A 72089-nucleotide genomic window follows, 5' to 3' on the forward strand; every position below is an offset into this window, starting at 1 on the left:
AATGCAAGGTGCAAGTACCATATTTGATTAACTAAAATTGCCCCGAACTGTGGTTGGAAATTATTGGAAAGGTGTGGTTGTGATCACATTGTCCCCAATAGACATTAAAGGGACACTATAGTCACCTGAACAACTTTAGCTTAATGAAGCAGTTTTGGTGTATAGAACATGCCCCTGCAGCCTCACTGCTCAATCCTCTGCCATTTAGGAGTTATATAGCTTTGTTTATGAACCCTAGTCACACCTCCCTGCATGTAACTTGCACGGCCTTCCATAAACACTTCCTGTAAAGAGAGCCCTATTTAGGCTTTCTTTATTGCAAGTTCTGTCTAATTGCATGATTTTGCTATTACATGATGAAAAGTCATGATTTTATTAAAGACACGGAGGCGAGTATTGCATATCCCTTTCTTTACTGTTGACAAATAGCAGCAAAGGAAACAAACAGAATGAAAAAAGAATGAACATGTGATAACATAGGCCCCTCCCCACTCAGGTCCCAGTATAACAGGCAGCACTTCCCTTCCATTTCCCTCTTTCTGCAGATGCGACCAAAGAACAATGTCCATAACTAGAGTAGTGTGAGAATAAAGTCCCAAGGTAATAGCATAAAACCGAAGAAGGTAGAACATCAAAAACTGGGAAGTGTGACCGTAGAATCCATAGGACCGATGGAGGACAGCGGGAGGAGACCAATAAACCGGACCATTGCTAGATGTCTTGCCGGATTAAGCTGTGAAGATATAAAGGACAGGAGCCAACAGGTTAAAGTCGATACTTGCAACTAGTTACAAGGTTACACCAGTGAGAACAAAGACCCCCGTATGTACAGTCCCACAAAACAATTAATATTAATATATCCAGTATTATTGAAAACAACAAAGTCTAAGGACGGCCCCACTTACCGTATCAAACCATACTATGCGGCGTGTCGTGGTATGAGTAATTTGGGTGGGGAGATATATACTTACCAGCGTGTAAGAATAACAGAAAAGGGTGGGACAATACTCGCCTCCGTGTCTTTAATAAAATCATGACTTTTCGTCATGTAATAGCAAAATCATGCAATTTTATAACAAGACACGGAGGCTCATATTGCAAGTTTAAAGCTGATCCATTACCACAGTGAATGTGTGTGGGGCCGGCCGAAAGTAGAATTCCCGGAAGGTAGACTCCCTAGACCAATCAGCTGTTCTCATAATGTCTTCTAGGCGGGCGCCCGCCGACATCATAGAAGAGGCTGATGCCCCCCGTACTGAATGGGCGCCAAATACTGTAGTGTCAATGCCCGCTTGGGCCAGCAGCCATTTCACCCAGCGTGACAAGGTAGTGCTGGAAACTGGATGAAAAGGAGGACGGAAAGATAAGAACAACTGATGAGAGGCAGTAGAGCGGTGTGGTTCGGTGCGAGATTCATATTCGCGAAGGCAGGTCACTGGGCATAGCGAAGGAGAGGCAGGGAAACTAGGGTATGATACCGCTTTGATGGAAGTCTTAGTGCGCCTGCTGATGTTAAAAGTTACCCCGTCCGGGGTGTATGACTTGGCATCGACGTCCAGTGCACTGACATCCGAGACTCTTTTGCATGAGATGAGACAGAGCAGGCAAACCAATTTGGCGGACAGCTGTTTGAGGGAGAGTCCTGCGTTAGCGGGCCAGGATGAGAGGAAAGCCAATACAACGGAAACATCCCAGGTCGTGGAGTAGCGGGGCCTGGGCGGCCTTGAAAATCTAGAACCCTTGACGAGTCGGCACACTAGAGGGTGTTGTCCCGCGGGGCGGCCCTCGAAACCTTGGTGAATCGCTGAGATAGCGGAACGGTAAAGGTTAATAGTCCTGTAAGCCTTACCGGCTTCGAAGAGAGACGTCAGGAACTGCAGGATCGTTGTTACAGGGGCCGAAACGGGATCCTCGTTCCGAGCCATGCACCAGCCAGTCCAAGCTCGCCAAGCTGACCCATATGCCCGTCTAGTGCCGGGAGCCCATGCTGCTGCCAATAAGTGTCTAGTTGCGTCCAAAACTCCTTGGATTTCCCAGGGTCCCCGGAGATTCGCCATGCCAGAAGTGGGAGAGAGCCCTCTAGCCGGAGGGGATGATAGCGTCCCGTCGGGTCTTGCAGCAGGTCGTGGTGTCCCGGCAGGAGTCGAGGATAGTCCAACGCCATCTCGAGCATTTGGGGAAACCAAGACTGCGTTTCCCAGAATGGGGTGACCATGACTAGTTCCGCCCGGTGTTTGCGGGCCTGCAGGAGTGAGCGAGGGATCATGGAAAACGGGGGAAAGGCATAGAGGAGGCCTCCCTTCCAATCTTGTAGGAAGGCGTCCACTGCCTCCGCCATTGGGTCCGGCCTCCAGCTGAAGAAGCGTGGGAGTTGGGCATTGAGCCGGGAGGCGAAAAGGTCTATGGTAAATGGTCCCCAGAGATATGATATATTGGAGAACACCTTCCTGGCTAATCTCCAGTCGCTGGTGTCTGAGAGATAACGTGAACCCCAGTCCGCCTGGACGTTGTGCAGACCAGGTAAGTACTCCGCGTAGACCATCAGGTTCCGTTCCAGGCAGAATTCCCAAATGTCTTTCGCCAATCTGGCCAGGACCGCCGACTGTGTACCACCCAGGTGGTTGACATATCTCACCGCCGAAACATTGTCCATGCGGAGCCGAATACATGATAGGGCACGGTCCTTGGCGAAGCTGCGGATGGCGAAGGAGCCTGCCAGAAGTTCCAGGGCATTGATGTGTAGTCGGGCTTCGGACTCCGACCACCGGCCCCCAGTTGAGATTCCCTCGCAGTGGGCTCCCCAACCGTGTAGACTCGCATCCGAGTCGATCGTGAATTCTGGCATTGAGCCGAAGATGGCTTTGCCATTCCATGCAGACAGGTTGAGAATCCACCATCGCAACTCGTCTTTCGTCTCGTTGTCCAGAGATACCAGGTCTGCGTAGGATGCCCCGGCTCTTAGGTGAGCGATCTTTAGGCGCTGTAGCGCTCGGTAATGGAGTGGGCCTGGGAACACGGCCTGGATTGAAGAGGCCAGCAGGCCTATGAGGCGTGCCAGTTGGCGTAAGGTGAGCTGGGGCCGGATAAGGGCCCTGCGTAACTCTTTGCGGATGGATCGAATCTTGGATATCGGGAGGCTCAGCGTTGCTGCCCCCGAATCCACTTGGAATCCTAGGAATTCCAAGCGGGTGGCGGGGGTCAGGCATGACTTCTCCCAGTTGATTATGAAACCTAAGCGTGACAGGAGGTTTATGGCTAGCCGCAGATGTGTGAGGAGGGTGGAACGCTCCTGAGCCATGAGGAGAATATCGTCTAGGTAGACGATTAGCCGAACTCCTCGACTGCGTAGCCAGACCATAACAGGCCGTAGAAGCTTTGTGAAACACCACGGGGCTGAGGATAGGCCAAAGGGCAGACAGGTGAACCGCCATGTTTCGTGTCGCCAGTAAAAGCGTAGGAGGTCCCAAGAGGCCTCCGCTATTGGCACTGTCAGGTACGCGTCTTTTAGGTCTAGTTTTGCTAGCCAGTCTCCGTGGAGGAGGAGATCCCTTAGCAGGTGAATACCCTCCATCTTGAAATGGCGGTACCTGACTACGGCATTGAGGGGGCGCAAATTTATGACTGGCCTCAATTGGCCGCCTTTCTTTTCCACTAGGAAGATATTGCTTATTACGCCCGCAGGGTTGGGGGGTGCTAGTTCGATAGCCCCTTTGAACCGGAGGGTTGAAAGTTCTTCGTCGATCCGACCGCGATCCTGGAGGGAAAAGCGGATCGGTCGAGGAGGGGGAATGTGTGTGGGGCGGCAGGTGAGTTCTATATTGAAACCCCGAATAGTGGTCAGTACCCAGGGATCTGAAGTGATTTGTGACCAGGCTGGGAAAAAATGTTGGAGTCTGCCCCCTATGTAACCCGGAGAAGAAATGTGTGGTATGAGGCAACTCACCGTATGGTCGTCTTGAGCTTGGGTTACCCCGAAGGCCTCTGGATCGCCATTGACGTCCGCGGGATGGAAAAAACATGGGGCGGGAGGTCTCCTGGTACTGGTTATAGTGTTGAAAGGAGCCTCTTCCCGTGCCACGGGATTGGGGGTAGCTGCGGCCGGACAGACGGCTCCTGAGTCTGCCGGCCCTGGTAGAGACCCGCCCCTGGAATACTCGCCTCATGGAGGCCTGGGCCTTGTCTAGAGCCGTGAATGCTCCCACAAAACGCCCTAAATCTTTAATGAAGGAATCTCCGAAGAGGAGTCCTTGGGCGTCTTTGCCCGCTTCCGTAAGGGCGAGGTTGGCCAGTTTGGGCTCAATTTTGAATAATATGGCTTTACGCCTTTCTATAGATAGGGAGGTATTTACGCTCCCAGCAATACAAATTGCTCTCTGGACCCAACCTCTAAGGTCTTCAGGGTCGACCATGCGGTTCTCCGCTCTGGCGTCTTCCGCCAAGTCAAATAGTTTGGCCAAAGGTCCGAATATGTCCAGGTGCTTGTCCTGGCAGGACTTCAAAGCGGACTCCAGTCCTTTACGGGGATTCCAGCCCATTTTAGTGAGGAACTGAGTCATTTTGGGGTCCACCTCTGGGGTGTCACACACCTTGTTGGGCACCAGAGGCCTAGGACACTCCGCCCTCAATTTGTTGCGGGCCGCCTTGCTTAAGGGTTTTCTGACCCAATTTTCTAGGTATGTGGCAACGTGGTCGGCCGGGAGCCACTCCGCCGACCTCGGATGGTGAAGGTCATCCGGGTCGAAGAGTGGGACCCCCGAAGGATCCACGAGGGAGGGCCCCGCAGCCGCGGGGTTCCTGGTCCCTGTCTCGCCTCCGGGCATCTCTGCCTGAGCAGAGGAAAGGAGGTCAAGAGCGCCATCGGCGGAATCCGCATCAGAGTCGGTATCCGACTCGTTCATAGCCTCCTCATTTGACCCGATTTCTGAGTCGGTGTCGCTCTCAATCTGTGCTCTGGCACATTTCCATAGCCGCGCCCGTTCTGCCTGGCGCGGAAAGGCTCTTTTGCGTGGATGGGACACGCTTTCTGGGGCGACCGAAGGTACGCCAGTCATGGTGTTTCTGGAGGCAGAGGAATGTTTGGACTTACGGGCAGCCTTTTTGAAATCCTCTTTAGACACCTCTCCCTGGGGTGTCAAGGTGCCCGAGAGTTGCTCGTCTGAAGGACGGGGCAAGAGGGCTTGTGAAATGGTGTGGGAGAGGGTGGAGGACATAGACCCCATAGCAGCCATAATGGCGTCTGTTACTGAGCGCTGTAGCGCTAGAAACTGTGGCCCACCGGGGTGGGTATTTCCATCCGCCATAGAAGGCGAGATATCTGAGGTGACAGGGGCCTCAGTTCTGATTAGTGGGGTATCCGACTCCCCAGAGTGAGCGGACCCAGCAGATAGTCTGGGTTTAGGCATGATGTGGAAACTAGCAGGAGTAATAGGAAAAATAAAGGACGTATGGGTTAGTCACCCAAACAACTAAGCAAATAGCAAGGAAAAAACGCTCTCACCAGGGCCCAGACCAGTGACACACTAAGAGGTAGGGACAGGATGTCAGAAAATGGCCGTCGGGAATCTCGCGGGATTCGCGGCACCCGCGAGATACGCGGTAAAACTATCAAACAAGAAGGAGTGCGCCCGAGCAGAAGAAACAGACAGGAGACAAGACTACATAAGCAGGGGAGGTCTGGGCCCTGAGGCTAGTGTACAAAGAGACAAATACTAACCTTAGAAATAAAAAGACTAAATAACCGAATAAATAAGTGGATAAATAAATACAAGTAAATAAGAGAAAATTATCAATGAACAAATCAGTATATTAAGAGAATATGAGGAGAAAATATGGCATGTACTTATCTTTGTGTCAGAGCAGCAAAGAAAGAGGGAAATGGAAGGGAAGTGCTGCCTGTTATACTGGGACCTGAGTGGGGAGGGGCCTATGTTATCACATGTTCATTCTTTTTTCATTCTGTTTGTTTCCTTTGCTGCTATTTGTCAACAGTAAAGAAAGGGATATGCAATATGAGCCTCCGTGTCTTGTTATAAAATTAAGATTTTCTTATCCCCTGCTATGTTAATAGCTTGCTAGACCCTGCAAGAGCCTCGTGTATGTGATTAAACTTCAATTTAGAGATTGAGATACAATTATTTAAGGTAAATTACATCTGTTTGAAAGTGAAACCAGATTTTTTTTTTTGCATGCAGGCTCAATCATAGCCAGAGGAGGTGTGGCTAGGGCTGCATAAACAGAAACAAATGTAACTCCTAAATGACAGTGAATTGAGCAGTGAAATTGCAGGGGAATGATCTATACACTAAAACAACTTTATTTAGTTAAAGTAATTTAGGTGACTATAGTGTTCCTTTAACATATAGCAAACAATGGATTGTGTTTGGGGCCACGATATGGTATTCAGTTTCCAAGGTATTGCCAAATTAAACTAGCATCTGAGACTGGGTGGTGTCTCTGACAATCAATGCTTTCATAATGCTTTCATAATACCTCTAAGTAATAGTGATTGGGCATCAATGGTTGCATACATAATAGACACATAATAAATAAAAAGGTAGTGGTAAAAATCTCAGAAGAGTGGGCAACTTCACAAGCTTGTCAGTGCCACCTAGTGTTTGCATCTAAGGACAGCCTGTAGAACAATTATTATTTATTTAATTTTCTTGCATGGTCATAAGAATGGAATGTGACTTGCACACCAGTTTTATTTAACAAGTATGACAGCTGTCAAGGCACTGTTTGAAGAGAATTTACTAAACATTTCTTTCTTATCCAAATGTGTCCTCGTGCTGAGGTCAAGTATGCGGTAGAATGAAGTATGTGGTAGAATGTGCCTTGGATTGGTGATTTTGTTAAGAATATGTTAAATTATATCACCATATAGATTAGGGAAGATAATTATGTTTTAGCATTCATGGAAAAACAATCCAAAAACAAGTTGGACTTTTACCAGCTGGACTTGCCACATGTTACATTAATTCATTGTCCAAGTCACTGCATTTCCAAGACTGCACAATAGGAAGGGTTAACTAATTTTAAATTTTTCCAAATCCCAAACATTGTAACATTGAAACTCTTAGCAAAAAAAACTACCTCAGTTTATTCAATCAACATTGTTCAGATAGACCGAAATTCGGTGACCATTTGAACACAGAAGCTCCATTGGAAAATCCTGACTTTGCTATATCTTATGAACAATATTTGAATTTTGCAAATAACGTGAGAGTAATGGTGAGAGCAAATAAAATACTAGATAACAATAAATGAGAGGCAATATTACCATATATAACTGTCTGTTGGGCTTGTCCTAAAACAATAGAATAAAGGACATAGTATAGCCTGTAAAACAGAACATATAAATAATAAATATAAAAATGCCCACTCACGTGGTGCTGAGCCGTTTGAAAGTGGCTCAGACTATCAGCGCCTTGTAAAGTTATATTGGAGACTGTAATGCCGAAAGCAGGTTTTTCAATGCATAAAATCCGTCTTGTAAAATCATCAGACTGGAAAAGCAGGTAAATGAAAAAAACTTTTATTGCTAAAAACACAGCATAAAAAACTCGTCCCCCAATTGCGTTTCGACCGATAATGGTCTTTTTCAAAGTGCTACATGCTTCATCAAACTTTACATTTAAATATGCTACATTTTGGCGCCAGAATTCATGTTCCGTTTCATTTCCGGTTCCGGTTTTCGGGTCTTGCTGACTTCCTGTTTCCGGTCACGTTACGTGTCAGGGTCCATTTCCGGGTCAGCGGCAAAAGGCATCCCTGCATCTTTGTTTACTTCCGGTCTCGGGCAGATGATAGAGACAGCTTTGCGCATGTCCATTAAAGGAAAATGTCTGTACTTCGTAGAAAACTAGTTCTTTACATGATAATATCTCATATCGCGGGTATATAAAAACGGACAAAAAATATATTGTATACAAATAAGAAGAAAGAAGAGAAATGCATTAATAATACAATACATAGTAAAAAACACACATCATTAAAGGAAAAACTGCTAATTAATACATATGTATATAAAATGATGTGCATATTAGTCATAATGAATATATATCCTCATAAAATAATTGTGAACAATTATTAGTGCTTATTTTAACACCGATGTGAATATTCTAATGACTTAATATAAATCATCACAGACACACACATGTTTCTGAGAAAAGGTATATAAAAATGTATATATAAATATATAAAAATATATAAAAATATATAAAAAAAAAAAAAAAATATATATAAATCTAAAAATTGCTATAAAAAGGAGGTAATTTCGAAATCGACGTTAAGGCCTTCTGGGGTCAGGGTGTTGAGGTTAAACATCCACCTCATCTCCGCTTTGCTTAAAATATTTTCTTTACACCCCCCTCTCCAATGTGCTTGAATCCTTTCTATACCCATGAATTGGAGGCCTTCCGGTTTACCATCGTGGTGATCCAAAAAGTGTTTTGAGACACTATGATTGATAAACTTTTTCTTTATATTGTTAATGTGTTCGCCTATTCTGATTTTTAATTTCCTTATAGTTTTACCCACATATTGGTAACCGCAGGGACAAGTTAAAAGGTATATTACATTGTTAGTATTGCACGAGATAAATGAGTTCACTTTATGTTTCACTTCCGAATTTTTTGCGGAAAAATCTTTTATATATCTATTTGTAGTTCTCTTTAATCTACACCCAGTGCAGTTTCCACAGTAATAAAAACCTAGTTGACCTCCTAAAAAATTATTATTATTTTCCTTTTTTTCTTTTTCTAAAAAACTGTTCGTTAAAATTTGCCTAAAATTCCTCGCTCCTCTAAAAATGAATTGAGGTTTATCTCCTAAAAAGGGTAGCAAATCTTTGTCTTCTTTCAATATATGCCAGTTTTTTTTAAAAAATGTTACATAAAGATCTATGGTTAGTACTAAAATCTAAGATAAGGGGGATCTGCTCTTCTGTTCTTTTTTCTTTTTTATGTTTATATTGTAAAAGTGAGCTCCTATCCATTTGACCTATTTCCTCCTTATCTTTTTTAATAGAGGTAGGGTCATAACCCTTATCAATAAATTGTTGAGCTAAATTACATGATTGATTTTGATAATCCTTAAAATCCGTACAGTTCCTTCTTAAACGGAGGAACTGACCTTTCGGTACGTTACTGAGCCAGGGTTTAAAATGACAGCTTTGCAAATTGATAAAACTATTTACATCTACTTTTTTAAAATGTGTTCTACTTTTAATTTGGTCGGATTCTATAAAAATCTCTAAATCCAAAAATGTTATATCTTCACTACTAATAGTAGATGTAAGTTTAATATTCCAATCATTCAGGTTTAAAAAGTCTAAAAACGTCACCAAGGACTCTCTATCTCCTTTCCAGATAATAAAAATGTCATCTATGTAACGTTTATAGAGGACCAGGTTTGTCCCCAGGTCCACACTGGGAAGGACAAAAGTTTCCTCCCAGTGGGACATAAATAAATTAGCATAACTGGGGGCAAACCTGGTCCCCATAGCAGTACCCTGGATCTGTAAGTAAAAATTGTCTTCGTACCAAAAAAAGTTGTTTTTTAAAATGATTTCTATTGCTCTAAGGATAAAATCAATCTGTAATTCATTAAAATCTCCAAATTTTAATAAAAAATGCCTAGCAGCTTGACATCCTCTCTCATGGGCTATATTTGTATACAAACTGCTTACATCACAAGTTGCCATAAAATATCCTTTTTCCCATTTAAAATCTTTTAAAATATTTAGCAAACTCATCGTATCTTTTAAATAAGTAGGGCATTTTTTAACTAGGTCCTGTAAAAATTGGTCAATATATAATGATAAATTGGATAAAAGTGATCCTATGCCAGATACTATTGGCCGGCCCGGTGGATTTACTACATCTTTATGTATTTTGGGCAATACATAGATCACTGGGATTCTTGGGTGTTCCACTCTTAAAAAATTATACTCTTTTGTATTTAAAATTCCTGTTTCTAACCCTTCTTTAATAAAAAGTTCATATTCTTCTTTAATCTTAACGAGAGGATTATTTTCTAATTTTAAGTAAGTGGTATCATCATCTAATTGTTTCTGAATCTCCTTTAGATAACTGCTTTTCTGCCAGATCACCACACCTCCACCTTTATCGGCCGGTTTTATTATTCTGCCAGATCACCACACCTCCACCTTTATCGGCCGGTTTTATTATATTAGATTAAAGAGAAAACTGCACTGGGTGTAGATTAAAGAGAACTACAAATAGATATATAAAAAACTGCACTGGGTGTAGATTAAAGAGAACTACAAATAGATATATAAAAGATTTTTCCGCAAAAAATTCGGAAGTGAAACATAAAGTGAACTCATTTATCTCGTGCAATACTAACTAATAATATACCTTTTAACTTGTCAAATAATAATAATTTTTTAGGAGGTCAACTAGGTTTTTATTACTGTGGAAACTGCACTGGGTGTAGATTAAAGAGAACTACAAATAGATATATAAAAGATTTTTCCGCAAAAAATTCGGAAGTGAAACATAAAGTGAACTCATTTATCTCGTGCAATACTAACAATGTAATATACCTTTTAACTTGTCCCTGCGGTTACCAATATGTGGGTAAAACTATAAGGAAATTAAAAATCAGAATAGGCGAACACATTAACAATATAAAGAAAAAGTTTATCAATCATAGTGTCTCAAAACACTTTTTGGATCACCACGATGGTAAACCGGAAGGCCTCCAATTCATGGGTATAGAAAGGATTCAAGCACATTGGAGAGGGGGGTGTAAAGAAAATATTTTAAGCAAAGCGGAGATGAGGTGGATGTTTAACCTCAACACCCTGACCCCAGAAGGCCTTAACGTCGATTTCGAAATTACCTCCTTTTTATAGCAATTTTTAGATTTATATATATTTTTTTTTTTTTTTTATATATATTTTTATATATTTTTATATATTTATATATACATTTTTATATACCTTTTCTCGGAAACATGTGTGTGTCTGTGATGATTTATATTAAGTCATTAGAATATTCACATCGGTGTTAAAATAAGCACTAATAATTGTTCACAATTATTTTATGAGGATATATATTCATTATGACTAATATGCACATCATTTTATATACATATGTATTAATTAGCAGTTTTTCCTTTAATGATGTGTGTTTTTTACTATGTATTGTATTATTAATGCATTTCTCTTCTTTCTTCTTATTTGTATACAATATATTTTTTGTCCGTTTTTATATACCCGCGATATGAGATATTATCATGTAAAGAACTAGTTTTCTACGAAGTACAGACATTTTCCTTTAATGGACATGCGCAAAGCTGTCTCTATCATCTGCCCGAGACCGGAAGTAAACAAAGATGCAGGGATGCCTTTTGCCGCTGACCCGGAAATGGACCCTGACACGTAACGTGACCGGAAACAGGAAGTCAGCAAGACCCGAAAACCGGAACCGGAAATGAAACGGAACATGAATTCTGGCGCCAAAATGTAGCATATTTAAATGTAAAGTTTGATGAAGCATGTAGCACTTTGAAAAAGACCATTATCGGTCGAAACGCGTTAGTGCAATTGGGGGACAAGTTTTTTATGCTGTGTTTTTAGCAATAAAAGTTTTTTTCATTTACCTGCTTTTCCAGTCTGATGATTTTACAAGACGGATTTTATGCATTGAAAAACCTGCTTCCGGCATTACAGTCTCCAATATAACTTTACAAGGCGCTGATAGTCTGAGCCACTTTCAAACGGCTCAGCACCACGTGAGTGGGCATTTTTATATTTATTATTTATATGTTCTGTTTTACAGGCTATACTATGTCCTTTATTCTATTGTTTTAGGACAAGCCCAACAGACAGTTATATATGGTAATATTGCCTCTCATTTATTGTTATCTAGTATTTTATTTGCTCTCACCATTACTCTCACGTTATTTGCATTATATTTATTTGGTGTGTTTTGGAGTGATTCACATCTGTGGTGATTTGAGCATTTGCTCTCGACTCCTTTACCTTTTCTGTATTTTTTATATATATAATATTTGAATTTTGGCAGATGATTTTTCCTAATCCAAACTAGGAACCAAAAGAAATTAGTGAGCACATTTTTGGGGGGTCCTGATAAAAACCTGGGATCCACTGATGTTAATTGTAAGTTTATTAGATCTCCAAATATCTTTAAACCCACTGAATGGACATGGGTGGGAGTTATTGGTGGAGAACAATTAACAGGTCATCTCCTGTGTTTTATTTACCTCCATCCTACTGCTAAGGTGATGTGGAAGGAAATGTGTGGACTATGTCCACCTATTTTGTTTATTGAAAGCACACACTGTTAGTAATAGTTGATTGTGCCTAGTCTGAATGTATCAGAGGACTTGCTGTTGAGGTGACATTTGATTGTCTGTCCTCAATGGACTCGGTGATGCTGTAGAAGATGTGTGTTATCTTCCTGTCTTTCTCTTCTTCTTCTTTTCTCTTGCTATGTAGCAATTTCACCTTTGAGAGTGTTACATGTGTGCCCTGCCTTGGCATTTTTACATGCAGCTGCTGTGCTATAACAATTCTGCTAAATTTGAACACACCCGCCTGCAATGGATGTTGGTATAGGGATTGACCATTTGCAGATACTCCCCTATTTACTAATAATCAACCACTACCCTACCTCTAAGTAATAGTAATTGGTCATCAATGGTTGCCTAATTCCTTATGTTGTTTACCCACTATTGGTCAGTCATGGGTGAGATGAGGATGGAGGAACTATCTGCAGGTCATTGCATAGCTGTATAAATGGAGTCACATCTCACCACTAAGGGCTGATGGGGTAGTAACCAGTGGGCTGATGTGGCTTTCCAAATATTTATTTTAAACACCCTCTCCCCCCCCCCCCCGACTAACATTTAGTTATTTTCCTTCATCATATATTAAAGAGCATTGGGTCACTATAAGTACCAAAACAACTTTAGCTTAGTAGAGTAGTTTTGGTGTATAGATCATGCCCCTGCAGTATAACTGTTCATTACCGCGTTGTTAATGTAGCCCTAGTTACACCACCCTACACAGTCTTACTACAATTTTCATGTAAAGCTCTTAAGAGAGATCTAACATTTAAACTTTCTTTACTGCACACTGTGTTTAATTTTAAATTTCATAACTCCTGCTCTGTTAATAGCTTTTTATGTGATGAAAATTAATTTAGCAGAGCAGCAGATATAAAACACCTAAAGTGTGTTGATTAAAAATTAAACTGTTTTTTTCACGCAGGCAGTGTGAGTCACAGCCAGGGGAGGTGTGGCTAGGGCTACATGGACAGAAACAAAAGTGATGTAACGCCTAAATGGCAAAGAATTGAGCAATGAGACTGCAGGGGCATGATCTGAACACCAAAACTGCTTCATTAAGCTATAGTTGTTTTGATGCTTAGAGTACCCCTTTAAGGGATCTGTAGCTACATTACAACTCCTCACTCATGGCATATTAAATGAGATAAGCAAGAACCTCTCATAGTAATATTGAGGTTCATCTAGGGGTGTCTTTTTACCTTCATATATTGTGAGATTGTAAGGGGGGACATATTACCAGGTCTTTCCCCATGGTTTTATTGATTGATTTATTTTCATTATTTGCAATCAGCAGACCGTTTCTATGTACATAGATTGTTTTATTTCTAGAGGAGTGTGATGGATAGAAGATAAATATTTTCCCTTTCTTAACCAAATCCTTTCCTCTTAACCATTGGTGTAGCGTGGGCAAGGCCACAAGGGCAGTTGCCCTAAACGCAAAGTTCTTAGTGGTGCAAACTTAAAAAAAAAAAAAAAAAAAAGTAGTAATAATACATTTTAAAAATAGCACACCCTCCACCTCAAACAGAACATTCTACAAAGATTTTCAACACGACGGGGCTAATAAACGTTTTCACGTAACATTTCACAGTATTTTCTTTGCTAATTACGGCCATACTGTCCTCATGTAGTCCTTATTGGTAAGTTCCATAATGCCTATTAATAGAGTGGTTTCACATTTGAATATAAAGCCGGTACTATAAAATATTTTACCATTATGTGAATGTTTTCCTTTTATTAAAAAAGTGTGCACCCAAGTAATATAAAAGTAAAAATATAACAGTAAGATAATATGCAAAACTCTATACCAACACAATAAAGCAAAACAAAATAAAACTGAAAAAAAGACATTAATGCAATTCAATATAAAAACCATGAGATGATAGTAGCTTTATATACTGTAGCCCTTCTTTGGAATGGGGCAGATAACATATAGCAAAAAGCTAGCTACTATAACAGTTTTCTGGGGTTGTCACTCTATTCAGTGTTAAGCCATTTTTTGAGCATTTTAACATTAAATAACGTTTTAAGTAGTCAACCATTTTTGAATGCTTTGACTTTTTACCTGGGGATTGCTTAGGTAGTGATGTACCGAACTGTTCGCTGGCGAATAGTTCCTGGCGAACATAGCGTGTTCGCGTTCGCCACGGCGAGCGAACACATGTGCGGTTCGATCCGCCCCCTATTCGTCATCATTGAGTAAACTTTGACCCTGTGCCTCACGGTCAGCAGACACATTCCAGCAGACCCTCCCTACCAGACCCTCCCACCTCCTTTACAGCATCCATTTAAGATTCATTCTGAAGCTGCATTCTTAGATAGAGGAGGGAAAGTGTAGCTGCTGCTCATTTGATAGGGAAATGGATAGCTAGGCTAGGGTATTCAGTGTCCACTACAGTCCTGAATGACTCATCTGATCTCTGCTGTAAGGACAGCACCCCAAAAAGCCCTTTTTAGGGCTAGAACATCAGTCTGCTTTTTTTTTTGTGTAATGTAATTGCAGTTTCCTGCCTGCCAGCTTCTGTGTCAGGCTCACAGTGGATACTGTGCCCACTTGCCCAGTGCCACCACTCATATCTGGTGTCACAATAGCTTGCATTTAAAAACAAAAACATTTTTTTTCACTGTAATAGATTGAATAGCAGTTAGTTGTCTGCAAGCGTCTGGGTGTCAGGCCTTCAGCGTGTACTCTGCCAACCTCTGCCAGTCCACTTTGCCACTCATATCTGGTGTCACAATAGCGTGCCTTTTAAAAGAAAAAAAGCTTTTCACTGTAAGCTAATAGCAGTCAGTGTCCTTCAAGCGGGTGTCAGGCCTTCAGCATGTACTCTGCCAACCTCTGCCAGTCCACTTTGCCACTCATATCTGGTGTCATAATAGCGTGCCTTTAAAAAGAAAAAAAGTTTTTCACTGTAAGCTAATAGCAGTCAGTGTCCTTCAAGCGGGTGTCAGGCCTTCAGCATGTACTCTGCCAACCTCTGCCAGTCCACTTTGCCACTCATATCTGGTGTCATAATAGCGTGCCTTTAAAAAGAAAAAAAGTTTTTCACTGTAAGCTAATAGCAGTCAGTGTCCTTCAAGCGGGTGTCAGGCCTTCAGCGTGTACTCTGCCAACTTCTGCCAGTCCACTTTGTAACTCATATCTGGTGTCACAATAGCGTGTCTTTAAAAAGAAAAACAGTTTTTCACTGTAAGCTAATAGCAGTCAGTGTCCTTCAAGCGGGTGTCAGGCCTTCAGCGTGTACTCTGCCAACCTCTGCCAGTGTACTTTGCCACTCATATCTGGTGTCACAATAGCGTGCCTTTAAAAAGAAAGAAAGTTTTTCACTGTAAGCTAATAGCAGTCAGTGTCCTTCAAGCGGGTGTCAGGCCTTCAGCGTGTACTCTGCCAACCTCTGCCAGTGTACTTTGCCACTCATATCTGGTGTCACAATAGCGTGCCTTTAAAAAGAAAAAAAGTTTTTCACTGTAAGCTAATAGCAGTCAGTGTCCTTCAAGCGGGTGTCAGGCCTTCAGCGTGTACTCTGCCAACCTCTGCCAGTGTACTTTGCCACTCATATCTGGTGTCACAATAGCGTGCCTTTAAAAAGAAAAAAAGTTTTTCACTGTAAGCTAATAGCAGTCAGTGTCCTTCAAGCGGGTGTAAGGCCTTCAGCGTGTACTCTGCCAACTTCTGCCAGTCCACTTTGCCACTCATATTTGGTGTCACAATAGCGTGCCTTTAAAAAGAAAAAAAGTTTTTCACTGTAAGCTAATAGCAGTCAGTGTCTTTCAAGCGGGTGTCAGGCCTTCAGCGTGTACTCTGCCAACCTCTGCCAGTGTACTTTGCCACTCATATCTGGTGTCACAATAGCGTGCCTTTAAAAAGAAAAAAAGTTTTCACTGTAAGCTAATAGCAGTCAGTGTCCTTCAAGCGGGTGTAAGGCCTTCAGCGTGTACTCTGCCAACTTCTGCCAGTCCACTTTGCCACTCATATTTGGTGTCACAATAGCGTGCCTTTAAAAAGAAAAAAAGGTTTTCACTGTAAGCTAATAGCAGTCAGTGTCTTTCAAGCGGGTGTCAGGCCTTCAGCGTGTACTCTGCCAACCTCTGCCAGTGTACTTTGCCACTCATATCTGGTGTCACAATAGCGTGCCTTTAAAAAGAAAAAAGTTTTCACTGTAAGCTAATAGCAGTCAGTGTCCTTCAAGCGGGTGTAAGGCCTTCAGCGTGTACTCTGCCAACTTCTGCCAGTCCACTTTGCCACTCATATTTGGTGTCACAATAGCGTGCCTTTAAAAAGAAAAAAAGGTTTTCACTGTAAGCTAATAGCAGTCAGTGTCTTTCAAGCGGGTGTCAGGCCTTCAGCGTGTACTCTGCCAACCTCTGCCAGTGTACTTTGCCACTCATATCTGGTGTCACAATAGCGTGCCTTTAAAAAGAAAAAAAGTTTTCACTGTAAGCTAATAGCAGTCAGTGTCCTTCAAGCGGGTGTAAGGCCTTCAGCGTGTACTCTGCCAACTTCTGCCAGTCCACTTTGCCACTCATATTTGGTTTTACAATAGCGTGCCTTTAAAAAGAAAAAAAGTTTTTCACTGTAAGCTAATAGCAGTCAGTGTCCTTCAAGCGGGTGTCAGGCCTTCAGCGTGTACTCTGCCAACCTCTGCCAGTGTACTTTGCCACTCATATCTGGTGTCACAATAGCGTGCCTTTAAAAAGAAAAACAGTTTTTCACTGTAAGCTAATAGCAGTCAGTGTCCTTCAAGCGGGTGTCAGGCCTTCAGCGTGTGCTCTGACAACCTCAGCAAGTGTAATTTGCCACTCATATCTGGTGTCTCTATGGCGTGCCTTTACAAAGAAAAAACTTTTTTCACTGTTATAGATTGAATAGCAGTTAGTTGTCTTCAAGCGGGTGTGTCAGGCCTACAGCGTGTACTCTGCAGACCTCTGCCAGTGCACATTGCTACTCATATCTGGTCTCACAGTAGCGTTCACGCATAGTACCACTAACCCCCCAAAAAATGACAGGCAGGGGCAGGCCACCCCGCAGGGGCCGTCGTGGTCGTTGTGCTGTGATTCCCTTTTGCCCTAGAATAATGCAATGAAAAATTTTCAGAGGCCACGTACCCTGAACTTGAAAAGTTCTGAGGACATAGTTGACTGGCTAACACAGGACACCCAATCTCTAAAGCTTCCGCTCGGAACCTTGATGCACCATTAGCTTCAGGCACCTCTCAAGATACCACTCACCCGCCTGCCGCCACCACCAACACTAGCACCACAGCCGCTTCACTTTATCTGTCAGAGGAGTTATTTACACATCCGTTTGAAGAAATGAGTGATGCGCAACCATTATTGCCAGAGGATGTAGATAACAGGGATATGTCTCAGTCAGGCAGCATTACACACATGGACGTACGGTGTGATGATGATGATGTTGTACCCGCTGCTGCTTCCTTTGCTGAGTTGTCAGATACAAGTGAAGCAGTTGATGATGACGATGCGTCCATGGATGTCACGTGGGTGCCCGCTCGGCAAGAAGAAGAACATGGCGAAAGTTCAGATGGGAAGACAGAGAGGAGGAGGAGACGAGTTGGAAGCAGGGGGAGGTCGTCACAAGGAGTTAGTGGCACAGTCAGACAGCATGCATCGGCACCCGGGGTCAGCCCGACAGCATGCCAATCAACGCATGCTGTGTCCACCACCAGAATGCCGTCATTGCAGAGCGCAGCAGTGTGGCATTTTTTTGTGTGTCTGCCTCTGACAACAGCGATGCCATTTGCAACCTGTGCCAAAAGAAACTGAGTCGTGGGAAGTCCAACACCCACCTAGGTATAACTGCTTTGCGTAGGCAAATGATCGCACATCACAAACGCCTATGGGATCAACACATGAGTACAAGAAGCACACAAACTCAAAGCCGCCATCCTCCTCCTGGTCCAGCATCTTAAGCCACGTCAACCACTGCTGTCCTCCTTGCCCCCTCTCAACCATCCGCCACTCCGTCTCTCGCCTTGAGCAGTTCCCGCTCATCTGCCCACAGTCAGGTGTCTGTCAAGGACATGTTTGAGCGTAAGAAGCCAATGTCAGAAAGTCACCCTCCTTGCCCAGCGTCTGACAGCTGGCTTGTCTGAACTATAAGCCCGCCAGCTTTTGCCATACAAGCTGGTGGAGTCTGAGGTGTTCAAAAAATGTGTGGCTGTTGGGATACCGCAGTGGAAGGTACCCGGCCGAAATTTCTTTGCACAAAAGGCAATCCCCAACCTGTACTCGATTGTGCAAAAAGAAGTAATGGCATGTCTGGCACACAGTGTTGGGGCAAGGGTCCATCTGACCACTGATACCTGGTCTGCAAAGCATGGTCAGGACAGGTATATCACCTACACTGCGCATTGGGTAAACCTGCTGATGGCTGCTAAGCATGGAATGCGTGGCTCTGCAGAGGAGTTGGTGACACCGCCACGACTTGCAGGCAGGCCTGCTGCCACCTCCTCTACTCCTCCTACTCCATCCTCTTCCATAACCTCCTCGGCTGAGTCCTCTTCTGCTGCTGCGTCTTGCTCCAGATCAACGGCAACCCCCAGCTCCCCAGGTACTATTCCACATCCCGGATACGGCAGTGTCACGCCGTCTTGGGTTTGACTTGCTTGAAAGCAGAGAGTCACACCGGACAAGCACTCCTGTCCGCCCTGAACGCACAGGTGGAAAAGTGGCTGACTCCGCAGCAACTGGATATCGGCAAAGTGGTTTGTGACAACAGAACAAATTTGTTGGCGGCATTGAAGTTGGGCAAGTTGACACATGTGCCGTGCATGGCACATGTGTGTAATCTGATCGTACAACGCTTTGTGCATAAGTTCACAGGCTTACAGGATGTCCTGAAGCAGGCCAGGAAGGTGTGTGGCCATTTCAGGCATTCCTACATGGCCATGGCGCACTTTGCAGATATCCAGTGGCGGAACAACATGCCAGTGAGGCGCTTGATTTGCGACAGCCCGGCACGTTGGAATTCAACACTCCTAATGTTCGACCGCCTGCTCCAACAAGAAAAAGCTGTTAATGAATATTTGTATGACCGGGGTGCTAGGACAGCCTCTGGGGAGCTGGGATTTTTTTTGCCACATTACTGGACGCTCATGCGCAATGCCTGTAGGCTCATGCGTCCTTTTGAGGAGGTGACAAACCTAGTCAGTCGCACCGAAGGCACCATCAGCAACATCATACCATTTGTTTTCTTCCTGGAGCGTGCCCTGCGAAGAGTGCTGGATCAGGCCGTAGATGAGCGTGCAGAGGAAGAGGAAGAGTTGGGGTCACCATCACCAACAGAAACAGCCTTATCAGCATTGCTTGCTGGACCTGCGTCAACGCTGGAAGAGGATTGTGAGGAAGAGGAGTCAGAGGAGGAATGTGGCTTTGAGGAGGAGGAAGACCAACCACAACAGGCATCCTAGGGTGCTCATTGTCACCTATCTGGTACCCGTGGTGTTGTACGTGGCTGGGGGGAAGAACATACCTTCATTGAGATCACTGAGGAGGAGGAACGGGAAATGAGTAGCTCGGCATCCAACCTTGTGCAAATGGGGTCTTTCATGCTGTCGTGCCTGTTGAGGGACCCTCGTATAAAAAGGCTGAAGGAGAACGACCTGTACTGGGTGTCCACGCTACTAGACCCCCGGTATAAGCAGAAAGTGGCTGAAATGTTACCAAATTACAACAAGTCGGAAAGGATGCAGCATTTGCAAAATAAATTAAAAAGTATGCTTTATACAGCGTATAAGGGTGATGTCACAGCACAATGGGAATCTAACAGGGGAAGAGGTGAAAGTCATTCTCCTCCTCCCATGACCACGCCGGCAAGGACAGGATGCTTTAAAGACGTGTTGTTGATGGAGGACATGCAGAGCTTTTTAAGTCCTACGCATCGCCACAGCCCTTCGGGATCCACCCTCAGAGAACGACTTGACCGACAGGTAGCAGACTACCTCGCCTTAACTGCAGATATCGACACTCTGAGGAGCGATGAACCCCTTGACGTCTGGGAGTGCAGGCTTGACCTGTGGCCTGAGCTATCCCAATTTGCGATAGAACTTTTGACCTGCCCCGCTTCAAGTGTCCTGTCAGAAAGGACCTTCAGTGCAGCAGGAGGTATTGTCACTGAGAAGAGAAGTCGCCTAGGTCAAAAAAGTCTAGATTACCTCACTTTTATTAAGATGAATGAGGGATGGATCCCGAAGGGACTGACCGTGGGCGATACATTCGACTAAAAAAGGCCTGATGAGATGAGCTGCCTTGAGCTAAAAATGGTCCACACGCTGCTGTATTTTAGCTCTGAATACTTGTTGACTTGCGTGACTTATCCGCCACCAACTAGGGTTCAAGCCGCAATGTTTTAGGGCAGTTTCTGCCTGGGAAACAAACATCAACTTTTCTGGCCGCTGCTATAGCAGCGGCTGCAACAATACCTAATTTTTCAGGCATGTGTACATGCCTAATTTTTCGGGCCTCTGGTGCTGCACTGTGGCTTCAAAAACCAAATAAAAAAAAGGCACATAACAGGGATTAAACTGATAGGAGTGGTGTGTTAAGTAGTACTATTCCTATCTGGTGGCACATTAGATTGCACGCGCAGTGCCCCAAATTTGAAGTAGGAGGACCGACCAAGCATCTTTTTCCATCTCCCGGTTCCTAAAATCAATGCCATATACATGTCCCCTGATAGGGCGCCAGCTCGTTATTCTCTTGGGCGCCAGCTCATTATTCTCTTTTTCACTTCACTAGGGACACTTTACTGCACTATGGGCACTTAGACCCACTCTTTGTCTTGCACAGTGTTATTCCTAGCCGGCATCTGTGATGGGAAATCAGGCAGTCATCTAAACGTTTAGATTGAGCTTTAGCTTAGAACACCCTTGAAGGTGTTTAAGGAGATTAGGGCTAGTTTAGAGGATTCTTCTTAGACCTCTCTGAGTCTTTATAGCCCTTCTACCTATCCAGCATTTCTGGAAACTAGCTAAGAGAAAGGGTGGCTGTGTGTCTGTGATACATTTACCTTTATATCACCTTATTGACACTTTATCACTCCGGTCTCCATACTCTCTGCCCATACCCATCTATTAAGAGGGAATTTCCTTGCCCCTGCCAATACTATATAATAGGTAATAGTATTACCATTATTACACAATTAGCCACTGTAGGGGAATGAGTATAGTATCCCTTTGTTATTTATAAATGATACAATAAAGACTTTTGTCCATTACTCAATTTACTTTAACAAAGGGTACTAACCACGGTATTAGGAAGAATTACTCTGCTTTCCCTTTCTCCCTCTACTATACACCTATGCTCACTAGGATTTGTAGATATCACTTTATTATAGTTGTCTAACCTTTTCCTATGCCAGTTTTAGATCTCCTTCTTGGGAGATTTTTTTATTTTTTCAGTTTATTAGCATGCTTTCAGGGACCCTTGGTGTTGTACGTGGCTGGGTGGAGGAAGATACCTTCAATGACATCAGTGAAGACAAGGAACGGACATGGCTAGCTTGGTATCCAACCTTGTGCAAATGGGGAGTTTGCAGTTGCGCAAATGGACTGTTTGCGGTTGTTTGCGGTGCATTAAACGGGGAGTTTGGTCTGTCACTGTGAAGGGGGCATAACCCTTACACTACCTGATCTATACAACATCATACACTAGGTCCCCCCCTCATTATTTTTATGGCCCCCACCCACCGCTCACGGGTGGGGGCGGGCGGGAGGACAGTAGGTCCCCCCATTATGATTTCTGGCCCCCACCCACCCCGCAGGGGTGGGGGCCGTGGGGAGGACAGTAGGTCCCCCTCCCTTATCCTTATTTACTGAATATTCCCCTGTATAACAATGTTTGGCATTTAGTGAATATTCCCTATTCTGCTCTGTGTTAGTGTGTATCAGAGTCTCTGAGGACAGGTGTCAATCCATATCTGCCAAGTGACCCTATGTAGGAGGAACAGTCCCTATTCTGCTCTGTGTCAGTGTGTATCAGGGTCCCTGAGGACAGGTGTCAATCCATATCTGCCAAGTGACCCTATGTAGGGGAAGCAGTCCCTATTCTGCTCTGTGTCAGTGTGTATCAGGGATCCTTAGAATAGGTGTCAATCCATATCTGCCAAGTGACCCTATGTAGGGGGAACAGTCCCTATTCTGCTCTGTGTCAGTGTGTATCAGGGTCTCTGAAGACAGGTGTCAATCCATATGTCAAGGTGTCACTATGTCATATGTCAGGTGTCAATCCATATCCATTGTGATTTAGGAATGTTAGGTGATTTATGCTCTTTATGGATTAAAACCAGACTCTGCATCAACGGTGTAATTTTCCATGGGAGTTTTGCCATGGATCCCCCTCCGGCATGCCACAGTCCAGGTGTTAGTCCCCTTGAAACAACTTTTCCATCACTATTGTGGGCAGAAAGAGTCCCTGTGGGTTTTAAAATTCGCCTGCCCATTGAAGTCTATGGCGGTTCGCCCGGTTCGCGAACGTTTGCGGAAGTTCGCGTCCGCCGTTCGCGAACCGAAAATTTTGTGTTCGCGACATCACTATGCTTAGGAACTTCCAGCTCTCTAGGGAAGTAGTGGAGGTGAGGAGCAGTGCACAATAAGCAGACCCTGGTAATAAATTAAAAAAAAATGGATTGACTACTTACAATGGCAGTCTCTGACACCAGCGCCACAACAGCAAGTCTAATATTTCCTAATATTTCAAAATTAACAAAATTAACAAAATAATCAAATTAGTTAACAGTACAAGTATCCACCTATTTTCCCTTGTGGCATGATGCAGCTCACTTAGAAATTATAGGATTGAAGCCATTGAGTATGAATGTCACAGAGTAAGAGTATGCCGCATAAATGAAATAACACACGTGTAAGTTTGATAGTAATAAATGTTTTATACTACATGGATCATTTTTACAAATTTGTTGCAAAGAGACATGGGAAATATGTCAAAGTTCTCTGTGGAAAACTCACCATAGAAAACAGTAGAATGTTCCTGTAGTTTCTGAATGTTTCCATCGTTATTGTGTAGCTTTCAGCATTTTCCCTCACATTTAAAAATCTCCCTCACATCCACTGTATATGCTTACTTACTTACAATCGAGGAATACACTCCCTGTACCATTTTAAGGATCCATTCCAATTTTCTTCTTTAACATCTGGCTTATTCTATTCTGAGCCTGGCATTGTTTTTGTTTTGAGCATGCGTTCTCTCCTGGAGATATTATTTACTTATAATTTCATTTTTCCTATTTATGTTTTGTATTTCCCTTTTGGAAGTAATATGTGAACTATGGGCTTGTTTTTATGCTTGCTGCACTCAGTAATGTTTGAAATGGCTGCTGTCGGTAAACATTGGAACCCATGGTACAGAACATCACTGCTAATGAATGGCAAGTCGCAGTTGGATTAACTTTTAATGTCTATTGAGATTTATTTGGTTACAAGAAAAGCTAACACCTGGTTTTCATGCTATATCTTAAAAATAATCACCAAGTTGGAGGCAGTTGTTAACTTACTCAGCTTTACACCTGTTTTAGCTTGGTGCAAAGTTCAAAAGACAAGTAAGTAAGCAATTGCATACTCATTTATTCCATATTTCTGTACATTTAATGGAACCTTTTACAATATCCTAGTAAAGTTGCTTTGGCAACACCATGTGTTGTGTTGCCATAGCAACTCTACCACCAGGATCGTATAAACATGATGGTATGCATATTACACTGTGGTATACATTCATGCTTTTTTTTAAATCAAAGTGATAATACAAATAATAAATATTAATAGAAGTGCCACAGCAAATAGTTATTTCACCAAAGAGTGAACTGGAGAAAATAATAGCAAAATGTATTAGTTTATGTATTTTACATATTTGAGAATTTTCTCTTCTTACTGATTCCCCATTTCCTGAGGAAGTCATAAACAATGATGAAGGTGTTATAAACCAAAAAGTGAGATTAAGACTAATTCTGAAACCACATAAATATTTTTTTCATTTGCTGGAGACTGCAGTGTATTAAAATATTGACTATTTCAAGTCTGTATTCGCTGAACATGCACAAAGCTTACTCACACGAAAGGATGTTAAGGAGAGTAGAATTTTAAATGAAGCAGACAATGTGCATTATGCATACCTTTCAAAATGACCTGGCCACAAATCAGTCATTTGCCAAAATTTGGATATATCAAGGTGCAGAATATTATGGGTGAAAAAGAGATAGGGATCTTAAGATAAGTAAAAATTCCTCATTTCAATTAAAATTCTCTGTTTAACATTCCTGTGAGGATAATCTACTGACGCCCACCAGCCAGCCAACAAGCTCTGCAGACAATCTTTCTGAGTGGCTTGTCATCATCTACAACAAAGACTCTTTTTTTATCGTGTGAATCTCTTTTTATTGAGAAAATGTGCAAAAACAATAACAGGACTCACAACATAAGGATAATGAGACTCGCTGGTGTCTCGGTAAAAGAAAGTAACAAGCATTCATGTGCCTCCATTTATGTAAAACCAAAATTATATTCTTTGGAAAAGGGAACCAGAGAATATGACTACTCATATACTTAAACTACATCCTTGTGAAAAGGGAGAAAAAGGTTAGGAAGAATGGTAATGGAAGGAGAATGGATCACTGCCCGGGCTGAAGAAACAGATATAGGTAGCTAAATCATCAACCTCTCCAACCAGAGTGGCATCTACAGTGCATTAGTTGTCAGTATCCATTGTGTCCAAATCAGAGTGTAAATGGGTAGTTTGTCTATGGCCACATAATACAGCTCCTCAAGAGTGCGGAGCTCCCCATCTGGTAGTGTGGTAGTGAGTATAGCTCAGTGAAGTATTTTCCCATGAGAAAATGACAACGTTTACTGTTTTTTTCCAAAGATTTTTGCAATCTATGTTGCCTGTCTTTTTTTATTAATGATTAAGGACAATCATGTCCCACTCATTGCTTTTGATAAAAAAAAAAAAAAAAAAAAAAAAAAAAGGGAGAGTGGGACAGTAGGAGAGAGAGGTGATATTTCGAGTTAACAGGGAAGTCAACTCTCTAAATTGAACGGTGAAAAGAGAATAATATTTTTTGTGTTTCTAGGTCCTGTATGCATGCAAGTAAAGTGGTGAATGGTGCCAGAAGCTGGCGTCTGGCTGTGCATCTCATTTGCAGCAGGTCATAACAGCAAAAGGGTGCTCTACTAAGTACTAAAGTACTAAAGATGCATGGCATGAAGGGGTTCAATAATTTTGAAACCAGAGAAGTCATTATAAGTTGCATTTTCAGTTGAATTTGGGGAAACCGCTTTAAGCATTTGTTGTGTTGAGCTATTTCAATAGCTTTTGTTTTATTTGTTCATTACAAACAGCTGAAAGTCTGTACATTTGTACAATGAACCTGATTTTCAATGGGGGGTTGAAACATTTTGATGTTAACCATGGGCGTCCGCAGGGGGGGGGCAAGGGGGGGCACTTGCCCCCCCCCCCCCTGGATTTTTCAGCTTGTTCTGCTATTTTTCGTGTGAGATTTAAAATGAACTGCAATACCGGCGCCAGCCAGTAGGTGGCGCTGTGTATGGAGAGAGACAGGGACAGGAAGCTGCATCTATCCCTGCTTCTCTCTGCTGAGTGTAACCGCAGGGGAGCAACACATGCAGCCAGAGACAGCCTACCGATCAGGTAAGTGAGGGATGGGGTGGGGGTTAAAATAGCCTATAGATTAGGGGAGTGAGGGATGGGGGGCAGCCTATAGATTAGGGGAGTGAGGGATGGGGGGGCAGCCTATATATTAGGGGAGTGAGGGATGGGGGGGCAGCCTATATATTAGGGGAGTGAGGGATGGGGGGGCAGCCTATATATTAGGGGAGTGAGGGATGGGGGGCAGCCTATATATTAGGAGAGTAAGGCATGGGGGGCAGCCTATATATTAGGGGAGTGAGGGATGGGGGGGCAGCCTATATATTAGGGGAGTATGGCATGGGGGGGCAGCCTATATATTAGGGGAGTGAGGGATGGGGGGCAGCCTATATATTAGGGGAGTAAGGCATGGGGGGGCAGCCTATATATTAGGGGAGTGAGGGATGAGGGGGCAGCCTATATATTAGGGGAGTAAGGCATGGGGGGCAGCCTATATATTAGGGGAGTAAGGCATGGGGGGCAGCCTATATATTAGGGGAGTAAGGCATGGGGGCCAGCCTATATATTAGGGGAGTAAGGCATGGGGGGCAGCCTATATATTAGGGGAGCAAGGCATGGGGGGCAGCCTATATATTAGGGGAGTAAGGCATGGGGGGGCAGCCTATATATTAGGGGAGTAAGGCATGGGGGCAGCCTATATATTAGGGGAGTAAGGCATGGGGGGGGCAGCCTATATATTAGGGGAGTAAGGCATGGGGGGGAAGCCTATATATTAGGGGAGTAAGGCATGGGGGCAGCCTATATATTAGGGGAGTAAGGCATGGGGGGGCAGCCTATATATTAGGGGAGTAAGGCATGGGGGGCAGCCTATAGATTAGGGGAGTAAGGCATGGGGGAAACCTATAGATTAGGGGAGTAAGGCATGGGGGGGCAGCCTATAGATTAGGGGAGTAAGGCATGGGGGGGCAGCCTATAGATTAGGGGAGTAAGCATGGGGGGCAGCCTAAATATTAGGCAAGTGAGGCATGGGGGCAGCCTATATATTAGGCAAGTGAGGCATTGGGGGCAGCCTATAGATTAGGCAAGTGAGGCATGGGGGGGCAGCCTATAGATTAGGCAAGTGAGACATGGGGGGCAGCCTATAGATTAGGCAAGTGAGGCATGGGGGGGCAGCCTATAGATTAGGCAACTGAGGCATGGGGGGTTGGGGGGGGCTAAATGAAGAGTCAGCAAGGAGCAGGAAGGGTCTGCAAGGAGCAGGGGCAGCAAGTGTCTGCAAGGAGCACAAAGGCAAAGTTGAAGAAGGAGCAGAAAGGGACAGCAAGGAGCACAAAGCTAAAGTAGAAGAAGGAGCAGAAAGGAATCAGAATGAGAAAGGAACAGAAGGGCGCAAAATAAGCAGAAAGGTGAAGGAGCCAAATATAGAAGACAGTGTCAGAAGAAAAAGAAGACTGTTAAATGAAGGAGAGGTAAAGGAGATTGGAGCAGGAAGGACAAATGAAGTGAACCCTCCACTTTATTCTGGACACCACATCATAAGGCTTTGGTACCTGGGCCTGGCAGGGAAACTCTAGACCTTCTCATCTCCCCAGGTAAAAAAAAATATCAGTGTTAATGTGTTTACTTTTATTTACTGAGTGTCAGGAAGCACAGAATGCCGCTGGGTAGGGGTGTTGCTGATTGGCTAGAGCGGTCAGCTGGCACTCTAAGCCAATCAATAGCTCCCCATTCATAAAAAGGTTTTAACAAATTATGAACCGGGAACTAGCGATTGGCTTAGAGTGTCAGCTGACCATTCTAGCCAATCAGCGGCACCCATGCCTGACGTCAATCTGCACTTCCTGACACTCCGTTTCAGATGCCGAATACCACTGAGGGACCTGGAGCTGGAGGAAGCCTTTGGGGTTAAACCATTTGAGAGCGGTTTAACCCCTTAAAGGAAAGAGCACCCAGGGGCTCCCTGGCATCATAGCATTTTCATTTAGATGAAGTTGTTATGGTGACCAGAATGTTCCTTTAATTTGCTTAAAGGAACACTATAGTGTCAGGAATACAAACGTATTCCTGACACCATAGTTGTGAAAACGCTATTCACCCTGGCTTTAAGTGATAATGACTATGCTCCTCCTCTTCATAACACTGTCAAAAAGGGGCCAAGCATAGATGTCATTATAATTATGCCCCCCCTGGAAAAATTCCTGCGGACGCCCATGATGTCAACTGTATATTTGCTATTTAACAGCATATTATAATAATGCGTACTGTAATAAGCTATACAAAACATAAATAGATATACAAATAAAATAAATACAAGAAATGCTTGATAAAAATGGGTAATAGAACATAATCTTGGATTTGAAAAGAATTATAGTGATTATAGTGTATCTGTTCCTTTAATTTTTGAGAATGAGAAGAAAAAAGGTGACAGAGTAGCTGTCGCATGGTATTTTCTATTTTACCAGGAAAGGGCTAGTTGGATAATCCAGGGGGTTTCCCCTAAAATAGTCTACTTGGTCTAGTTTGAAGAGACAATATGTATTTCTTCACTTATTCTAAGTAAGTAAAATGAATTAACTCAAACAGGAAATTGTGGGAGTTGATGTATGATGGCAATGGAAATAACGTGTGCTCATAAGTGTGAGTCAATCATGAAAGACATTTGGGTTTTATATTTTTTTTATTTGAAATGTTTTGAACCGCACTGGAAAATTTACAGTGAATTTGGTTTGTGGTATTAAATTAAAAAATGTAAAATAATAATAAAAAAACGTTTAAAATCTGTGAGCTTTAAAAGTGCTGAGATGTGGTGTAAAGAACTATGATACATAATAATCTAAGGTTGCATGCAATGAATACGTAAATAGAGGTTATATAGCTTCTGTAGCTCTTCATATATCATGTTTTCAAATCACTGCATACCACAATTACAATAGCTTTGAGAATTCATCTTTTGAATGATTTTAAAGATTAGATGGTTCTTTATAAATCGGTCCACATAATATATCATAATTGGCGAAAAGGTCCTGAATCACACAGATAAATGGTGATTTTTTTTAAATCTTGCCAGATTGGGCCTGTGATAAACTGGCGTTTCATTTATAAAGGAATCGATTCTTCCAAATCAAAATCCTTTTAATCCATAGCAAAATTAAACAATTCATCTAGATTATAAATTATTTTCTGGATGAATCATTTTGTTCAGGTCTGTATTAAAAATATTTTGATTCAAACAAATCAGTTTATGTTCAACATTTTTTTTTTGCATAGTCTAGTGTTCACTAGCCCTTATTATTTTCAGTAGATTTGTACTGATTTAACAGACTAGTATAAAAGGTACAATCTGGCAGAGAAAAACACATAGATTCCACCAACACTACTGTAGTAATACAATACTATCTAGTCTCCACTTTTTAGCTCTTAGTTCCATTTTTATCCTAGCCATTACAACTTTTTTATCACTTTTTTCTAAAAATGAGTCATAAGGATACATATCTTTATACCAATCCTTAAACATAATTGTATATGTCAAGGTATATATACTTTACCACAAAGGTCACCATGCACAAGGAGCACCTTAGGTATAATTGCACAAATTTTCACTAATAACTATATATATAATCACTATGCACCTTATTAAAAAGGTCACCTTACATAATGGGCACTTTATGCACATATTTGTCATATTTACATATAGGTGTACTAATTATGTTCATATGTCTTTTTCCTCCTCTCTCTCTATTCTTTATTTTGCCCACACACGGCCCTACATTACTACACTTTACTACACTTTTTGGCGAGGGCAATATTGACGGAGCAAAGCGTTCAGCACTAGGGCTGCACGCCCAGGGGGCGGAACGATCTCCAGGATTGGTATGCCATTCAGCACTGGAGAACCTCCCCTTGGGCGTGCGGTCCCCTCCCTCCAATACATGGAGGTAAGGTAGGGCTGCGGGGACGGCCTGAGAGACGATTTCGGGGAGGCGGTCAGGTGACGTCGGCGGAGGTCTGCGACATCACTTCCGCCAACCACCCGACGGATTCCTGGGCCTTCCACCAACCAACGCTGCCCACCAATGAAATTATAAATAAAAATGAGCGCGGAAATTCAGCCAATAAACATAATGTTTTAAACACACACAATTTTCACTTTACAAACAAATTATCTGTTTGACACTATGATTGGACAAATACCCCTTGGACCACTAAAGGACATTTAAAATGGAAGATTCAAAGGACCATCACTACAGCTGACTGAGGAAGCTCTTTTGAGAGTGAAACGCGTATTGGCCCTTTTAAAGGACTTTTTAAAGGACTTCTTGTTATATTATATACACTTTTAATTTGTCATTGTGCAACAATACATTTTGTTATTTTTAATCCACACATCCTATGCAAGTCCTTCCTTGGAGCCTCTGGGAATCTTCATAGGGGTAGTGGCATCCCCATCCAAATTGGCACAGAACCTGTATACCTTAGATCCGGGACCAGTAGGCTCAGAACTAGGTGAGCCCCCCATTTATTATTGTATACTTTTATCTGATAATATTACAGTCTACACATTGGTCCACCTTCTCCCCTTATGTCTTGTTCGTGAGGGTGATTGCAAGCCAAAGTGGAAAGGTGGTGCTGCAATAAGAGCACATAGGCCTGATTACAGAGCCAATACCTATACACAGGCTCCCTTAAATTATTTCACGCCAAACTTCCAACATAGAATAGTTTGGTAAGTTCTGTGTATTTATTCCAGCTCTCCACTTAGAGGTGCTTGCTTCTCACTTACACCGTTGTTATATTTCTTGTGATTATCTTGTGGATTAGAGGATATTTCCACATAAGTGTAAAGAGCTGCTTTTTATTTGTTTTAATTCACGCCTTGGGACTCATTTGTTATACACATATCTCTACTTGGAGGGAATACTTTGGTATGTGTCATTGTGTGTGTCAGTGAGTCAGTGTGTGTGTGTGTGCATCAGTGAGTGTGTGTGTTTGTGTGTGTGCATCAGTGTACGTCAGTGAGTGTGTGTCTGTCAATGGGTGCGCGTGTGTGTCTGTCAGTGAGTGAGTGTGTTTAAGTGACCGGTCCCCCTTCAAATCACATGGGAAAGGGGTTATTACTCACCTTTTTCCCCCAAGCTGTGCTGATCTTACCAGAGGTGGCCCTGCCTCCATGACTGTAATCATCAATCTTATGATCTCAGACTATCCAATGCTTTACCATAGGAAAGCATTGGGAGGCTATTGCACATGTGTGGCAAGACACCACGCTGTGCCAATCAGCAGGGGCGGGCTGGGCCGGGGGGCAGGGAGGCAATTGCCCCCCAGGCCACCCGAAATTCTTTTAGGACCGGCCGCGGCGGGCCGGCCCTTTAAATGCTGCAGCCGCCGAGCGCTCTGTAAAGAGCGCTCAGACGGCTGCAGCAGCTTTTCCCTCCCTCCCCTCCCCTGTAGGTGGCCGAGCTGCACTCCGGTCCGCGGGCCCGGCCGGAGTGATGGGAAGGTGCACACTGAGTGTGCACTTCCTGTCAGTCCGGCCGGGTACAGGAAACAGAAACTCCTGTTCCGCGCGGAACAGGAGTTTCTGTTTCCTGTACCCGGCCGGACTGACAGGAAGGTGCACACTGAGCACCTTCCTATCACTCCGGCCGGGACCGCGGACCGGAGTGCAGCTCGGCCACCTACAGGGGAGGGGGGAAGAAGAAGGGGGGGGGAAGAGTAAAAAGAGGGGAGGGGAGGGAGGGGAGGGGGGGAGAGTAAAAAGAGGGGAGGGGAGGGAGGGGGGGAGAGTAAAAAGAGGGGAGGGGGGGGAGAGTAAAAAGAGGGGAGGGGAGGGAGGGTGGGGAGAGTAAGAAGAGGGGAGGGAGGGGGGGAGAGTAAGAAGAGGGGAGGGAGGGGGGGAGAGTAAGAAGAGGGGAGGGAGGGGGGAGGGAGGTGGGGAGAGTAAGAAGAGGGGAGGGAGGGGGGGAGAGTAAGAAGAGGGGAGGGAGGGGGGGAGAGTAAGAAGAGGGGAGGGGGGGAGAGTAAGGGGAGGGAGGGGGGAGAGTAAGAAGAGGGGAGGGAGAGGGGGAGAGTAAGAAGAGGGGAGGGAGGGGGGGAGAGTAAGAAGAGGGGAGGGGAGGGAGGGGGGGAGAGTAAGAAGAGGGGAGTGGGAGTAAGAAGAGGGGAGGGGGAGTAAGAAGAGGGGAGGGGGGAGTAAGAAGAGGGGAGGGGGGAGTAAGAAGAGGGGAGGGGGGAGTAAGAAGAGGGGAGGGGGGAGTAAGAGGGGAGGGGGAGTAAGAAGAGGGAAGAGAGGGAGTAAGAAGAGGGGAGGGGGATAATAAGAGGGGGGAGTAAGAAGAAGGGGAGATAAGAAAAAGAGGGGGGTAAGAAGAAGAAGGGGGGAGTAAGAACAAGAGTGGGGAGTAATTAGAAGAAGGGGGTAAGAAGAAGAGGGGGGTAAGAAGAAGAGGGGGGAGTAAGAAGAAGAGGGGGGAGTAAAAAGAAGAAGGGGGTAAGAAGAAGAAGGAAGGGGTAAGAAGAAGAAGGAGGGTAAGAAGAAGGGGGAGTAATAAGAAGAAGGGGGTAAGAAGGGGGGGAGTAAGAAGAACACAGGGAGGAGGGAGGGTAAGAAGAACACAGGGAGGAGGGAGGGTAAGAAGAACACGGGGGGGTGAGAACACACAGAGGGAGGAGTGAGAAGAACACAGGGAGGGTGGAGGGGGGATGAGAAGAGCACAGGGAGGGTGGGTGAGTGTGAGAAGAGACCGCTAGGGGAGGGTGGGGGAGAGGAGAGACCACTAAGGGGCAGGGGAGAGCTCTAAGGGACAGAAGGGACAGCTCTATAGGACAGGGGGCAAGACAGGGAGCTCTTTAACACTACGCGCACACACACACACACACACAATGCATCCCTATACATACACAGAAACACACAATGCATCCCTATACATACACAGAAACACACAATGCATCCCTATACATACACAGAAACAGAACATGCTTCCCTTACACACAGAGAAACACACAATGCATCCATTACACACACACACACAATGCAACCCTTACACACAAAGACAATGCATCATTTGCACACATACACAGAAACATACACTGCAAACCCTTACACACACATGCAAACACACACACTGTTTTTCTTACATACACACAGAAACACAATGCATCTCTTACACTTAATGCACACACATACAGACACACACCTTGCATCCCTTATGCATACAAACACAGATTCACACAATGCATCCCTCACACACAACCAGAAACACATAATACATCCCTTATACACAAATACACACTGCTTCCACTACACACAAACACACTGCATCACCTGCACAAACTGGTATCCCTATACACTACATACCATAAGCACACATATTAGATAACACATAACACATCCCCTACACACTCCACTCCCTGTGAGCGAGCTCATGGGTGGGTGGAACATATAAGTGGACTTATGAGTGGGCCTTATGGGCATACTCACCGTCAGGCACTGGAGCCCAGACCTTGAGCTGTGTAAGAGGCCCCCAAAAAATGGAGCTGCTTCCAATTCTCCCAGAACGTTGAATTTTGTGACCACAGTTGCAAACAGCCTCCAGAGGTCCTGTTCTACACCAGACCAGTGGAGCCAAACTGCAGCCCATCATCATCCTCATCTAATTGTAAGTAGGCAATCTAGTATATTATTAGTGACACTAATCTATAATTTACCTCACATTAAAGGGACACTATAGCTTAATGAAGTGGTTCTGGTGTCTATAGCTGGTCCCTGCAGGCTTTTTAATGTAAACACACACTGTGTGCAGCACTGGCGTTAGTTCATATGGCAGATCATATGGGTGGGGCATTGTGATGTCACATGGGGGGGTGGCGCAATGGGCCACTTGACTGGTTTTGCCCCCCAGGCCTAAGGCTGCCAGCCCTCCCCTGCCAATCAGCATCTCCTCATAGAGATGCATTTAATCATTGCATCTCTATGGAGAACGTTCTGCTGTGCACTATGCAGTCCTGACTCAGGATGCACTCCAGAGGCCATCTGGGTGACTGTCACTAGAAGTGTTACAAGGCACCAATGTAAATACTGTCTTTTCTCTGAAAAGGCAGGGTTAACATTGAAAAGTGTGCAGGGACAGATTATAGACACAAGAACAACTACATTAAGCTGTAGTGGTTCTGGTGACTATAGTTCCTCTTTAAGAATTGTATTTTTGACATTAAAAAACTTGGCTCCTAACTTTTTTTGCTGGCTCCTAGATTCCATGCAAATTTGTCAAGCCCGGTCATACTCCACATAGTGTTACATGTGTTTCAAATGAAACACATTGTGTGTTACAGTGTTTCAAATGAAAAAGAGAGCCCAAAATATAAAACACAATATAAATAGGCAAGCTAAAAACTATATATAAATCGCTGAGTAAATAGCTATATAGAAAGTAAAATCCCCAAATTTACAAACAGGTAAAATGTAGCTAGTTAACCTACCTTGACGATACCCAGAACGTTATACTCAAATATTGTCTGAATATACACTTGAGTATTTTGTCTTATATTTCATAGCCTTACATAGCCTTATATTATGAATAGTAGTTACCTCTAAGCTAATTGCATGATCGGGTGTATCTACTAAGCGCTTACACGTTGTGTTACATTGTGTTTTTCAATGCAAAATAATGCCTACATGCTAGAAGAACGGTGTGAGAAGCAGTATATCACCATTTTAGACTGTGGGCAATTTACAGAAATACATATTTTTCTTGTACAATATATATTTATTCATAAATCACAGCACTACACACGCTTATTATTTTTTTTGTATTATTTTTTGTATTATTATAGAGCTTGGTTGCTTCATCTAAGTGTTGCTTCTAAGTGTGTGTGTGGTTGGAGATATTCTGGAGAGTTTTACAGAAGCTTCAACTGTCTAAGAGCTGTGCTAAGAGTTCTTTTTTACTGTTACAGGTAAGATTCATCTGTAGGAAAAGGTTACTGACTGCACAAGGTTTGATTTCCTGTTGGTAATTATAAGGCATTTGATTGGATTAGGTAGCTACTTGCTATTGATTGCTATTTAAATTAGCTATTGTTTGCTAATAAGCAGAGGCCTACCCAGGTGTTAAACATTCCTAGTGGGAGGTAATTTTAGGAGTATATAAGGGTAGTTGTCATTAGCTTGGCTAATAGAGCTTGGTTGCTTCATCTAAGTGTTGCTTCTAAGTGTGTGTGTGGTTGGAGATATTCTGGAGAGTTTTACAGAAGCTTCAACTGTCTAAGAGCTGTGCTAAGAGTTCTTTTTTACTGTTACAGGTAAGATTCATCTGTAGGAAAAGGTTACTGACTGCACAAGGTTTGATTTCCTGTTGGTAATTATAAGGCATTTGATTGGATTAGGTAGCTACTTGCTATTGATTGCTATTTAAATTAGCTATTGTTTGCTAATAAGCAGAGGCCTACCCAGGTGTTAAACATTCCTAGTGGGAGGTGATTTTAGGAGTATATAAGGGTAGTTGTCATTAGCTTGGCTAATAGAGCTTGGTTGCTTCATCTAAGTGTTGCTTCTAAGTGTGTGTGTGTGGTTGGAGATATTCTGGAGAGTGTTGCTTCTAAGTGTGTGTGTGGTTGGAGATATTCTGGAGAGTGTTGCTTCTAAGTGTGTGTGTGGTTGGAGATATTCTGGAGATAAACTGGAGGTAATCTGAGGTATCCAGGAGGATAAATAAAAAGTTAAGGTTTGTTTGATTTAAATTATTCACCTCATTGGAATGGCAGACTTAGTTCAGTGTAATAGTTGCTTTGCATTTGTTTCACGTTCCACTTTTTGGAGATTTGGTTGTTGTCTAATCTGTAGACAGTTCTCTATTTTGCGGCAGGAGATTGTATTTTTGAAGTCTGAGATTTGTAAATTATCTGGTAAACAAACTCAGGCTGGAACTGCTGCAAAGCCACTGCCGCAGAGACATACTAGGAATGGCAGATGGATTACTGTAGGATCTGGTAGACTTGGAGTTGTGGCTAAAAGGCATATTGCACAGTCTGTTGCTCTACATAATTCATTTTCTGCACTTTCAGAGTGTATTGGTGTCGTGGAGAGAGGCACTGAGGCTAGTGGTGTTGTGCAGAGAGGCACTGAGGCTAGTGGTGTTGTGCAGAGAGGCACTGAGGCTAGTGGTGTTGTGCAGAGAGGCACTGAGGCTAGTGGTGTTGTGCAGAGCGGCACTGAGGCTAGTGGTGTTGTGCAGAGAGGCACTGAGGCTAGTGGTGTTGTGCAGAGAGGCACTGAGGCTAGTGGTGTTGTGCAGAGAGGCACTGAGGCTAGTGGTGTTGTGCAGAGAGGCACTGAGGCTAGTGGTGTTGTGCAGAGAGGCACTGAGGCTAGTGGTGTTGTGCAGAGAGGCACTGAGGCTAGTGGTGTTGTGAAGAGAGGCACTGAGGCTAGTGGTGTTGTGAAGAGAGGCACTGAGGCTAGTGGTGTTGTGAAGAGAGGCACTGAGGCTAGTGGTGTTGTGCAGAGAGGCACTGAGGCTAGTGGTGTTGTGCAGAGAGGCACTGAGGCTAGTGGTGTTGTGCAGAGAGGCTTGGTGAGGCCTAATAGAAAGCAGTTGTTGGTGGGGGATTCCATCATAAGAGGTGTGGAGATGGACAATGGTGGTCTTGTGAGGTGTCTTCCCGGAGCTACTGCTCACAGAGACAGGAGACGTATCGGTAATATTGTTAAGCAAGCAAAGCAGGAAGGGGAATTGGATGTACTTGTCCATTTAGGGACAAATGACTTGGCTTGCAATGAAGTTTCAGAGGTTAAGGAAGTTTTTAGTGTTTTTGCCAATGATATACGGCAGGTTGCTTCCACATTGTCATTCTCTGAAGTTCTGCCTGTGCATAACACTCAGAATGACAGGCGGATGCGTATTAGGGACTTTAACTTGTGGCTTGGTGAATGGTGTCGGGAGCAAGGATTTGGCTTTATTGCTCATGGTAGCTCTGTTTGGAATGGAAATAAACTGTACAAAAAAGATGGTTTGCATCTTTCTCAAAAGGGAACAAATGTTCTCAGTGAGCAGTTCAGAGGTTTTGCTAGGATGTATTTAAACTAGGAGGGGGGGGCAAAAGGGTGATAAAACATCAATCCAATTGTCCCCCAAAACAAGGACAGAAGGTGCCTGTAGCAAGTGTGTTAAAAAATGATAAGCTTAGAGTCATGTCTACAAATGCTCGCAGTTTAGGGAATAAGATCCATGAACTTGTGGCAATAATGGCAACTGATAGTGTAGATTTAGTCGCTGTTACTGAGACATGGTATAATGAGAAAAATGACTGGGACATAGCAATACCAGGGTACTCTTTATATAGAAAAGACAGGGAAGGCAAGAAAGGGGGAGGGATGGCCCTGTATGTAAAGAATAGCATAAAATCTAGCCTACTAAAGGTTAGTGAGGCGAACATAGAGTCAGTTTGGGTTACGTTAGAATTTGGTAATCACACAGTAACTCGTGTAGGTGTGATTTATAGGCCCCCAGGACAAATTGAAGAGTTAGATAATCTACTAGTTGAAGAAATAGCTAAAATGACAATGAAGGGGGAAGTTATCATCATGGGTGACTTTAATCTTCCTGATATAAATTGGAAAACAAAAATAGCTACTTGTGCCAGGAGCACACATATTCTAAACTCCCTACTGGGATTGTCTCTAAAACAAGTCGTTGAGGAGCCAACTCGTAAAGAGGCCATACTAGATTTAGTGTTAACAAATGGAGATTTGGTATCAGATATTACTGTAGGTGAAAGTTTAGGATCCAGTGATCATCAGTCAGTGTGGTTTAATATAAGAACAGTGACTGAGTCACACCACACAAAAACAAAAGTTTTAGACTTTAGAAAAACAGACTTTTCCAAAATTAGAATAAGTGTAAAGGAGTCATTATCAGACTGGAGCAATTTAAATGGAGTCCAAAAGAAATGGGATTATTTAAAAGTTGCACTACTGAAGGCAACAGAAAATTGCATTAGGCTTGTCAGTAAAAGCAAAAAATTCAAGAAACCACTGTGGTACTCCACAGATGTAGCCAAAATAGTAAAAAACAAAAAGTTAGCATTTAGTAATTATAAAAAAACCCAGAGTGAGGAAGACAGAATGACCTATAAGATTAGGCAGAAAGAGGCTAAGCAAGTTATAAGAGCTTCCAAATCACACACAGAAGAGAAAATAGCACAGTCAGTAAAAAAGGGGGACAAAACCTTTTTTAGATACATAAATGAGAAAAGAAAAGTAAAACAAGGATTAGTTAGATTAAAAACAAAAGAAGGAAGGTATGTAGATGAGGATAAAGGTCTAGCTGACTGCCTCAATGAATATTTTTGTTCGGTATTTACAGATGAAAATGAAGGAAAGGGACCTCAGTTAAGAAAAAGGATAAATGAGTCATTTATTACACGGGAGTTTACAGAGGAAGAGGTTCTATTTCAACTGTCAAAAGTAAAGACAAATAAGTCAATGGGACCTGATGGAATACACCCAAAGCTATTAAAAGAGCTTAGTGGTGTACTAGCAAAACCATTAACAGATTTATTTAACCAATCATTGATAACAGGAGTAGTCCCAGAAGATTGGAAGTTAGCGAATGTTGTGCCCATTCACAAGAAAGGTAATAGGGAGGAGTCGGGCAACTATAGGCCAGTAAGCCTAACTTCAGTAGTGGGGAAAGTGATGGAAACCATGTTAAAGGATAGGATTGTTGAACATCTAAAAACACATGGATTTCAAGATCAGAGACAACATGGGTTTACTTCAGGGAGATCATGCCAAACTAATCTTATTGATTTTTTTGATTGGGTAACTAAAATTATAGATCAGGGTGGTGCAGTAGACATTGCTTACCTCGATTTCAGTAAGGCTTTTGACACTGTTGCACATAGAAGGCTTATCAACAAACTACAATCTTTGAGTTTGGATTCCAATATTGTTGAATGGGTAAGGCAGTGGCTGAGTGACAGGCAACAGAGGGTTGTAGTCAATGGAGTATATTCGAAGCTTGGGCTTGTCACCAGTGGGGTACCTCAGGGATCTGTACTTGGACCCATTCTCTTTAATATTTTTATTAGTGATATTGCAGAAGGTCTTGATGGTAAGGTGTGTCTTTTTGCGGATGATACTAAGATATGTAACAGGGTTGATGTTCCAGGAGGGATAAGCCAAATGGAAAATGATTTAGGTAGACTAGAAAAATGGTCAGAGTTGTGGCAACTGACATTTAATGTGGATAAGTGCAAGATAATGCATCTTGGACGTAAAAACCCAAGGGCAGAGTACAGAATATTTGATAGAGTCCTAACCTCAACATCTGAGGAAAGGGATTTAGGGGTGATTATTTCTGATGACTTAAAGGTAGGCAGACAATGTAATAGAGCAGCAGGAAATGCTAGCAGAATGCTTGGTTGTATAGGGAGAGGTATTAGCAGTAGAAAGAGGGAAGTGCTCATGCCATTGTACAGAACACTGGTGAGACCTCACTTGGAGTACTGTACACAGTACTGGAGACCCTATCTTCAGAAGGATATTGATACCTTAGAGAGAGTTCAAAGAAGGGCTACTAAACTGGTTCATGGATTGCAGGATAAAACTTACCAGGAAAGGTTAAAGGATCTTAACATGTATAGCATGGAGGAAAGACGAGACAGGGGGGATATGATAGAAACATTCAAATACATAAAGGGAATCAACACAGTAAAGGAGGAGACTATATTTAAAAGAAGAATATCTCCCACAACAAGAGGACATAGTCTTAAATTAGAGGGACAAAGGTTTAAAAATAATATCAGGAAGTATTACTTTACTGAGAGGGTAGTGGATGCATGGAATAGCCTTCCAGCTGAAGTGGTAGAGGTTAACACAGTAAAGGAGTTTAAGCATGCGTGGGATAGGCATAAGGCTATCCTAACTATAAGATAAGGCCAGGGACTAATGAAAGTATTTAGAAAACTGGGCAGACTAGATGGGCCGAATGGTTCTTATCTGCCGTCACATTCTATGTTTCTATGTTTCTATGTTTCTATTTTTCATTTGTTCGTTGTTCAGTAATGGTCATAAACAGGTTCTTGTTCACCATAGATAGTTATACATTTTTATTTAAAGAAACGCTATAGTATTATGAGTGTTCCTTTAAACTATCCAATATGTGGATGAAAACACAACTATTAACAATACAAATAATAAATCCAAACAAGAAATGCCAGCATTTTCAATCTATTTGTTTATTTTTTATCAATTTGTGAAACTGCTTTCCAGTAGTTTTGCCCCAGAGTTTCACTCACAAATCTGTTTAGAATAGAAGATATGTCTGCTTTTTTTTTGGCAACATGAACGATAAGATGGAGGTAAAGTACCATAAATACAGTGCTCGTACACCCTTCAGTCTGTTTTAGAAACAAGTACAAGTATAAGAGATTCATAGCACAGCTGAATAACTTCGGTTTATTACACATCTTTTGCAGTGTTAGTACAGAACATGGTGTTACTTATTAATCAACAAAAACAATTTTAACAACTGATTTTATAAACATTGGCACTGCTATGCTCATTACATTAACATTATAGTGACAGTATAATCTATAAAAAAAAAGTAAAAATTAAAAGATATTTACAATATGACAAATGCAGCTATTTATGTTTAAAACAGTAATGATCAATGCCAACCAGCTATCATATTTAATATTATTAGCATTACCAGAGTGAAGTAGGTTACAAATAATGCCCATTTGTCTTATTTGTACAGCAGCTTCAAGTATGTACCGAGGCATTTCAGCATGAATCAGCACTATTTATGTATAGCAGGTGCATTATACAGTGTAATCCACATTTTATTAATATTAAGAATCATTACAAAATATACATCGATATTTTAAATTTATAGACAATTACCATCAAATACCATAAATTTATTATTTAAAACAAGACATCAAAGAAAAGATCATTACAGTAATCTGGAAAACAAAGGATAGCAGAGATCATAAGTGTGAGTGCGTGTGTGCGTGTTTGTGAATGTGTATGTATAATGGTTCTATCCAGTAAAAGGGAATATTAAAATAAACTCATTCTTATGTTTATGTGCACTCCAACAAAAACAGGCACATCACAGTAGAATTTCTCAAAGGATGCCAGGCAGCCAGATTTCCACTTTGATTGGTCCTTGTTCCCTGAGTGGACTGTACCAAGGAGGCTGAATTGCTTATCAGAAAGTACCCACATGAGTTATATGCACAAAATGTAAACAAAACTCTTCTTTCATAGTTATCACAGCCTTCAGGGAACCACGATAACCCGCATTTTTATTGGTGTGCAGGAGCAATGATTGCCACTGCAGATTAAACAAATGCATACATGTTTAAGAACAAGATTGTAAAATAAAACAGAAATAGATACCGTATTTATTGGCGTATAACACGCACTTTTTCTCCCTGAAAATAGGGGGCAAATGATGTGTGCGTGTTATACGCCAATATACATATTTTTCGCTCCATAAGACGCACTTTTTTTCCCCTCAAAAGTGAGGCGAAATGTCTGTGCATCTTATGGAGCGAATGTGAAGGTTTACTTACCTGTCTTGAAGCGTGGGCCGGTGTTCAGCGCGCACCGCGGTACTGGAACTTCAATTTCAGGTTCCGGTTTCCGGCGGGACTGAAAGGAAGTGCGCACTCAGTGTGCACACTTCCTTTCAGTCCCGCCGGAAACCGGAACCTGAAATTTAAGTTCCTGTACTGCGGTGCGCGCTGTGAAGCCGGCCCACGCTTCAAGACAGGTAAGTAATTATGGGACAAGGGGAGGGAAAGTGCACTATGGGACAAGGGGAGGGAAAGTGCACTATGGGACAAGGGGAGGGAAAGTGCACTATGGGAGGGGGGAGAACATTATGGGATGAGGGGGGAAACACTATGGGAGGGGGTGGAAAATACTATGGGGGGGGAGAATACTATGGAAAGGGGGGGGAACACTATGGGATGAGGGTGGGGGAACACTATGGGAGGGGGGAGAATACTATGGGAGGGGGGGAAATTTCCTTCTTAAAATGAGGTGCGTGTTATACGCCGATAAATACGGTATGTGTTTTCACTATTTTCACTACCCTTTCACCAGTAAATATACCCAAGTACGTTTATATATAACTATAATTCAAGCACATGGGAGATACCTTTTTAAGGAAAGCACAGGTGCTATCAGGATTAATCTCTATGGAAACCAATAGAATGCTGCTATACACTTAGCTTTTTGCACTAGTACTACTTTGATAAATCTCCCACAGTGTATTGTATTAGAAGAAAATATAATTTATATTTCAAATTACTTGAATACTTCAAACTTTAGCACTATAAAAGTAAAGCAGGACTGAGCTGGCTACATTAGTATAGTCTGTTCTTAGCACTAATTTTAAGATCATTTTAAAAGGTAACTCCTTACTTAAGCTTTGCCATTTTCTCATACATAACCCCTTAAGAACACAGCTTCAGAAGTAAAAGGCTAGCACAGCATGACCGATTACTCCAGGCACCATGACCGATTCAAGTAGAAGTGCTCATGGTGCCTGGAGTCTGAATGTACGGCGTTTTACTATGAAATGATGTACATATGGAATTTAACCTGTCTGTTTCCAGTGTAACTACACGTCCGGCAAGTTCATTGGAATGTCATTATCCAGCCTAGAACTAGAGTTCCAGCCTGGCTAATGTCAATTCTGTGCAACTTTCTATGCACATAAATGAAATCATTGGCTGAGAGCAGTCAACTGATGTTCTCAGCCAATGAATCTCCAGCAGAATTAGCATCCAACGTCTGCCCCTCTGCAGAAGCTGAATATTGTGAATCCTGTTTCAGAGCAGACGAGAACCAGGTAAGAAGGCAAACCATTGCTAAATGGTATGTTCCAATATCGGGTAATGGGTCCAGGGTACTCTTCATATTATAACCTCTACAGCAGACTGTAGTGGTTATTTTATTTAGAGTAACCCTTTAAATGAGGCACAAATGTTAGTCCATACAGCACATCAGTAGATATGCCAAACTGTAAATGTTGCAATGATTAAGATACATCTGTATAACAGCATGGCCAATGGTTCTTCAATATGTTTAATCAAACATAGATTATTAGGACTATATATATATATATATATATATATATATATATATATATATATAATGTTTCAAATATAATTAATGTATAGTTACCTGATAAATGCTTGCAAATACATGTGAGAAAATGTATTTGTGCTTATTCTTTCATATCGCTTAATGGAATTTCTGTATCCTCTGGATATTTGGTTTTGTAATCAAGGGAATAACTCATTTTCTGTTGAAAGAAACAAAATATCATGAAAAGCCAGAATTTTCTAACAAGACACGGAGGCTCATATTGCATATCCCTTTCTTTACTGTCCACCAATAGCAGCAAAGAATACAAACAGAATGAAAAAATAATGAACATACATTAACATAGGCCCCTCCCCGCTCAGGTCCCAGTATAATAGGCAGCACTTCCCTTCCATTTCCCTCTTTCTTTGCGGCTCCAACACAAAGATAAGTACATGTCACTTTTGTCATGTTATTTTATATTGACATTTGTTTGCTATTGTTTAATACTATTATTCCTTATTGATTTTATTATTATTAATATTTATTATTCTAGTTGGTATTGTACTATATAGCTTCATTTTCTTTTCTTTTCTTTTCTTTTCTTTTCTTTTATTAATTACTGGTATTATGTTTTTATATCACCTTATCTATTGCTTATACTATTTTAATTAGAATTCCTTGTTGCATACTTTGTATTTGCTTACTGTTCCAGGGTCCAGACCTCCCCTGTTATGTTCTGTTGCTTATTGCCTCCGTTTACCTCTTATTCCTTCTCTCTTTTTCCTTGAAACCCTCAGCGCCATTTTGCGCACGTTTTTCCCCGGTTTTCGGCTGTGTGCGCATACGAATTAAGCCCATTCGGCTGATTCGTAGCGCACACATACCGCTTACCATTCGGCAGATAGGGCCATTCGGCTGCTTGCCTCATTCGCTTAATTTTCGCGAACAGCTCGTTCGCCGGTTTTAAGTTTTTTTCCAATACTTACCTATTGTATCCACAAATTCGTCTCTTTTACCTGCCGAACATTTGGTTTCTTCTATTACTACCGAACTTCGCATTTTTTGCCGCGAATCTCGCGAGATTACCGGCGGCCATTTTCTGACTTCCTGTCTTCTTCCCTACCCTCTGTCAGAGTGTGCCACTGGTCTGGGCCTTGGTGAGATCATTTTTCGCTTTGTTGCTACCTGTTTGGGTGACTAACCCATACTATTCCTGATAGCTTATTGGGATTAATTTCCTGTTATCCTTAACAACCTAATTGTATACTATCATGCCTAAACCCAGACTAACTTCTGGTTCCACTCCCTCTGGGGAGTCTGATACCCCACTCAGTAGGGGTGAAGCCCCTGTCACCTCGGGCAATTCACCCGCTCGCTCAGACAGAACTACCCACTTTGATGGGGCGCAGTTCTTAGCGCTACAGCGCTCGGTGACAGACGCCATTATGGCAGCCATGGGGTCCATGTCATCTACCCTCTCCTATACCATTTCTCAGGCCCTCCTGCCACGTCCTTCAGACGAGCACTACTCGGGCTCCACAACACCGCTGTCGCGTCCTCCTGTGGACCCACAGGGAGAAATACCGAAGAAGGCTACCCATAAGTCTAAACATCCCTCTGCCTCCAGAAACACCATGACTGGCGTACCTACGGTCGCCCCAGAAAGCGTGTCATACCCACGCAAAAGAGCCTTTCCGTGCCAGGCAGAACGGGCGCGGCTATGGAAATGTGCCAGAGCACAGGTAGAGAGCGACTCCGACTCAGAAATCGGGTCAAGTGAGGAGGCTAAGATTGAGTCGGACAGCGACTCTGAGGTGGATGCCGCTGATACAGGCTTTGACCTCCTTTCCTCTGCTCAGGCAGAGACGTCCGGAGGCGAGCCAGGGACTAGGCACTCCGCAACTGCGGGGTCCACCCTCGTGGATCCGTCGGGCATTCCACTCTTCGACCCGGATGACTTACACCATCCGAGATCAGCAGAGTGGCTCCCGGCCGACCACGTTGCCATGTATCTGGAGAATTGGGTGCGAAGCCCACTTAGCAAAGCGGCCCGCAACAAATTGAGGGCGGAGTGTCCAAGGCCTGTGGTGCCACTCTGCTGATCTCGGATGGTGTAATCCGAGGTTTGCGACACTCCCGAGGTAGACCCCAAGATGACTCAATTTCTTACGAAACTAGACTGGAACCCCTGTAAGGGGCTTGAATCTGCCTTAAAATCCTGCCAGGATAAACACCTGGATATATTCGGCCCATTGGCAAAGTTATTTGACTTGGCATAAGACGCCAGAGCGGAGAACCGCATGGTTGACCCTGAAGACCTACGTGGTTGGGTCCAGAGAGCAACACCCGTCCCTCCTTCTTCCCATCTCGCGGACGCCCGTGGCGATCCAGAGGCTTCCGAGGCCACTCACGTTCCAGACGACCCTACGGTGAGTTACCTTTTACCACATATATCTTCTCCTGTTTGTGTAAGGGGCATTTTTTCCCAGCTTGGTCACAAATCACATCAGACCCCTGGGTGCTGGCCACTATTCGGGGTTTTCACATAGAACTGATAGAACACCTTATACACATCCCCCCCCAACCCATCTGCTTTTCGCAGACGGATCGACGAGGAACTCTCCACCCTTCTTACCAAAGGGGCTATAGAACTGGCGCCCCTCAACCCCGCAGGGGTCATAAGCAACATTTTCCTAGTGGAAAAGAAAGGCGGTCAATTGAGCCCCGTCATAAATCTGCGCCCCTCAATGCCATAGTCCGGTACCGTCATTTCAAGATGGAAGGTACTCACCTGTTACGGGATCTTCTCCTTCACGGAGACCGACTAGTGAAGCTAGATCTCAAGGATGCAAACCTGACGGTACCGATTGCGTTGAGTTCCCGAGACCTCCTACGCTTTCACTGGCAACACAAGACTTGGCGGTTTACCTGCCTAGCCTTCGGCCTCTCCCCAGCACCGTTGTGCTTCACGAAGCTACTACGTCCTGTGATGGCCCACGATGGCTACGTCCTTACCCACCCACGACTGGCCATAAGCCTCCTTTCTTGCTTTGGTTTAGTTATAAACTGGGAAAAGTCGTGCCTAACCCCCGCCACTTGCATGGAATTCCTAGGATTCCTCGTGGACTCGGGAGAGGCGACTCTGAGCAAAGATCCGTTCCATCCGCAAAGAGCTACGCAGAGCCCTCAATCGGCCCCAGCTCACCTTGCGACCTTGCACGGCTAATATGCCTCCTGGCCTCATCGATACAGGCGGTATTCCCGGGCCTGCTCCACTACCGAGCACTGCAATGCCTGAAGATTGCGCACCTGAGAGCCGGTGCATCCTACGCAGACCTGGTGTCACTGGACAGCGAAACGAAGGACGAACTGCGATGGTGGATTATCAACCTGTCCGCAACGGCAAAACGATCTTCGGCTCCTTACCGGAGTTCACGATCGATTCAGATGCAAGCATCCACGGCTGGGGGGCCCATTGTGAAGGAATTTCAACGGGCGGCCGTTGGTCGGCAGCCGAGTCCCGGCTACACATCAACGCGCTGGAACTCCTAGCGGGTTACTTCGCCATCCGAAGCTTCGCGAAGGACCGAGTCCTGACTTGCATCCGTCTCCGCATGGACAACGTCTCAGCGGTGAGGTATGTCAACCCCCTGGGAGGTACGGAGTCGGCAGTGTTGCCCACCTTGGCGAAAGACTTTTGGGAATTCTGCCTAGAACGGAACCTGATGGTCCACGCGGAATACTTACCTGGTCTGCACAACGTTCAAGCGGACTGGGGGTCACGTTATCTTTCAGACACCAGCGACTGGAAATTGGACACGGAGGTGTTCTCCAGTTTATCGTCTCTTTGGGGTCCCTTCACTATCGACCTCTTCGCTTCCTGACTCAACACCCAACTGCCTCGCTTCTTCAGCTGGAGGCCAGACCCGATGGCGGAGGCGGTAGACGCCTTCCTGCAAGAATGGAGTGGGGGGCCCCCTATATGTTTTCCATGATCCCACGCTCACTCCTGCAGACCCGCAGACACCAGGCAGAGTTGGTTATGGTGACCCCCTTCTGGGAAACGCAGTCATGGTTCCCTCAAATGCTCGAGATGGCTATGGACTATCCCCGACTACTGCCGTCATTCCACGAATTACTGCTGGATCCGATGGGACGAGGTCACCCGCTCCGGCTGGACAGCTCCATTCCAGTCCTGGCGTGGCGGATCTCCGGGGACCCTGAAGACTTTGGCGCTAGATCATACACCCCGGACGGAGTCACGTTCAACATCAGCCGACGGACGAAGACCTCTATCAAATCTGTGTCCTACCCGAGATTCCATACCTCTTCAACATTGTATCCAGTGGCCTGCCTACGCGAATACGAAAATCGCACCAAACTTCACCGTTCAGCTCTATCCCCACAGCTATTCTTATCCTTTCGCCCTCCTTTCCGCCCAGTCTCTAGCACCACATTATCACACCGGGTGAAATGGTTATTGGCCCAGGCGGTCATTGATACCACGGTCTTTGGCGCCCATTCGGTCCGGGGGGGGCCTCGGCCTCCTCGATGATGACTGCAGGTGTACGTCTGGAGGACCTTATGAAAACAGCCGATTGGTCTAGGTAGTCTACTTTCCGGGAATTTTACTTTCGCCCGGCCCCACATACATTTGCTGCAGTAGTTGACCAGCTTTAAACTTGCAATATGAGCCTCCGTGTCTTGTTATAAAATTGCATGATTTTGCTATTACATGACGAAAAGTCGTGATTTTATTAAAGACACGGAGGCGAGTATTGTCCCACCCACGTTCTATTACTAACGTTATGATTTCCCCACCCAGTTGTCGAATGTTACCACGAGTTCACATAGAATATTTTGGTATGGTAAGTGGGGCCGTGTCGTAATGGTAAGTTTATGTTGGTTACTTGCTAATCACTCTGAAGTGTGGGACTGTATATATGTGGGATTTTTTTCTCAGTTTGAACTTGACACTAGTTGCAATTATCGACTTTAACCTGTCGGCTCCTGTTCCTTTATGTTTTCACAGCCTGATCTGACAAGATGGCATGCCGTTATCCAGCTTGAGAGGACTCCCCCCGCTGATGCAGGATAGAGTCCCAAATGTAGAACCCCGCAAAGCCACAGATCTATGTATGGGTCACTACTGGTCTCTGTGTATGTCTGTGGCTGTGTGCTTGTGCATGGCTGAGTGTGTCTGTGTTTGACAGCCTGTGTGTGTGTCTGTGTGTGTGTCTGTAAGTAAATGTGAGTGTGCCAAGAGGCATGTTAAGGGGTGAAGTTTGGAAGGTCAGGTTGTAAAGTGGGGCAAAAGGTGGGATGCTTTATGAAAGGGACATGAAAATTATTTTTGGGCTCATGCCACAGGTGTTTTTAACTCCAGCAATGCCCCTGACTTTTATTATTTACAGTGAATGATGTTCCTACATTAACACACCTTATGAAAAGCATTGCCCTCATTATATCATATCCACTGTCTTCTAAAGTTGTCTTTAGTATTTATAAGTCTGTTTGCTTCTTAGAACTTTGACTTCAAGTTGAATGAGTGTTTTTCATATTTTCTTGGAATAAGGATATCTTATATACTATTTGATCTTCCTATTTTCTGGCATCTCCTTTACCAGTTCTTACAGCTGTAATATCCTCCAGGTTGATGGCTCACATAATTAACAAGCAGTGGCGTTACATGACAATATCCAATGAGGTATGTTGTTGCCTGATTTATGCACTTGAATGTCTACTTCTAGGTCTGGAATCAGTTTTACTTATAGGTCCTCTGAGAATGCAGGGCCTGTTTCACACATGTACATTATGGCTTATTGTGACTTTATTAGACTTCTGGTGTTCTAATCTACATCTTACAGTGGGAACTATAGCTAATACGTTTGTTAATATGTCTTCTGTTTGGAACATTTTTAATTTAGAATGTATTGATTCTGTTTGCATCAAGACACTTTGATATGGTGCGTATGCAGGCCTACCCAAGTCATTGCTGCTTAGTTCCAAGGACACAATGATATATCCACCATTCCTACTTTCATAGTCACACAATTCACATGCCAGTCCCATTTTAACTTAGAGAAGGAAACTGTAACAGCCATGTTACCCCTATTTACCAATACACATTCTCTTATATTCCCTCCAATTCATACTTTCAGACATATTTCCACCTAGTCATATCCCATCTCCGCACCTCCAATTAATATCCCAACTTCTCTCCCAGTTCAGCTTCTTACATTCCCTAGATCATTACTCTACATCCTTTCCTGTGGGTTATAACTGTGTTTCCTAAAGAGCCATACATAGACACTGTGTAGCCGCACCTGTCGCAAAGTGACACTAGACCTGGTGACTATAATTAAAGGCCTTGGTGGTATATTCAAATTGAGATTTTCTCTCATTAGAATGAGAATGAAATATAAACAAGATCCATTAATAATTATTATAGCTTTTGTTTGTGAGCAAAATAAATACATAGTATGTTGCATAATTTATTTTATATACTTACTTTTTTCTTTTTTAAGATGACAACAATACAAATGATGATGACACTGATCAATAGGATTACAAGAAAAATGATAACAACTAAGGAGATAAAAGGTGAAATATAAAAATGTTATCAATAGTTATGATTTGTAAAAACAAATGATAACCTGCCCCCTCACACACACTCACCCTTAAGTAATCAAAATGAATGTGTTCAAATAAATTCTCAAAAAAACAATAGAACAACAGGTCTAGTATGTAATTACAATAAATACAGTTTCACACAGTGTTTATTTTTATAAAATCAGTAAAAAATGGCATGTATTAAAATATTTGAGGGCATGCATTAGCTAAAAAAATTAGCAGACTATGGCAAAATGTGTACGGCATAACTTCTTGGCTGCACATACAGATTGCTTGCTCCATGACCGCTTCTAAAAGCAGAAGTGGCTATGGAGATTGTAATATCAATATACGAGTGCTATAGGAGTAAAATTATTTTTGCAATTTTCCTAATTTGCTGATTTGAAGTGTACTGAGTTGTTTGTGCTTCCAGGAAAAGCAGAGCTATATAATGAAAGGTGTAGTCAAATTTACGAGTTTTGTTTGGTATAAAATTGTTTCCTTTAGGCAGTTACCGGGAGTACTCATCTAATGGAAGACTTGATGGGGAGTGTATACAAAGGGATCAGGTAAGAGGATAAGGAAAAAGAAAAAGTAACAGAATGAAGCAGTGATTGATAAAGAACAAAACATGGAAAGCTCAATGTCTGATTGGGGGTGGCTTATTTTCATTAAACATATATAGAAATTAGACAAATATTAAATGCATTTATGGACTACAAGAACACCATTGTTTCATGGAAGTACAAACATTGATAGATGGCTCATGACTCAAAGCCTTTACTGTAAAAATATACTATTACATACTTACAGCATGTGTCACATCCTGTTTCTTTTTGACCATTAGTTGAAGTGTTTCCTTGAGTTGCTGTTGTTCCCTGTAGATCTCCTTTCAATCCAATTAAAATTAAGAAGAATATTACATAAAAATTAACAATCCCCAAAAAATGAAGAATGGATGAATTTTTCTTGGCGAAACATCCTTGTTTATAAACCTTAACAAGGCTGTCTGGCTTAATTGTTTAAGTGGTGATGGTGCTAGGCTGCTGGGGTAAATATTTAAATCTTTCATTTAAAGAATTTCAGAAACTGACAAAAATAGCTGTTTACACCTAGCTCACACAGCATGTTGACATGGAGGGACCTATTGGTGCTGTTAGCAGGAGTAAGGTCTTGCCAAAGATTGGCATTCAGCTGCACCTACCACCGATCAACACAGACACAGGGGCAGTCTTTGGGCTTGCAAGTACATTGTCCCAGAATCAAGCAGCTGCAAGTTACTCCACATCAGCAGTGACTTACCAACTCATTGGTATGCAAGCTGGTACTGATTGGGATTGTAGGCAGAGTTTTGAGCTTTGCTTTAGAGCCCTGTTTAATCAGTTTGAGAAATTAGGGTAAAGGGAATCCAGGCACCATAACCACTGCATTAAACCCCAACAACAGTTATGGTGCTTACAGTGTCCTTTTGATTATGCAGGATTCCTATGTTTTTCTAATGTGTTCAGTATGTCTTTAGGTGCATCAGGACTCTGAATAATTGCTGTACTAGAATTCCTAGAGTTTCCTTTCTTTCAGCCTGTGAAATTATAGGGCTTAACATATGGTAAAAATGTTTTATTTTATTACCAAATGTAAAAGTAATGTAAACGATACATTAAAGATTTGGCCTGCATGGTAGAGCTTGTTGGAACTATATATACAAATTCTAGTATTACTAATTAGTAATATTATGTACAATTTCACAGCTTTTCCAAGGTTTGCTAGCAAATTTTGTGATTCCAAACAATGATTAATTGCTTGAACACAGTTGGCAAATAAAAAAAAATACATAAATTTGCCTCTGACAGCCAACTCCATGTATACATAGCGTGTGCTTTATAATATTACCATCGCATAATAGAAAATACAAAATAATCTTATTGTTCTTACACCTTTCCCAAAGTCTGACAATAATTATTCTGATTATAAGACTAGTATAAGCTTACCTACTAATGTAGTACTGTCTGAAGTTATTTGTACATATGCTGTTTGATTGGTATTGGCATCTTGAATTGTTGTTTTCTCTCTCCTCTCTTTCAGAAAATGTAAAATAAATAAACATTATTTCAATGTTTCAACAAAGTTGACATATGAAAGCTACAACAAGGACAAACTTATATTAAACTCTGGGTATACATAGGGTAAGCTTTGATTTATCATTGTGAATAATAAAAAGAACTAATTTATCTTATTGTTTTTTACGCTGGTTCACACTTGACATCAATCAAATATACCCTTCAAATAAAATTATGTTACGTTTTAGCAGACCCGTGGCTCATTTTCCTGACCAACCATCAATCCCTCAGTATAACAAGAAAGCATGTGGTCTGCAAGTAACCTACATACAGCATCTCAGCAACACACATAGCCTACACAAACACACATCACACACAGCCCCACACAACACTTCAACACAACACAAGAAGCAGTCTGTCACACAATACACACAGATCCCCACATATACATACAACACACAAACAGGCATTTCACACGAAATATGCACAGTTCTGCCATGCACGCAACACATAGAGTTTCCTTATGCACACAACACACACGGCTTTCCCATACACAACACACACTCCCAATTGACTGACAATGTTGACTGAGTACTCTCAGCTAATGAGAGAGGTCCTGCATGGCCCTGCTTAGCTCTCTAGAATTCTCCTAATGGTGCTATGGCCAGGGTGTCTGGCAGAACCTAGGTAAATCGCCAAACTGGCATAGTGCCAGGATAACCATGACAGTGAACTGTAGTGTTCTGTGGAGTGTTCCTTTAAATATACTACAAAATTTATATATGTAAGTGAGTATATCAGTGACATACAGTTGTGCTCAAAAGTTTGCATACCCTGGCAGAAATTGTGAAATTTTGGCATTGATTTTAAAAATATAACTGATCATGCAAAAAATGTATTTTATTGAAGAATAGTGATCATATGAAGTCATTTATTATCACATAGTTGTTTGGCTCCTTTTCAAATCATGATAACAGAAATCAGCCAAATGGCCCTGATCAAAAGTTTACATACCCTTGAATGTTTTGCCTTGTTACAGACACACAAGGTGGCACACACAGGTCAAAATGGTAATTAAAGGTTAATTTCCCACAACTGTGACTTTTTAAATGGCAATTAGTGTCTGTGTATAAATAGTCAATGAGTTTGATAGCTCTCATGTGGATGCACTGAGCAGGCTAGATACTGAGCCATGGGGAGCAGAAAAGAACTGTCAAAGGTCCTATGTAACAAGGTAATGGAACTTTATAAAAATGGAAAAGGATATAAAAAGATATCCAAAGCCTTGAAAATGCCAGTCAGTACTATTCAATCAGAAAATGTTGGGATCTCTTGATACCAAGCCTGGGGAGATCTCAAACGTGCGGTTCATGCAAGACGACCAAAGACTTTGCATGACCTGGAGGCTTTTTGCTAAGAAGAATGGGCAGCTATACCACCTGCAAGAATTAGGGGCATCATAGACAACTATTACAAAAGACTGCACTCTGTCATTGATGCTAAAGGGGGCAATACACAGTATTAAGAACTAAGGGTATGCAGGCTTTTGAACAGGGACCATTTAATTTTTCTCTTTGTTGCCATGCTTTGTTTTATGATTGTGCCATTCTGTTATAACCTACAGTTGAATATGATTCCCATCATAAATAACAGGAATGTGTTTTGCCTGCGCACTTATGTTTTCTTTAAAAATGGTCCATATATTACCAATTCTCCAAGGGTATGCAAACTTTTGAGCACAACTGTAGCTCCGAGCTTCAGCTGCATTATCTATAGTATATTTTGAAACTGTATAATTGGTTCTCAGCAAAGTCTCATCAGCCTCTCATCAATCTTAATCAACAAACTGAGTAAAGTTAAGATAGGTAATATTAATATCAATAAATTATGATATAGCTGCAAATCAGAATTTAAATAAAACCTTTATCGTTAAGAATTATCATATAAACATCTCAGTCTAGTGCCTGAGTCTAGTGTTTCTTGACATTCCATGTTAAGTTCATTGAAGGATGGAGAGAGTACTGAGGAAGATATCAACTGCAGGTTGGAAGTAAAGGAGTCATTTGGCAGATTGTTCAATGCTGGGTAGTAAACACACTCTTGAATGCTTTGTGGGTCCCATGATTCCAGTTTAGTGAATAAACCCCAGAGTGTCAACACATACCTATTGTAGAGATTGAAGCTGACATTGGTGGCGTTTTGAAATGTTTACCGCTGTAATCATATGTATTATTTGATTGGTTTCCATCCGTTGTATTTGTATGTGCATGGCTGGTTTCTTGTGTTTCCATTGTAACTGTGGGAGTGAGATTAGGATCATATTCTTTGGAACATTCTGTAAGTAAAACATTTGATAAAAGACCTGAAAGAAAAATAAAGGCTTGTCAATATAGCTGAAATTAATTTCAAGAGATAAGCCCCTTTTACTGATTAATACATTTCGATTCAATTTTACAGTTATACAGTGTGAAGATAACTAATGCTATGTTTGCAATTATGTTAAAGGAACTCTAAAACCTGTATTCCTAAAGCTATATAGTGTTCCTGTCCCTATATATATATATATATATATATATATATATATATATATATATATATATATATATATATTTAGGTCCCCAAGCAGTTTGCGATTAAACTAAAGTTTTACTTACCTTTTTACACTTACCGCTCAGCCACCCACAACATCACAGAGAAGGCATGACCTCCTCCAACATTCTGATCCAATGCTCCTCATAGAGGAGCACTTGTTACCTGATGTGCATGAGCAGAGAGCATTGCGCATGCATCCAAGCGTCGCAATAGGAAAGCTTTGAAACAATTCTTCCCTATGGGGGTTTCCATGTCACGTGACATGTTTTACTCTGTCAGTGCCACCACTAGAAGGGTATTTAACTCTGCAATGTAAACATTGTGCTTTCTAAAAAACTGCAATGTTTTGCAGATAGGACCAGTTAAACAGACCTTATCATAGGCAAAGACCAAAGGGGGCTCACCCAGTCAGAAAGGGGGTGGGTTTACACCAGGATGTCTTGCGATCAAATAGATAAGCCCACTAAGGGCAGACCACGCAAAGAGCGCTGCATGGTCATAGTACCATGAGTGTAGTGCAAGCGCATCCAATGGACTTATGCATGGTGCAAATGTTCCATTTGGACAAACAACTTCATCCTGAAAATGACATTTCGTTCGGGACGTCCAGTGCTGATCCATGTGACAGTTTAGCCCATGGGAAAATATTCGGGTAAACTTTTGGGAATGTACATTTTTTTTTTTTTTTTTTAAAGGCACCTATTAACATACAGCAATGCAAAAGCAGCTACAATATTGCCTGGCCCACGGGCTACATCAAGCATTTTTTCAATGCAAATTCTGAATTGTCTAAATTTGATTAGTCATATACACTAATGGCCAACATTGTGGAAACTTTTTGTAAAATTTATATTTCTTAGGTTTTATGGCTCATTATATCAGCCTTTTTAGATTAATACCATAAAATCGAAGTATACTTAATTAGAAAGAGAATGTAAAGCTGCAGCATTTAATGCAACACACCTTATTTAAACATGGTTGGACAGATCTCTTATCCATCATGGCAAAGTAAATTGCTTATTTGCCCTTTAAAAAAAAAAAAAAAAAAAAAGTCAGCTTCCTCTGAATTATGCCCCCCCTTTTTTTAAATCATGTGCCAAACCCAGAACAAACATGCCTCAGGATGCTCAAATCTTGCATCCAATGATGCGCTCACACTACGTTTTTTGCTGTTTCCAGAAGTGTGACATCATAGAACAAAATCAGGACAGCAGGATATAACCATGAAATTATGGACTATGCTAATAAATATTATAATAGACCGATGAAATAAGGTTTGTTGACATTATTCTAGTTGATACATAATGATGCAAAATAGATACATAATGGCAAAGCATGTAACATTCAGGGGTGGGTGCAGAACCCAAACTTGGACCTAGATGTGGTAAGCATTGGTGCATGACTCATTTGGTTTATATAAATATCTATATTTATATTGACTTTGGAAAGTTACACACACTGCACCTCTCACACACACTGCACCTCTCACACACACTGCACCCCTACACATATTGCACCCCTCACACACTGCAACTCTCATACACACCACAGCCTACATATACACAGCACCCTTTATAATCACTGCAACCCCTACACACACAGCACCCCTCATACACACTCCATCCTTTATACACACTGCATCCCTTATACACACACTCTGCATCCCCTATAAAAACTCTAGATACCCTATGCAAAAACAAACACATTTCACCCCTCACACACATTTCACCCCTCACACACATATTGCACCCCTCACAAACACTCAAACACTGCACCTTTCATACACATTGCATCTCTCACACATTGCACCTTCACATACACTCACAATGCACATTTCACATACACATTGCACCTCTCACACACTCATTGCACCCCACAAACACACTGAACCTTTCACACACGCATTGTTCCCCTAACACAAACTACACCTCACACACACACACGGCACCCCTCATACACACTGCACCTTTTAGACACACTGAACACTTCACACACTGCTCTCCTCACAAACGCATTTCACCTCTAACACACATTGCACCCCTCACACATACTGCACCCCTACACATATTGCACCCCTCACACACTGAAACTCTCATACACACCACAGCCTACATAAACACAGACCCTTTATATTCACTGCACCCTCCACACATTGCACCCCTCATACACACTTCATCCCTTATACACACTGCATCCCTTATGCACACTGCATCCCTTATGCACACTGCATCTCTTATGCACACTGCATCTCTTATGCACACACTCTGCATCCCCTATAAACACACTAGATACCCTATGCACAAATTAGATCCCCTGTATGCAAAAACACACACTACATTCCATAAATTTACATTGTACAGTCCCTACAAATACTGTGTCACCTGTACACACTTGCACACATGCCTGGTGGGTTGCCTGCCCCTGTCTGGGGCCACAGTTCTGGGCGAGCGGCTCTTGAGCCGCCCCCAGTGCCGGGACGATCCTCAAGGCACCCGAACGTGGGGGTGCCGAGAGGGCCCCACCCCCCGGAAGCTGTATTAGGTAAGGCAGAGCAGGCACCAGCTTACCTTGATGGCAGGTGCCTGCTCTTCCAAAATATGCTGGTGACCTGTCCTGAGGAGAGGGGAACGGAGAAGGCAGGTGGCAAGGAAGGCTGTTCTTGCAGCCTCTCACTCCTCCCTCGCACACCATCTGTGATATTGGGAGCCGGAATATGATGTAATTACGGTCCCAGCATACTAAAGAGCTGGCGGGAGGAGTGAGAGGCTGCCCCACACTGGACCCCACAGAGGTGAGTGTTTGACTGTCAGTGAGTGTGTGTGTCTGTATGTATGTCAGTGAGTGTCTGTGTGTGTGTGTGTGTGTCTGTCAGTGAGTGTCTGTATGTATGTTAGTGAGTATCTGTGTGTGTGTCTGTTTGTCAGTGAGTGAGTGTATGTCTGTCAGTGAGTGAGTGAGTGTGTGTTTGTAAGTCTGTCAGTGAGTGAGTGAGTGTTTGTGTCAGTGAGCGTGTGTGTCTGTCAGTGAGTGAGTGTATGTATGTCAGTGAGTGTCTGTCAGTGCGTGAGTGTATGTCAGTGAGTGTGTGTGTGTGTCTGTCAGTGAATGAGTGTATGTCTGTCAGTGAGTGTCTGTGTGTGTGTCTGTCAATGAGTGAGTGTGTCAGTCAGAGAGTGTATGTGTGTCTATCAGTAAGTGAGTGTATGTCAGTCAGAGAGTGTATGTGTGTCTGTCAATGAGTGAGTGTATGTATGTCAGTGAATGTGTGTATGTCAGTGAGTGTGTGTCTGTCAGTGAGTGTATGTGTGTGTGTGTCTATCTATCAGTGAGTGAGTGTATGTATGTCAGTGAGTGTCTGTGTGTGTGTGTTTGTCAGTGAGTGAGTGTATATGTCAGTGAGTGTCTGTCAGTGAGTGAATGTCTGTCATTGACTGTGTGTGTGTGTGTGTGTCTGTCAGTGAATGAGTGTCTGTCAGTGAAGGAATGTATGTCTGTCAGTGAGTGTGTGTGTCTGTCAGTGAGTGAGTGTGTGTGTCAGTGAGTGAGTGTATGTCAGTCAGAGAGTGTCTATGTGTCTGTCAGTGAACGAGTGTATGGCTGTCAGTGAAGGTCTGTGCATGTATGTCTATCAGTAAGTGAGTGTATGTATGTCAGTGAGTGTGTGTGTGTCTGTCTGTCAGTAAGTGAGTGAGTGAGTGTGTGTGTCTATCAGTGAGTGAGTGTATGTATGTCAGTGAGTGTCTGTGTGTGTGTGTCTGTCAGTGAGTTAGTGTATGCATGTCAGTGAGTTTCTGTGCATGTGTGTCTGTCAGTGTGTGTGTCTGTCAGTGAGTAAGTGACATGAGGGGGCGGCAAAATGGATCTTTGCCTAGGGCGGCAGAAATCCTTGCACCGGTTCTGCATGCAACACCTATAGGCACACACTCTCTACAGTCCCTAGTTACATACGCACACACATGACAGCTCCAAGCCACACATATTATACCACAAACACAACACAGCTGAAACAACCTATTTACACAAAACACAACACTACAAATACATGAACCATACTCTTTCCTGGACCTATTGTTTTTTGGAATCTTACTTCTGGAGACACCAGAGATAAGTCACAACCAAACATAGCACAAGCATGTCATTAAATCTGCTTGTGCTGCACAGAACAAATGCAGGGCTTTTTTCCCTCATGTTAGAGTTCTTCACAGCAGGGCTCTGTGCATGGGTTTCCCTGAAGAGCATTGAACCAACATACTCCCTTTGAGGAAGACGTGCTCATCATTAGTGATGATACAACAACCCCCACTTTGGCCCTGCCCCCTTCCCCCTGGGCTGCTGTGTTTAAAAGTACCTGGGACAAGCCCTGTGTATGTATGTCTCCAGTGATTTATGGATGTAATCACTTGACAATATTTTTTTTAAGGAATTTTGCATGCTACTTTACTGACAAGATTGGACAGCTAAGGAAAGAATTCTCACCACCTTGCCCCTCACTTTCTCAACCTCACCTGGATCATGCCTCTCCAACCCTTCCGACCTTCTCCCAGGCTACTGAACAAGAGGTGGCTGCGCTTATCCTTTCCTCTCGCCCCACCGCTTGCCCGCTTGATCCTGTCCCTTCTCACCTTATCAGATCTCTCTCCTCTTGTCTTGTGCCCTCCTTAACACACATCTTCAACTGCTCTCTTTCTTCTGGCACTGTTCCTGCTGTCCTTAAACATGCTACTGTAGTACTCATCTTAAAAAAAAAAACGTCTCGACCCATCCTCCCCTTCTAACTATCGTCCTATATCCCTGCTCCCTTTTTCCTCAAAGCTTCTTGAAAGACTAGTCTTAACCCGTCTGGCCTGCTTCCTCAACTCCAACTCTCTCCTTGACCCTCTTCAGTCTGGCTTCCGCCTCCTCCACTCTACTGAGACTGCCCTTATCAAAGTCACTAACGACATTATCACAGCTAAGTCCAAAGTTCACTACTCCATACTAATTCTTCTTGACCTCTCCATTGCTTTTGACACCATTGATCATGTTCTCCTTCTCTGAACTCTTCAATCACTCGGTCTCTGTGACTCTGTCCTCACGTGGTTTTCCTCTTATCTCTCCCAACGCTCATTCAGTGTCTCCTTTTCTAATGATACCTCCACCATTCGTCCTGTCTCAGTTGGAGTCCCCAAGGCTCTGTCTTTGGTCCCCTTCTATTTTCTCTTTACACTGCCTCTCTTGGCAAACTTATTACCTCTTTTGGATTCCAATACCACCTTTATGCTGATGACATCCAGATATCTCTCTCTTCCCCAGACCTCTCCACTGATGTCCTGCAACATGTCACCTCTTGCCTTTCTTCTATCTCTGATTGGATGTCCTCCCACTTTCTGAAACTGAATCTTTCCAAAACAGAACTTGTCCTTATATTAATCCTTGTCTCTTGCTCTCCCTTCAGATTGGTGGTATCCATATCAGCCCTTCCTTACAAGCACGTTGTCTTGGTGATACTTTTGCATCTTGTCTCACCTTTGAGCCTCACATCCGGTCTGTTGTCAAATCATACCAGTTCCACCTCAAAAACATCGCTCGCATCTGCCCCTTTCTCACACAAGATGCTTCTAAAGAGCTTGTCCATGCTCTAGTAATCTCTCGCATGGACTATTGTAACTCTGTCCTAATTGGTCTTCCCAATAGCCATATTGTCCCACTACAGTCTGTAATGAATGCTGCCGCCAGACTGATTTTCCTTTCTAGTCGGTCCTCTCACACCTCAGCCCTTTGTCAGTCCTTACATTGGCTTCCTGTATACGATAGGAGTCAATTCAAAGTGCTAACTCATAACTATAAAGCACTGAATAACTTATCTTATATCTACTCACAGATCCATAGGTATGCCCCTTCTCGGTCTCTCCGCTCTGCCTGTGACAACCTTATGTCCGCTGCTCGCACCCGTACGGCAAACTTGCACTTGCAGGACTTCTCTCGGGCGGCTCCCTTCCTATGGAATAGCCTGCCTACTACCATCAGACTCTCCCCTAGTCTTCAATCGTTTAAGAAGTGCCTTAAAACCCATTTGCTTAGGAAACAAAAAAGGCCTCCCAGATGAACCTCTACCTCACATACCTGTCTCTTGCTCTCTCATAAAGGGCAGCACTCTACTCTCTCCTCCAGCTCTGCTTCACTCCCACCTAATTTGACTGCTATTTCCTGCCCTCATGTGTTTTTTACCCCACCTCCTATAGACTGTACGCTTGTTTGAGCAGGGCCCTCTTCAACCTATCGTTTCTGTAAGTTTTCTTGTAATTGTCCTATTTATAGTTAAATCCCCCCTCTAATAATATTGTAAAGCGCTACGGAATCTGTTGGCGCTATATAAATGGCAATAATAATAATAATAGGGAACAGTTGCCTAATAAGCTATTTCTTTCTCTTCTATACTCCATTGATTGGACTATGCATGCCACCTAGTGGCTCTTTGGGATACTGCATTTCTTATACACACAGAGGGCTAGAGAAGTTTATATTACTAAATTCAGTTGAAAGCCCCTGGGGAACAAGTCCTTCCCTTGGTATACTTCCAAGTAGTAGCCTACTTGTAGTATTATTTTGGAGTAGGTCCCCACTTCACTTCTTGTCTCTGTCAACTTGATTTTGTTTGTCAGCAGTTTTATATTCCCATTGTATTATTGTAAAGTGCTGCAGAATATGTTGCTAATAATTAAAAACTAACAGAGACCTTGAAAGTCTGGGCCAACTATAAGTGACTCAGAATCATATGAGCAGGATACTTTAACACCACAAATGTGTTTATAAAAGCTGTTATGTGCTACGCTATGATCTATACCTTTTATTTCTTTCAAATTTGAATGTGAATCCAGGAAGTGGTAAGATTAACCATTTTATGCATATTTGTGCACTTTACACCTGCATTTGTTGTTTTTTGTTGCACTTTACGTGGCGTTATGAGGAGTAACAGAGCAGCAGGTGACAATATTTGCACTTTGTTTTCACACAAGATCAGTTTAAACTTTCAGCTGGTGGTGCTTTATAGCCTTGGCATTTTTTTTTTACACGCAAACCAGCTATGCATTGTGCAAATCTGTGGGTACTGGTGCAAAATTGAGATTTAGGGACCACACAATTCTCAAGTATAATAAATTACTGGAAAGATGGAGATACAGAGAAAGGGACAGCGCTAAGCTCAGTTACTAGAAAAAGCAATAATATTGGGAGGCAGCTTATCCCAAAAGTAGGGATTCCTCTTCCCCACTAATGGAAACAGAATACAATATAATAAATTACTGGGTTTGAGAATGTGTCCTGTCAATTAAAATAACAGGCAAATCAAGATGTACATTTTTTTTTTTTTGCCACAAATGTAAGGTGCAAAGATTTTATTGCACTGTGATCTGGGCATAGTGTAGGTAATTGCTGTAAACTGAAGTCAATGTCATGTGCTTACAACCATCTTTGCATGCTTTAGGTCATGTCACAGTTTCCTGCTAGAAGGGTCAGTTTGAAAATGGTAGGAATGTAGCCATAAAACTAATGCACTTGGCAAATGCACCATTATTAGCATTTATGTAGCGATTTACAATAATACATTGGGAATATTAAGCAAGTGTTGACATATAAAGTCAAGTTGACGAAGACAAGAAGTAAAGAAGGCCCTACTCAAACAAACCCACAATCTAAGTTCTGATTCTACAGGAGTCATGTTGCAGTAAAAATCAAGACTCTCTGGACAATGTTTCACTTTTCCAGTTATTCAGTACGTACTGGTGATCATTCTGTACCTTATTTCATGTTTTCAGTCGATAGCAATGGAAACAAGTGGTTTTGGGAATTACCTTTTGCACACTACTTTTTTAGAATGGTTACTAGAGTATTTCTGGCCGTATCCTGCTCTAGATATTTTTACCACCAGAATTACAGCCATTTTTGTTGTTTTGTATTTTGCACTATTCTCTGTAAACTGTACTGTACGGAAATCCCAGGAGCTTGGTAGGTTAAATTATGCTGCCAGCGCCATATCACTAACATCATATTGTACGTAAAGATCCTTAAATGTGGTTTTCCCATTGGTTCTCCATTTTGGTCTAAATGTTTGGGCCATGACTACCATCCACATAATGCTGCCTATCAGTTTTTCATAATTTGCAAGCTGTGCTTTACAAAGCTACTAACATTCCATAAAGAAGAACATGGTTGAGAATAGGTACCTGCTTCTCAAAGCAGCCTTTCCATAAACAAAAAAATGATTGAATTTGATGTAATTAAAAACTGTATTTGGTAAATTTAAGTAAAAACAAAGGCTTAAATGTTGTGAAGTTGGATAAATACATGGTCCACATTTTGCAACTCTGGGCTCTAAAACAACATTAATGCATTTGATAGGTTTTGGCCTTATTAATATGCTGTATTTTATGCATGCTCAAATATGGATAGCTTTTTCAAAAATAAAAGTTTACATTTTAAGCCTGCCTCCCAAGCCATGCCCCAAATTCTAATATACATCCTGTCTAAGCCGCGTACGTACACAGCATGGAACACTGAGCTGCAGGAAGACCAGAAGCCAGCCTGACAAGGGGAATACTCACAATCAGATATGTCTGTCTGCCCATCTGTATCTATGTTTGCACGTATACTAAACGTTTATGAGTGCACCAGGTTATGAAAGAACCATTTAGTAGACATGCACAGTCTAGTGAGCTCCCAGAATTGAAAAGGGCCTGTGGTCCCTCTCTGTGGGTAATCCGTTATATCTATCTGTCGGTGTCTGCATGTGTGATTGATGGGGACACAGAGCTCTCTGTCTGTGCTCACATGGGGGAAGAGGGGGTAGTGGCTCCCTAACCATGTGTGGAAGGGATCTGTGGGAGGGAGGGTCTGTTGTTTTAATTGGCTACTGGTATTTCAGTCGGCAATACTGTGGAACTAATTTACAGGTTAGTATAGTAAACCCCATTTGCTGGAGCAGGGGTCACTGCTAAACTGCCCGTTCATAGCCCAGTGCTATGAGTGCATCACACTATGCATGTTCCATTCAGTGGAAGTATCCCTGAACAGGGAAATGTGATTCCCAAAACTAACCTGCATTTCAGTTTGCAATTAGTATAGATGGCATATTAGCCTTCAAAACTGATAGTATTTTAGATAGTATTACCAAGGTGAAAAAATTCATACTTTGTGCTAATAGACTAGACTGAAACCTCTGTCAAGTACAGATTGTCAAAGAAAAAATGTAAACAAAAAAAAGTTCATTCCAAATCATTCCAAAATAAAGTTTCAACTTTAATTTTTTTTTTTTTACTTTTTGTATATAATGTGCATTAACAAATGAACACTAAATCTGGAGAGCTTCATTAACAACTGACCAGAATGCTCTGCCATCTGAGTCACTTTTCAACATTACATCTTTTAATTAGCACTTTTATGGCAAATTGCTGCCTGACATTACAGGGAACTTCGGGCAAATTTTGCTGTTTTGTGCCTATTTTCAGTCACATATTGTAACACAGCATTTATATTGTCTGTAAGTACTAGAATATGACTGCAGTGGAATATACATAAGAATAGATTGATATTTTCTCAAATAGTAATGGGTGTAAATATTTCTACATCACAATTATATAATACAATGTAAAATACACTATTAATACTATTTATTATAAGGTTTTACAAAGCCATTTTTTTCTGTTGGTGACTAGTTCAGAAATTGTAATGAACATTATTTTGCCAGTAAATACTGACTAAAAAAAAAATGTTACTTTGTAATTTTAATTTTTAGTCATTTAGTCAGAAAAATAATACAAATCTGCCATTGGCAGAATGACAAAATGGCACACAAGACCAAATTAATTTGATCATAGAGGCAAGCTGCCAGTGACTGATTGCTGCTTAACATACATGCTTCCACTCGTGTCATGGCGAGCATATGTATACCTCCCTCATGCATCGCTCGCCATGATGGTAGTGGGGACATGTCTTCTAAATAGCGAGCAGCCTGTGGCTGTTTGCTGTATTTTAAAAAAAAATTAGCAACTGGGCCATTACTGCCTACCATATTCGAATCTACCTATAATGCATATGATAATATTCCCCCACTATACTTTGTAAATTGAGACATTATCAATTTATAAAATCTTATTTCAAACCTCATAGGGACCCTTATTATGCCTTCCATAAGAATACATAACACAATTAAAAAATGCACAGTACTTAAATGACAAAATAGCACATATCTAGTTGCTTTACACTTATATAAGGATTAAAAAAAATATATAAGAGATAAACGTTTTGATAAATTAGATGTAAACACTTACCTAAATAAAAAAAGATTAAATAACGTGCTTGACACACCCTGAATTCTTGCCCCATGTCAAACATTGTACAAAAAAAAAAAAAAAAAAAAAAAAGACGTGTAAAGCCAAAGCCACAGCACTCTTTCAAAAGATGTGAACTGGTTACTGAGTGTATGTGTGCTTCTGAAAATATTTGTGCCTATAGCATATCTATAACCACAACTGGGCGTACACCTAACTTCCTATTCATGCTCTATTTTGTGACTACCAACAGTTATGTACCTAAAATGAAGACCGAAATAAAGTGTTGCAGAGATACTTGACTTGGTTTGAAGTATTTTCTTTTTGTTTGTTTTCTGCCCACTTTAAAAATAATTTCTGTTCTATGAGCGTACATTAATTTGGAAGAAACTCTTTGAAAATGTTACACTATTTTTATAGCCATGGCATGGTGCTGTTAACTTGCTGCAACAGTTTTATTTATATATTATATATATATATACCCAATCTATATTGATTACTAAGAAAGAACTGTATATACTATATACTAGACATTTGTGATTATTTCATAAAACTCGTAACCATTCCATGCTATTATGTCCACTTTTCCATCCTATATTGCAATTTGTTCAATAACAAAAAAATAAATAAAAATACAGCAGCACTATTAAATTGAAAAAATAAATAAATGACTATTTCACCTCTCCACCCATGTTTACCTCATTCTCAATATTTTCTTTTACACCAGCCCCCTTGTTATGTGTCTCTCACCAAGGGTTAACACCTGGCAATGCTAATTTGTGTTATTAAATATTTATGTTCGTGACATCAACATAAATTATATCCCTGCATGTAATGTAACAGAAAAGGGACTGACAGAAGAGACAATAAACCTTTTGGGAGGGGAAATTTCCTGAATCACTAAAAACTGCTTACAGTGTGTTTACTATGTCCGATTGTGTGTATAGCATTGAGTACGTGTAGCAGTGTATGTCAGTTTGTATACTCTGTGTGTTTGTGTCAGTTTTTCGGTGTGTGTATACTGTGTCTGTGTGTTTAGTGTTGTATCATGTTTATATTGTGTATAGCAGTGTGTCATTTGTGTGGATACTGTCTGAATGAGTAGTGTGGGGATACTTTGACTCTGTGTGTTAGACCCCAACTTGTCCTGTTGCAAATACTTGTCTGTCAGTCCCCCTATTGTATAGTGCAAATTAATTAGTTGGTGATTTATACATAATGACAATAGGAATGTGTAATTGTGTGAACAAATTTGTGTGCTCCTTTTTTTTATTAGTTTAATGTTTTTACTGGTTTACCATATTAAATAGTTTTTTTTTTTTAAATGCCATTAGAGTGTTTAAAGTATAGTTGTATATATACTAAATATATTGCAGCCCTGTGGAGACAAATTGGCAGAGGAGGGCCTTGACAGTTTTTTTTGCTGAGCAAGGCTGAATATATTAGTGGATATAGTAAGGGGGAGGGGCGTTAGGTGGCAGGGGGCATATATAGGCTGGTGTAACAGTTACATTCCAGCCATTTTAGTTTAGTCCAACTGTCCCCTACTTTATGTTGTGCTGCTCCTTGTCATATCTTTATGTTGCTGCCCTCTATTCTGCTTACTTTTCTTTTTCGCCACCTCTACTCTGTTATTGCCCCTTTGTTTTGCTTTTCTGCCTCCTTGTCACTGTTTTTTGCTGCCTGGCTCTCTATCCGCTCTCCTTTTTAGGATTCACCTGGTAATGAATAAGGTGGTGAAGCGGGTACTGGAGAGGATGCAACAGGGAGTGGCTTGGGCCCAGCAGTAGCTGGGCTACCTTGTGGTGGAGGCAGAGTTGGTGGGGAGACCAGAATTATGGGCAGCAGCACAGCGGGCGTGGCTGCCACAGCACTTGAGTCCTGGTGAACCGGCGGATGTGGGGGAAGTGGAGAGCGAGGGAGGCATAGAGATTCTTTTGGAAGAGTTGCTGGATGTGGCTTGCCTTCACGGGCCCCTTGGAAGTCCATTTAAAGGTGGACTTCAAGAAGAGGATATGGAAGGTGGAGAACTTGCAGGTGTTCTGTTTACTTCCTCTGGAGAAGTTTGTTAACCTGAAATAGAATGATAAAAAAGAGCATAGGCTCAAGAAGGTATAGGGGGACAAGAAGAAGAAATACAGGAGGATATCGAAGACGTTCAGGAACTGGCGCAGAGGATCCTGTATCCTGGCCAGTGTTATTGGGAAAAGAGCTGAACAAGGCAGGCTGATCGGTGGGTTAGTTGGGAGCAAAAGAAGAGAACACCAGTGAACTGAGAAGAGATGCTGCCGTGGCTAAGCAACTATGGTAAGAGGGAGGATGTGCAGTTCCTCGAACAGGGTTTTGATGTGCGTTTCCGGATACCAGTATTCCTGTGGAATAAATGGCTGTCTTAGAAGAACCTTAAGTCACATTTTCGGAGGTTGTGAGGGCTAAGTTGAGGAGGGAGGTTTATCCACCACCTGTGCTACTCCAAGGGTAATTCGGTCAATTCCGATATTGACTGGAAGCTCTGCTTAATGTCTTACACCTTCTTTGATTGCACAGTGGACTTGGTTAGGGAGGCTGGGCCTGGATCAATGTTGCCAAAAGTGGATATGGAGGCAGCATTTTTGTTGCTGCTGGTCCATCCTGAGGGCCACCATCTCCTATGCTGGTTTGAGGGGGCTCTTTATATGGTTCTTTTATTGCAAATGAGGTAATTCGTCTCCTGTGCCTTTTTCAAGAAGTTTAGTACTTACCTGGAATGGGTCAGAGTGGAGCCTGAGTGTGACTCCTGGTCCATTACCTGAATGACTTGTGTGTCAGTTCATAATCCATGGGGACTGCTTGCAAAGGTTTGTACAAGGGTTTGGAAATTTACATGGTATAGGAGGTATGCATATTGCTAGTGGACAAGTTGCGAAAGTTGATGGAGGTAATGGCGGGTGTGTTGGAGGTGAAAAAGGTCATGCTTCGGCAGTAGCAGCTGTTGATTGGGAGGCTCAATTTCACCTGCCAGGTCATTCTGGTGGGGATGGTCTTTCTGTGGGCATCCAGGAAGGTCACCACTTCCTAAGGGTATCACAGGCCATGAGAGTGGAAATGCTGGGCAGGTTTAATGGCAGGGCCTTTTTTCAGCAGTTGACGATCCAGACTGTGGTGTTGGACCTATATACCGACACCTAGGGTTTAGAGGTTTGGTGCCTATTTTTGGGGGAAGTGGTGTGTGGCCCACTGACTTTAGAGGTTAGCGTGGGAGTCCGGGCAATGGAGTGGAACAGGGAGGAAGTGAACATTGAAGTGTGTAATGGTTAAGCATCGCCCCCTGGAAGGCAAGCACATGGACCTCATTCCTGCAGATGGGGTTTATTTATTGGACCTTGGCTGGTATTTCTTTCTCCTGTAATTACAAAAGTGGATAGAAAAGGCCTTGTTCTTGTTGGGTGGGATAGGCAAGCAGAGTAAGGGTCATCCACTACGGCATTGGCAGTAGCTTGCTCCTTGGGATTATCTATGGCCTTACAATGTGGACATGATTATAGCCTAATGGAGACTTGGTGAGAGGTTTTGAGCCAGAAGAGGGGCTGGGAAGATGGTTCTGTCCCAACGGTTAGATTGGTTCCAACATGGATGTCAGACCTTACCGAACTTTGATCCCTCGGAGTTACTTCCGGGTTTCTTCATATGGATACTCCTCCCATGTACGTATATATATATATATATATATATATATATATATATATATATATATATATATATATATAGTGTTCAAGTAGAAATTGTAGCCGTATTAGCGTATTAGTCCAGTGATGTAGATGTAAAAAACTGATAAAATTCTTATCTTGTAATACCTTTTTTATTGGACTAACAGAATTTTTTAGTGACAAGCTTTCGGGATAACCTCCCTTTCTCAAGTCTGAAGCATTTCTGAGCAAGACAACACATAGAATTCAAAGTTGAGTTGTGATATAGGGGTTAAAGCAACATGAGTGTAGATAAGACACAGGTTTGGTAGAAAATAGACACCATCTTTGTAGAGGGTCATAAATATCTTACTGAAGAGCAGAGTGAGGGGGGAGAGAGGGAAAAGAAAAACAAACAAGCAGACAGTGCAGAGGATGGTACACTTTATACATGCACACACACATAAATGTGTATATGTGAACACATAAACACATGTACATATACATAAACACATATACATACATGCACATGAACTCATATACACAAATATAAATGCACAGAAATATATATATATAAAAGCATACATGCATATGAGTATGGGAAAGCATAGGTTAACACATAGTACTTGGTATACAGATAGAATAAACATATAGGAATGCATTTTAAGGAGTGCAGTATGATTCTTCTTTGTGGTATTTAATAGAGTGTCTGTGCATATTCATTCTGCCATTTAATGGCTGGGTGGTTTCCCCAATGTAGCATCCTAGGTGGCATTTTATGCATTGAATCATGTATACCACATTGCTGGATGTGCAGGAGTATGAACCTTTAATGCTGTGGGTTTTATTGTTGTGTGTGGCTATGTTGTCTGTGCATATGTGCTGACACAGTTTGCAGCGAGGTTTTTTGCATTGACTGGTCCCATTTTCTTCATTCTTACCATCAGTGGGCAGCTTCCTGTTGATTAATTTTTGTTGGAGGTTTGGTGGTTGTCTGAAGGCCAAAATGGGTGTTTCAGGGAAAATGTTTTTCAGAGTCTCATCTTCTGTTAATATTGGTTGTAGGTCTCTGATGATTTTCCGTATTTCCTCAAGAGCTGGGTTGTAGGTGACCACAAGTGGCACTCGTGTGGATATTTTTTTCTCTCTGTACTGTAGCAGGTGCGTGCGTGGCGTTTTTACAGCAGAGTTGATTTGTTTGGTAATAATCTTTGGTTTGTAGCCTTTCTGTCTCATAGATTGGGAGAGTACATTTAGATGGGAATTACGGTCACTAGGATCAGAGCATATGCGATGGTACCTAGTGGCTTGGCTGTAGATGATGCCCTGTTTAGTGTGGGAGGGGTGGAAGCTGGAGCTGTGTAGGTAACTGCACCTGTCTGTGGGTTTTCTGTAAACCGAGGTGTGGATTGTGCCATTGTTACATGTCACAGTGGTGTCCAGAAAATTCACAGATTTAGTGGAATATTCCATTTTTAGTTTGATTGATGGATGGAATGTGTTGAAAGAGTCATGGAACTGTATCAGTTTTTCTTCACTTTCAGTCCAAATTATGAAGATATCATCAATATAGCGATAATATTTGTATGGTTTGGTGTGTTGAATTTCTAGGAATCTCTGTTCAAGATCTGCCATAAACAGATTAGCATATTGGGGTGCCATCTTAGTGCCCATAGCAGTGCCCATGGTTTGTAGGTAAACCTCATTGTTAAAACTGAAGTAGTTATGTGTGAGGATAAATAGTGCCAGTTCTGTGATAATTCGGGGGCTGTATTTTTGGTTGTTGACATGAGAGAGAAAATGGAAGCAAGCATTGATGCCATCTGTATGTGGAATGTTGCTGTATAGAGATTCCACATCCATGGTTGCAAGGATTGTGTTAGCAGGGAGATTGGTGATTTGGCCGAGTTTGTTGAGGAAGTCGGTTGTGTCTTATGAAGCTGTTAGTGTTGGTGACTAGAGGTTTTAGTGTATTTTCTACCAGTCCTGAGACCTGTTCTGTGAGAGTTCCCATTCCTGTAATTATGGGTCTTCCAGGATTACCTGCTTTGTGGATTTTGGGAAGCATATAGAAAGTGCCCATGCAGGGACTAGTTGGTATGAGTGATTGCAGTTCCTGGTGTAAGTTCACAGGGAAGGATTTAATGAGCTCCCTAAGTTGTGATGTATATTCCTTGGTGGGGTCTTCATTTAGTTTTCTATAGTATTTGTCATCTGACAATTGCCTGTCCCCCTCTTTTATGTAGTCCTGAGTGTTCATTATCACTAGTGCTCCTCCCTTGTCTGCTGGTTTGATGGTGATAGCATGATTATACCTTCAACTCTCTCCTTCGCCCACCTCAAGCCACCCCCAAACTAACCTTTCAGCCAACAGCCTTGCATGCTACTTTATCGACAACAGATAAGGAAAGAATCCTCCCCCCCCCCCTTTGCTCCTCTCTCTTGCAACCACACCTGGACCGTACCTTCCCTACTCTAGGCCTTCTCCCCAGCTACAGAACAGGAGGTGACTGTGCTTCTCCTCTCATCCCACCACCTGTTCGTCTGATCCAGGTACCTTTCTCACACACTCCTGCACACATCCTCAACTGCTCTCTTTTGTCTGGTGTTGTCCCTGCTCCTCTTAAGCATGCTACTGTTGTACACATCCTAAAAAAGCCATCCAACTATAGTCACATATCCCTGCTTCCTAAATTCCAACTCCCTCCTTGATCCTCTTCAATCTGGTGTCTGCCGCCTTCACTCTAATGAGACTGCTCTTATTAAAGTTACAAATTACCTAATCACAGCTATATCCAAAGGCCACTAAACCATACAAAGTCTACTTGACCTCTTTGCCTCCTTTGACTCTGTTGATCATGTCCTCCTTTACAAACTCTTAAATCCCTCTGGCTCTTCGACACTGTCCTCTCGTGGTCTCCTCCTATCTCTCGCAATGTTCATTCAGTGTCTCCTTTTGCAATGGCTCCTCCTCCCCTGTCTTGCTACCGTCTTCTCCCCCCCCCCCCCCCCCAAAAAAAAAAATTCCCCGAAAACAAGCCATAGCTTATTTTTGGGGAGTGCTCATAATATTAGCTCAACCCTCAAAATAAACCCTAGTTAGATCAGCGTTAGTTCGTTCATCTATGTTCGGGGAAGTTTCCCCTAACATAGACTTGTGTGATTCCATTCGCGAGTAAAATAATCTATGTTTGGGGAAGTTTTCATGCGCTATGGTAATCTCTGTTTGGGGAAATTTCCCCCAAACATAGATTCGCAGGATTCCATGCGCTAGTGAATTCCCCTGAACATAGACCTGCTTTCTGGCACACGCTTGCTCCAGTAGTGCATCCTCACTTAACGAAAGTGTTGTAAACACAGACGCCTGTAATATTTTGACACCCAAACAAAATGAGTGCAAAACGAAAAAGCTATCCTGTCGCATAAAAGAAAGGAATATTGGAGGATTCCCAGGGCAAGAATCTTATAGCTTTCTGCAAAGGGATGAAGTTGGATGTCCAAATGGTCTGCAAATGGCAAGCAGATAATCTCAAGGGCAAGAATCTTACAGCTTTCTGCAAAGGGATGAAGTTGGATGTCCAAATGGTCTGCAAATGGCAAGCAGATAATCTCAAGCAACAGGTGGATGAGAGAAATGCCAAGAAGTGCAAGTATGGATCAGGTCGGCAACCATTATTTCCTGAACTGGAAGGCATCATCTGTGAATGGATTGCTGACAGGAGAGCAAAGGCTTTGGTTGTGCACAGGGCAATTGATGAGGGGTGCCTCATAAATCTACATT

The sequence above is a fragment of the Pelobates fuscus genome, chromosome 6, assembly GCF_036172605.1.
Source record: "Pelobates fuscus isolate aPelFus1 chromosome 6, aPelFus1.pri, whole genome shotgun sequence".
NCBI lineage: Eukaryota > Metazoa > Chordata > Amphibia > Anura > Pelobatidae > Pelobates > Pelobates fuscus.